Raw genomic sequence first — 72089 nt, 5'->3', positions numbered from 1 at the left:
ATCTGTGGGAGGGTGAAGGAGTTTGCTGTAGTATTAATGGCAACATTATGAGTCTGTACAGTGCTTTAACATTTACACAGTTATCTTATGTCATTTCTCATTTGACTCATATGTAAAAGTTGGGAAGTAGACAATATACTTCCCATCTTGCTAATGAGAGATGCGAAGTTCAGAATGGTTACACAATTTGCACATGCAATGCAATGAGAGTCAAGAAAATCACAATGAGAGTCAAGAAAGAGCTGGAACTTAGATCCTAAGTCAGGAGCGAGAGCACAGGTGTTTAAGTTAACAGATCTACGATGAATCAGCTGGGCCACGTATAGTGCTGTGCTTCTGTATTCTTATTGGTAACATGGGGGATTACATCAGAATCTACTTCCCAAATTTATATCACACTAGTCTGCTGGATCTACTGTAGCCATTACAATGACTGAATTAAGCCACACTCTTTCATTTACCGTAGTTCTGGTGAGTGGGAAACCCAAAATCAAGGTGCAAATTGATTTGGTTTCTGTTAAGGACCCACTTCCTGACATGCAGATAGGGTTACTTTTCAGTTTCCTCATATTGTAGAGGCAACCATTCCCTTCTCCTCTTCCTCCTCCTCCAACTCTTCCTCTTTTTCTTCTTCTCCTTCTTTTCCTCCTCCTCTTTCTTCTTCTTCTTATAATGTAATGTAATCTCCTTAAATTCAAATACCATCTAATTAATTACTTCCTAGTGCTTTATCTCCAAATGTCATCATACTGGGAATTAGGGCTTTATATATGAATTTTAGGGGGACATAATGCATTCCTTAGTGGTTCATCATAAGAATTAATCAAGATCACATGTGTGAAGCTTTTAAAGAAATGATTGGTACTTTATAATCAGACTTGAACACACTGGGTATTATTGTTACTGTTGTCCTTAACATGTTTCCCTTTCCATTATCACAAGCAGCACAAGGTGAGATGAAGTAGAAATGATCTGAAAGTTTTTAATTAACATATGCAACAGGGCCAAGCAATTCTCTGGTAATAGATTGACTATCCCAGGAAACATCAAATTCTGTGGGCTCATTGGAGAGTTAGTACATAAAGGAACAAATTGTGCAGTAGTTGACTCAAGTTAATGTTTCAAGTTCATCACACACTTTCTATGCCGGAAAACAGTTTCCTCTTTGGGTGATTTCTACTAACACCTCTGTAGTTCCAAAAGAAATCTGAAATTTGGCCCTCCTGTCTTCTGTTGTTCTATCAGGTCTGATTGCTCATAAGGATTCTGCACATTCATACAGCTAATTCATGTGAAAGATTTCCTGCCATGCAATATAAATGTTGAAATCAATGTTTCTTACTAAACAAATAGTAAAAACCTATTTGAGTACTTGCTGAGCCAAGGACTGTATTAGGCACTCAACTTATAAAGATGGAATTCTTAAGAGTTTGTGTAGAGTAAATTGAGATGGACACGGAAATAACTAATTTCAATGCAATTTTGTGAATGCTATGATAAAGAGTGTGGACAAATACTATGTTTTATAAATGAAGCGACCAACAGGCTGGTGGAAGTAGAGTAAGGGTTTAGGCTACAGATGTTATAGACAGGCAGCTCCTGTCTGAGTCTAGCCATAGATCACATGAAATTTGAATAATTTACAAGCATAAGCTTTTATTATTCATGATGTGGTATCATTTATCCACTAATGGCAACTTCCCATTAATGTTCTCAAATGCTATTATTGTCCTTTGCTGATGCTGAACACAAATATATGTCATATCTAGAGGGTACAAATGCCTGGGAAAAATAATTCATTTTCTGCTCCTGTAAAATTTGCTGTTTCGAATACTGTGGTATAAATGTGGAACTTTTCGTCTTTCAACAGTGTCTTCATTTGAACTCTTTAGGCCAGGATTACTACATTTCTACAAAGTGACATCATAATGTAGATGACACCACTGCTTTCCACAGTTTGGCAGCAGCAGAAAGCCTAGGACATGTTCCCATAGTTCCAGCAAGAGAAGCAATCCTATTTAAACTAATTCCACTGGGACCTTTTTTTGCCAGGGATTAACACTGACCTGGGAGAGCACAAAATCACCACATGCATCAAACACACACACACACACACACACACACACACACACACAAATATACATAAATTTGAAAATATCCCTGGTGCAAGCAGAAGTCTTGAAGCACCTTAGGACAGGTATGTGTGGCAATCTTACAGTACTCTGTGGCAGTGGAAGCAAAGCCTGTCAAGGTGGTGGATGGACTTCTGTAAGAATGGGGCACAAGACATTTGCCACCACTTACTGTCTTTGGGTACTATAAATTAGAGAAGATCCTGTGTTCAGCATACAAATAAGAAAGAGGTGACACACAGCTCATAGGGTTCTCACCCTAAATCAGCTGTGATCACCATTTGAGAGTCCCATCTTCACTTGATGCCATGAAAGCAGCACAGCACTGGCTCAGTACATCATACTTCTGCAACTTGGTCCATCTACTCAGCACCGGAATAATCTTCCTAGGCACAAATCTAAGAGGTGCTCAGCCCATCCTGTTAATTTACCTAATGTCAGAGGCTGTGATGGCTCAGAGGCCTTGAATGTGAAAAGAAGCAACAGAATGAATGCTGATGCTCACCCCGCACAAACAACAGTGGAAGTGCAAGAGATTTACAAGTTTAAGAGAATAGACAGGACATATAGTTGGAGTGCTGCTTGCCCTGATCTGAAGGTGTTGTTGAGAATTATCATGTCCACAAAGCAGACAGGTGGTGGGGGAGGGGAGTGGGAAGTAAAAAGATTAAGATGACATATATATGTATGTCTTCTGATATGTACATAGACATATAAATATACACAGATATAGAAAGAGACCAATTTCCCAAGATGAATGTAATTATGTTTGCAAAAATATACTAATGAAAAATAAAAGAAAAACATTCACTTTTTCTGTCTCCTATTTTTATATGCTGTTAGTAGGTATTCAAAACTAAATGATACACTTGAAAAATAAATATTGAAAACATTGGCTAAAACAAATTTAACAATGTTTCTTTGAAAGTGGAATTTCCCAAGCGTGCTATATTGAAAAGATTTTGGACTTAATTAAAAGGCAGCTAGAATATCCTCAATAGTTCTGCCACATCACAGATTATTCAATAGTCATGCTGAAATAAATACTGTATTTTATTTTGCTTGTTTGTTTATTTATTTATTTATTTTCTTGTTACCGGGGATCGACCTCGGGTCCTCGCACTTGTGCAGCAGGCAGCAAAACCACTGAGCTAAATCCCCGGCCCTAATACTGCATTTTAAATGAATGATAAAAGGGAATTAAAAGAATTCAGGCTATTGGTGTACTAGATAATGTAAAGCTTGAGCTTGAGAATTATATTATCTAAATACAAGCCTGCTCCCATCTTACTTGATACATGCAGATTAGAAAATTATAGAATTGTCCCAGGCCTCAGTTTCCTCATTTTAAAATGAGAATGATGAGTCAGTTGTCACAAGTGCTATTATAAGAATTCTGTATAATTGATGAAACACTTATTATAAGGCCTGTCTCACAGCAGGCAGTAAATTTCCCTGATTTCACCCTCCCATGAAAAGGCTGTGAAGCCTGCACGAGATCTATAAGGCAAGGTTGGCACAAGCAAAGTGTTAAAAAAAATTCTAGCCGTTCTTGCCACCTCCTCTTCTCTGGCCCCATTCTGAGTTTAAATGACTTTAACAAAGAGTCATACAAGTTCAGTCTGAATAAGTCTATTAATTAGAAATTTCACTCCCGTTATTAATTCTTGTATTAGTTTTTGAAACGTAGTTTTTTCCTTAACTGTTATTGTTTGTAAATACTTTTTTTTTTCCTGGAGTAACAATAGTATGTTGAGAAAGTTGCAGATAGTGATTGACTTTTTTATTGGATTTCAGATGCCCTGCAAGTGCTCCATATGTACACCGGTATATGCACCCTTGGAAGAGGACCAGATAATTAAATCAGTAGACTTACCAAGTGATCTTAGGAACACACCATCTGCCTAGATGGGCTGCAGCATCACACTGGCATATACTTGTCTCTAAACAAATGAAACACTCTCCCATATTTTCCCAATATCTGTGGTGAAGCAAAAGTCCTTATGGAAAATAAGTCAGAAAACTTTTATAGGTTTTCTTTCTTTGTGAGAAGTAAATGTTTTTAAAGAAAATCAACCCAACTTTACTTCCAAAATCCATATATCTGTTTACAATGAACAAATGAATAAATTCATAGAAATCAATGTATTTCAAAGTTTACCCTGTCTCTCAGGCGATTTCTTATCCCATCTTTTATAGCTAAACTTTTTATAGATTTAAAAAATTTTAAAACATTAGTTTTAAATTCAATTGAAAAGTTTTGTACATCTACGTTAACTTATCTATAGTTTTTAATGACAAAGGATTGATGGAAGTTCTCTTTTATGTCCGCTAAGGATTCAAAGCTAAATAATTTTTATGGATTAATAACATGTTTTTGATAAATCCTCATATTGAATTTCAACTCACAGTTTCATCAGACAGCTTCTTTCAATCATCTGTCATTATAAATTCTTCAAATGATTTTCAAGCTATCCTTATTATTTCTTTTTCCAAATAATTTAGACGGTTGAGAGTCATCTTGTGATATTATTCCCACTGATGAACTCTTAATTTTACTAGAAAACATCTAAAGGCAGGACGAATGGAATTACTTATTACATTCTGTAATAAAAACATTTCGTGCATTTTTGCATAATCATTTCCGTCAACCCAAAATAATATATTACATATGAGTAAGTAACAGGTCAAAAACTTTCTATATTCCATATATACACAATATTAAATGAAGGCACAACTATTAGTATAACATGTGTGCTGTAATGTGCTCTTCCCTCTGCATCGTATTTGGGCAAAGATGATCCAAGTTAACTCCATTAGGACCCACACACCTTCCTGGCTCAGCCGCGGCCAGTTTCACTCTGGGCAATGGAAAGTAACCAAGGCAGCCTTAACGCTTCCTCTCTCCCAGATTAACTAAATTTTAGACAAGTCACCTCCTGTGAATAGGTCCCTAAATTCATTTTCTTCCAGTGTTTTCTTTAGCAAACTTGGCAATAGTAAAATCTTTCTCTTCCCCTTGGAGATGAAAATCTTGTTCTAGCTTCTGGCCAGGTTTACATTCCAGAAATGTCTTTCTCAGGATCTTGGGAGACATCCTTTTTGAATGTAATCATGAAGTTGCCTTCCCATCTCCCATTCTCTGTAGGAGTTTAAGAGTCTAACTTCAATAAGAGCCAATTTGAAAGAAAACAAATGGCTAATGATGTTGACCAAGCTTCCTAATAAATACCTTTTCTATTAGTGCACAGCAGAGTTTAAGAACTCTTCTCTTCCGCCTTTTGTTTCAGAGGAATAGAGTTACAGCTTTGGCCTATTGCAATAGTCTTGAAGAAAGGGTTTCAGGCTTATTTTATTCCATATGAAATAATATTTCTTTTACAAAAGCAGTAAGCTCTCATAACTGTTTGATAACGACTATACCTGTGAATACTTTGAGAATAACAGTAGGCCCCTAAAATTTCCCCAGGAATTTTAAGTAATGCAATTTAAAATGAACACAATTTATAGTGGAGTTTTTGGTTTTATAAGTAGCACTAAAATTACGTACAGTCATTAGTGCAATCAAAGTTCCCACTGGTAAATCAAGGTAAATAGGTGAATGATCGTTCTAAGGATTTAATTTTAGGTTTATAGGAATTGGGCCTCTTCAAAGTGCAATTATTTCTGAATTTATTTAGACTACCTCAGCATAAGTTCAGTGACTGAAAACATTAAAGAAAATGTGGGTTAAAGTTGAATAGATTTTACTATTAGAGAATTTAGCAGAACAAGCCTCTGAGTGCTGTGAATCTATGAACTAAACAGTATGAAATATATTAAGAGTGTATTTGTCCTGAGAACCATTTTATCAAGTATTTCTGTGGTACCTACAAAGAAGTTTTAGAACATATTGATTAATGACATTGAACAATGTTGCTCAAGGCAGGCCGCTTATCAGAATAAACTTGCAGCCTTTTTTAGTTTGCTTCTTTTAATAGAATTTCTTTGGAATACAAACATAAGAGAATTTAGGGAAAATAGCTTCTCTTTCTCCTCTAATATATCTTGATGTTATTGCTCAAATCAAATCCTCCATATACCCTCAAAGTTCTTCAAATATGGACACAATATCTCTAAATATCTCCTTTGAAAACTGCCTCACCATTAATACAGCTTTATAATACTTGGATATATTGTTTTATTTCATTGAAGCCAGATTGAATCACATCCAATCACCTTCTAATTTCTGTGGCATCACATAAAGATATGGTACACATTAGTAGTCACTTCTTGCCTAAAAAGGAAGCAGGTAAGCCTGGAAAATAGTAGGAAGTGAGGTTAATTAGAAAATGATCATCATCTCTAGTGCCTCAAAGAAGATATCTATACCTCTATTGCTCTATCACCAATATGTATTTAATCTATATGTAAAAGTCTTTCAGAAGGATCACGCATCCAAATGAAGTGAGGCATTCAAGGCTAGTTCAAAAGCAGCCTATTATGACAAGTTTTCACGTAAGATTGAAAATCTTTCTCATTTAGTTTAGAAATTAAACACACCTAGTGTCTCTTTTTAATACATATCCCTCTCCAGCCAAAACATTTATATGTATCCACCCCTCAAACTAAAAAGTGGTATCTGGATAATGTGCAATGTTAACTTGCAAGTACATTTGTACAGTTTGTATTTGTTTCTTTCATGGAGAATTCTCGTCTTCTTGTTTATCTTTTTATGCCTATTTGTCATTTTCTTACAGAAGATATTAAACCTTGAACCCTGGTGTAATAGAATCTATATAAGGATTAGTAATTGTCATTAATACTATTCTCATTGAGATGGTTTAACATGGTATGTCAATTTGAAAGAGTTAGGAAATAGTATTTGTGGAGCACAGTTCTGGTTGTAGCTGTTGGTGACTGGCATGTAAGCCAGCAAACTAAGGGACAAAAATCCACCCCGGACAAGGTGGGACCGACCCATAGGCTTGTACCTTGTAAGATAAAATGGGAAAAAAAGAAGAGAGTGCTCCCATCTGGAAGGGATCAAGTCTTCCTGACCAGGTTCATCTTTTGTTGCTAACGCCTCTGGACTTCAGACTTCAGTTTCTTCAGCCTTCTAATGCGAACTCACATTGGTGACTCTGTAGTGGACTTCCAGTCCTTCAAACTTGGACTGGTGTTGTGCACTTGATCCATTTTATTCTGTATCCATCTTGATCAATCTTTTATCTTTAGTCTGAGAAGTTTCTAAATCCTCTGCTTTCCAGGGCTCAGAAAGCCAGTGTGGACTCTGCTATTTATAATTCTGTAACCTTATCTAATAAATCCCGCCATAATTATACATATATGTTCTATTAATCTTGTTCCTCTACAAAGACTGGAGAACCCTAATACACTCACTAAGATTATTACATATAAATATGTAATATATTACACATGTATATCTTATGTATATATATATATAATATATACACATATATACATATATCTTACATATATATTACATATATATCTTGGTGTACTATATCAATAGATAAGCTAATAACATAATTATGTAAATCATATAAATGAGGAAAAAATATCTCAAGATTAAAAGAATTATAGTTTATCAGTATATGACCCCATGTATGGGTAAAGAAGTACAAGATATTCAAGAAATTTAAGAACGTCTAATTGAAAATATGGGAAATTAAAACCACATTTGCCATGACAATTTGACTTCACATTACTCAACTGCAAAGTCATTTTAATAACCCCTTGCCTTTCAACTCACTCCAAATTCACTTGAATATTTCTTTCGAATTTCCCTCTATTAAACCCCAGAATGCATTCACTCAGCCACCAATGAAATAGATGACACAGATTCTGGACCTGTTATGTAAATAGCACCCAATACACAGGGAGCTTGGCCAGTAGGAACTTCGGAAAGGGAATCTTTAATTGAAATTCTCTTTCTGCTACATTTGATGAGCACATTAAATATCACATTGCTGCATCATTTCTTCAAAATCTGTAACTTCAAATAAAATTGCACTTAAGAATACCTCTAACCACATTATTCTCTACAATATAACTCACAATTCACTCTACATTGCATTAAATTCCACACTTCTTAACAATGATTTCCTTCTATCTGCCTTTCTAATGGCACCTCACAAACGCTTCCATTGTCATTATGGACCAACTCCCATTGATCTCATCTCTGACAAATATGCAAAGCTCTTTTCTACCTCAGGACTTAGCACCTGTGGAAATCTTAGCCACATAATCTTCCCCTCAGCTCAGGCTTTCCCTATATCCTTTATAAATTCTTCTAAAATTCCTCGGCTCTTATCTTTTAATTTCTTAAATTCTTCTGCCTCATTTGTTATAAGATGGCAGGGATCATCATTATCTTCTTTGGTTTCAGCATAACATTTAAGAGAGGTGATAATTTGGATGTTAAATAAATATTAACACTGAGCTTTGTAGCAAGACAGAGAGTGGATATCATTACAGAGAATGGCCAGTCAACTCTTGGAAAAATAAATGGGCCAGGAGAGAATTCAGAGCACACAGGTATAGTTCTAAAGAGCAGATCTTAAAAATAATTCCAGTTACAGATGACATACAAAATCTTAAGTTAGCATTAGCAGAAAATGCAGGGAAATAATACAAGGAAAGACTGAAAAAACAATTTTCTTATCTTTCTAGAATTGAATAGCAATAAGAAGAATGTCTCTCATTGTGGATATATTCCTTTTCTGCTACATTTTTTATTTTAGCTTAATATGTCATTTTTATTCGGAAATAAATGTATAATAAATATATAATTTCTTAACCAGGATCCTGAAATTATTTGTCCATACTGATATTATGCATTTTTTCTCATATATGATCCATATTTTCATTAAATTTAATAAAGTATTCATTGCTGTAAAGAACCATTGATTTTCTGTGTTTGGTGGAGCACACCAGTGATGTCAGCACTCTTCGAGGCTAGGGCTGGAGAATTCCAAGTTCAAGACCAGCCTAGACAACTTAGCTAGCTCTTGCATCAAAATAAAAAATAAAAGAGGTTGAGGATATCACCTCATGGTAGAGCTTCTCAAGGTTTGACTCTCCAGTACTGCCTAAATAGATAAATTCAAAACAGATGTTTGATGAACTCACATGACTAATAAAGATTTAAAGCATTTTCCTTCACACAGTCATACCTGCAGTTCTGTAAAGCCTATGAAAGAGTGCAGGTGTAGCTAACTATAATTTTCAAGGGGAAAATCTATAAAACAAACTACATTAAAAATGAATTATGAACAGTGACTAGTTTGTGATAAAATTAACCTCATCTTTCTAATCCCAAGTTATTTCCACTAAATTGTACTATTGTTCATTATTATTGGTTTAAATAGGTTCCCAACATACAAAGTGATGAGATTGAACATTTAAACTTTAGTACTAGCAAAATGCAAATCAGATGAAATACTGACTTCAAAGAGATGTGGGCACATGGCAAAGTCTGTCAGTGATTTCAATGGCTGGCAGTTTGAGATGATTCAAATATAAATCATTAACTCGTTTTTCTTAATTTCAAAGTAGATAAGAATGTGTTGTTCAGTTTTAAAAATGAATTTCACATGGAGCAACCAATTTTTGACCAACATTTTGAATACATGAAAGAGTAGGTGAAAGGACCTCTTTTTCCTTTGTTGATCATTTGCACATAGAACATTCTGTAGAACAATGGGAGATGGGCTAGCTCATAACACTAGAATTGATAGCCCAAATCATATTTCTGTTCAATGTTCTCTTAATATTATCTTCCAGTATGCTTATTTTTAGCTTTCTAAACCTCTTTGTAGTGCTGCAGTTTTCTGCAGTATACTAAGAATTTCATGACAATTAATGAAAGGAAGTATGTGGCTCTAGGCTTCACAGCATAGACAGTAAAGACTTTCCTATCTCAGAATCAAAACAGTAGGAACAATTATCTTTTGCAAGATAAGATATCAGCTGAGCCCCTACAAAAATCACTGTGACAAGACCAAGTACTTCAAAACCAACAATATCATTAAAGTTAATAGTACAATATTAGTGAAAAAGTATTTACTGATAGATATATGTGGTAAACACTGTACTAAGTTTAACAGGAATTGGTTCAAGAGGATAAATCAGAACAAGAGGACAATCTGAATTGATTATTTGTGTTAGTCACTCTAGCCAAAGGAGACTTTCACACATGATTAAAGAAAAAGGACAAAAGGTGGAGAGAGAAGTTTAACAGGACACTGGAGAGGGAGCACACGTTTCACAAGACTGAAAGTCAAAGAAAATGAAGTGATCGGTTGAGAAAATAATAAACACAATCAAATGAGACCTGATCCCAACTCTCCTTAGCTCCATCTGCTCACCTCTCAAACTCTTAAATAGGCACACCGTGGTAATAAATGAAATCCAACCATATTTGACAGGGAGAACGCTCAGGTACCAGAAATGTTAATTTCAAACAACAGAATCCAATGTCAGGCTCTCCTGTCTGAGGACAGAAAAAATGACTTTTGGTTTTGAAAATATACCTTCAGAAAAATCTGATAATAATGATTATAATTAACATCAAGGGTTTAATAACAGGAAGGCACTGGACTAACTGAACTATTCTCATTTGATCACTACATATTTACAATTATTCCAGGAGATAGGTACACCCATTGTCCCTTTTCTCTAAAATAAAAGTAGCTCTATTAATAAGGTTTGCTTCATTCATAACTTTTAGTAAGTTGGCATACCAAGAATTCCAAACCAGGCCTTTGTATTTCTTGAATTTGGAATATAAACCCAGTATCACAATAACAAATTTTGAGTATTACTGAAATTTGTGAAAAATATAGTGCTTGGAGAAAAATAATTTAAATGTTGATTACAGTGTTCAGCATTGGGTGTTTTCTTTTTTTTTTTTGGCACCGGGGATCGAACTCAGGTCCTTGCGCTTGCGCAGCAGGAGGCGAAACCACTGAGCTAAATCCCCCGCCCTGAGTGTTTTCTAAAAATGAATAAATGATTAGAAACTCTTGTTCTATTTAATTTTCAAATCTTTATTATTCCTTATCTCCTAACATAAGTAATTTGGGATTATTATAGTATTACAGAAAAATCATCTAATGAAAACAGACAGTTCCAATAATCCTAAATCTTTGAAAATTTTCACTGCAATATTTCTTCAAAATTTTTCTGATCAAATGTATTTCTGGATATGGATTTCAGGTATTTGAAATGTAAGACAGTAAAATATCACACTTGATGAAATACCTATGTGAACTGGGTATCATCCATAATACAATACAGTGATATTTTTTCAGCAACCTCTGTTCATATTTGCAGAGGTTGAAAATAATGACTACAGATCATCTCATGTCAGTTCAAATCAAGACATTCTAATAAAGAAGTTCCAAAAAGGGTTAGTTTTCTTCTCTAAATATAAAATGGGGATCACCTTAGAAAAGAGTTCAGTGGCAGAGGATTTACTTAGCATGGATGAGGTATTGAGTTATTTTCCCACAGCTGAAAAAAACAGTGTTAAAAACATAAAAGAAAAAAAAAGTTCAGAACTCTGTATTTTTTTTCCAAAGAACTTATTTGATTAGATCTTTAGAGAGCTCTAGAAATCCAAATTTTTAATAATTTTTTTAAAGTATGGTTGGAGAAACAATTTTAACCTTTATTGTGTGTCAGATTACATATACAATAAAATTAAATAATAAGTCATATAATTAAATGAAAAAATTCTTTATACAAAGTATATATAGATATCTAAGTACAATCTAGTTTGAAAATGAAGTAAAAATGAAATATGTATATACTTGTATTCTAAGTGTGTTAAATCAAAATCTACACAACAAGAAACATTAAGGGGCAAATCCAAGAACCAAGGAAAACACTTTGAATTCCCATGTTTCATCGAGCTTCAAAAACCACCAATCTTTTAGTTCTTTTTTTGTACATTATTCTGTATCCACATTCTCTACATCTGATTAGATCCCTGGATTTAATTTCATTTTCTGTGTGACATTCTCCACAGATATATATCCTTGGCTGCTGCTTTGGAAGTTGAACGTCCTTCTGAGTGTCCATTGTTAGTCTCCTATCTGGGCAACACTGAGAAACTTCTCACCTGCCTCTTCGAGACAGAAACACACTCATTGTGGTCTCAGGCAACTTCTGTCGCTGAAAAAAAATAGTGTTAAAAACATAATAGAAAAAAAAAGTTCAGAACTCTATGTATTTTTAAATTCAGATTATAAACCTGAACCATATTTTTGTCACTTCGTCATTTTCATTTAATCATCTTTTATTAAGGTTTTTTTTTGCTTAGATGATGTCCACATCACTCATTTTAATAGCTACATATTATTCCACTTTATGGATGTACCATAGTTTATTACTCATGATAAAATTTAATTTTGGCTATATGTGAAACTAATATTGATCTCTTTAATCTTTCTCATGACTTTTATCCACTTACTGTAATCTTCATGGCCAATCATTCATTTTTTTAATTATGACACTTTCTCAGATATCCTTCTTATATAAATCAAAAATTCATATTCATCCTAAAATATGATGCATGATTTTGCATCTTTGTGCTCAGAATATATTCCATTTTCTGAAGGAGAGTCATATATTGTAAGAAACTTGCAGATAGGAGATCTCACTTTATAAGTGAAAAAGTGAGAAGAAGCCTTTAACTTTCCTATAGGCAAATTATAATGAATATACAATTCAGAAGTTTGAAATTTGTTAGGGGCAAAATGCAAAGAACTAATGGCTACAAAAATATTCTCTTAATTTACCTCTTCAGTATGTAAGTTTTTCATCTCAATGTGGGAAAGAGCCCAGACTTAATTTGTTGGTTCAGATAATGAAGCACTCAGACACCAAGAAATCTCAACAAGTCTTTTTACTTTTGCAAAAGGGCACAAGCACACCTCAGCAATGAGGTACCAGGTGTGCCTAGGGCAGGGAAGGGGGATTTTAAAGCCCTAACTTATAGAAAGCAGCTATCCTTTAAATTCACTGCCTGAATTCAAATGCTTACCATCTATTATGGCTAACTGGAGTGGCTGGAGGGTGGGGGTGGTGAGTTGTTGGGTATGTTAGAGACAGGAGACACGTGGTTTGGAATGGAAGGTCCTTGGTTCTTACCTTGGAAACTGGCAGTGTTCTGGGAAACAGTACATAGTCATCACTTCTTGGACCTCAGTATATTAAGGGGCCGGGGGGGGGCGGTAAAATATCATTGTACATGGTATTTTTGTATTGTCGCTAAAATAAAGATAAAGCAAAGAGTTTCACTGGCCATTCAGAGCAGTTACCTTCATATGATAGTTTCTGATTTAGAAATGTTTAAATTTTTGTTTTCAGATTATTTAGGATGTTAATAGAATCTTTGATTCGCAGGCAAATTAATTTTTAGATGAGTATTCATTTCTTCGTCAAACAGGGCATTTTCATGTTTGAGAGTTCAAATATTTATTTTTGACAAATGTAAAAATATAAAGGGATCAAGGGCACTTTTTTAGCTAAAGACTCCCCAACCTCATGTTAGGAGTCAAACAAACAGGTTTCAACCCCAAATACCTATTTCTTTGGCATTTCCAAGCTGCGATGTAAAAGTTACTAGATTTCACATTTCTTTGTTGTTGTTTTGTTCTTTTACTGCTTTAATATTTTAGATTAATTTTGAAGTCATAAATAATAATTCTCTTGCTAAAAGAGAATTATTAATATTTTGTTTTGAATTGTTATATCCGATTTATATAAGTGAGAGGAAGCAGTGAAGAAGTAATTTGTTGTATATCACAGTAAGATTTGGTGCCATAGTTTAAATAAGAATCAGTCTTTTTCTGAAGCCCATATGATTAACCATCACGATACAGTCCCTAGGGTATGACTGTCCATTTATCTGAAAGATCCTCAGGTATATTTCATTAAAGTCTTATAACTTCATAACTATAAATTTCTTGAGTTTATTTCATTTTGGAAACTATTCAGGTTATAAAAACTATATCCATTTAATTGACTGATACTAATTATACATATTTATGAGGTAAGAGTGTGATAATTTGCTACATATAGGGAATGCATACTGATGAAAACAAGGTTATTATTAATTTTGGATTATTTAAACTTGTTTCTTATCAAGCATATCATAAATTGTTTTGACTCATAGTCACTCTATTGTCCTGTAGAGCATTATAATTTATTCTTCTATCTAATTATATTTTGGTACCCACTATTCACCTTCTCTCATCAGCAAACAATAATAATATTCATTGTATCATCTAATTTAAAAATGGGTAAATGACCTGAATAGCTGTTTTTCCAAAGATGATATTCAAGTGACCAAGAAGTATTATGAAGAGAATGTTCAACATTCATAATTGTCAGAAAAAAATGCAATTCAAATCCACAGTGATGAAACATTATCTCATTTTGGTTAAAATGGCTATAGTAAAAAAACCAAAAAATTATAAAACTGGCAAGGCTGAAGAGGAGGAATACTTATACATTGCAGAGGAAAATGTAAATTAACACAATCATTGTAGAAAATTGTGTGGCATTTCCAAAAAAAAACAATAAATAATCTTAAAATAGAACTACTATATGATCCAGTAAGCCCACTGCTGAGCAAACATCCAAAGGAAAGGGAATTAGTATGTCAAAGACACACCTATATGCCCTTGTTTATTAATGCAATACCATTCACAACAGCCAGGATTTTAAATCAACTAAAGGTTTAAAAATAATCTAATTTAATGTATGAAAAACCTTTAGATTTCATACAACAAAGAAAGATTTTTATTACTATTGTTCATTGGTTTTATTGAAATTATTTACATTGAGAGTGGCAAATTAATAACTGTGTCAGTAACTAGCTGGTAATTCTGGCACCTACTTCATAAGATTAAATGAATTAAAATTAATAAACACTTTGTAAAGTGCTTACAAGAGTACCTGTCATTGTGTATGTGCTGCATAAGGGTTTGCAAAACAATAAAATGCATCACTTAATAACAATTAAAACTAAACTTATTCATATACTGATCATATTATCCAAGCATTTCACATCTAATTATTTGTATAAGAAAAATAAATTCATACATTCGTTAAGTATACAAATACTCTCTGCAGCTTGTTTTTGGTAAGAGGCCAAAAAAAACCCCCTCAAATATCTCCCTGCAAGTAAATAGATGAATAAACTCTGGTATACTGAATTCAATGTATTCAATGTAACACTATTCAACACTAAGAAAAATAATGTATACAAAAACATGAATGAATCTTAAAGTAATAAATATACTGACTCAAGAAAGCAAGGTGTGAGTAAGCATGATATGATTGCACTTGTAAAAAGTTCTAAAAAATAGTCTAATAAATTGTGACAGAAAACATTTGCCCTGTACAAGAGGAAAAACAACTGGATAGAGGAAGCTTAATGAGATGGGAAGAAGGGATCATGAAAGGATAGGAAGAAATTTGCAGATATTAGATATGTGTAGTATTGTGGTAATGATCTCAAGGAAATATGCATATAATATACATATATTTAGAAAATGTATGAACTATGTATGTATAAGATATATATGTATCTTAGGAAATTATAAAATTTACATGTATAAATTTTATTATATGTCATTTATTCTTTAACTGAGTTGTTAAAACACATTGAGAATATTCTTTTTTTTTTTTTTTTTTCAGTACTGGGGATCGAACTCGGGTCCTTCTGCTTGTGAGGCAGGCTACAGAACCACTGAGCTAAATCCCCAGCCCGCAAACATTCATTTTTTAAAGAGTTCATTCAGATAAATTTTGTGCACATAAAATTGTGTGAACAGTTTTGTGTTCTATGGTGAGAGGAGAATGAAAATTGTTACTCAGATGAATGAGCCATTAGACTTCAAATGGAATACTTTGTGAGTAAAGAAAGGGTTACAAGTTTACCTCAGTTTTTCCAAGAGCATTTGCAGCTAAGCTTGTAGGTTTAAGTTGTTTTCAAAATTTATGCAATTTAACAAATGGATTGAAACTTTGATGTTTTTATACAAGATGATCCTGAAGAAGAGCATCTGAGTGCAAAAGGTATAGATGTTTTGATTCTCATCAGCCACCAGCTATGCACAGATTAAATTAACATTTTAGAAAGGTATTAAAAGGGTCTGATGAGCATTCAGTATTATTTTGTATTAACAAAGTTCAATTTGCATACTCTTAAGATTTAGAGAAGTGAATTTTGACTGTAACTCACTCTTTCCTAGGCCTTTTAAAAAACTGGCTGTTAACCAAAATCCAAACACCAAGTTACTGGTTTTACAAAGGTACTTTTATGTTCACACAAAATGCAAATAATGACATTAGCTAAATGAATGTATGGGTGTGTATGTGCATTTGCCATATTTTATTTTAACTACTTCCAGAAATTTTTAAGTGAGTTGTATGAAGAAAAAGTCCATAGAACTTGATTTTGAGACATGAATAAGATTATTAAACATTAAATCAGTATTTAAAAGTGCTTAGTAAACTGCCTGGATTATAAAAGAAAATGTGTCTGTTAAATGAAAGAAGTAAATGCTTTTTGGTGTGTAACATATATTGTTCATAAATTTTTGTATAACTTTGATAATTATAATTTTTCATCATCTATATAGCATATATATAATTGGGTTACCAGATTTTAATATCTCTACCAAAGAAATAGAAGAGAAAAATAAAGTACTTTATTCGCCTTACCATAGGTATTTTCACTCTTTTATAAGGTTTATTCTGGACAGAAAAAATAATATTCCCCCTATAACTGCCATCAGTAGACATGTAATTCAGTCTCAAACAGCTCTTCATTTTTAGACTTTTCAAAGTAAAACTCTTCTAATTTTCCTGTAGTTATTTTTCTCTTCCTCATATTCCAGAAAACACTGAGTAGGCTCCTGTCTGCATATGCTGAGCTCTTCCTACTTAGTTTAAAAATGGACAGAATCCTTGGTTCCATTCGGACAGATAAATCACTCTATGCTGACAAACAGAAAGAAACTAAATAGTCATTTGACAACTCTCTCAGTAAACTTTCAACATAGTCCTCCCTCATAGTCTTTCTCCAGCCTCAGTTACCTTTCCTTCATCTCGTACTATCTACTTAACATAGCTGAATTTTTACCCTGCCCTAATCGTGTTTGTTTTCTAAATTTGAATTTATTAGTACATGTGTGCAGTACCCAATGTCTATATTGTTTTGTGTGGAGCTGGCACATATACATGACACAACTTAGTTCCTTTTCTCATCCTTTTTCCTTCCTCTTTCTCCCCTCTACCAATACCTTGATCTTCTTCCGCCTTTTTAAATACAGCATTTACATTTCCTGTGTGGCGTTGGTACATGTACGTAACATATCCTAATTCCTTTTTTTTCATCTTTTATCCTCCCCTCCTTTCCAGTTCCTGCATATTTCAATTCCCTTCCCCTTTCAAAATGATCTGTCTCCCTACTTCCTATTATCTATCTTTTATTTTGCTCTTTATTTTTAGTCTGTATTTACATTCAACTATTTGATCTTTGAGAAGGGGGGCAAAAAACACACACTGGAGGAAAGATAGCCTCTAAATCCATCGGGTTGTGAAAACTGCCTATCCACCTGCAGAACATTGAATCTAGACTCATCTAAAAGGGACCTACTTACATTTATTTTTGAAGACTGTAAGCTTGAAGAGTTCCTCTTCAGGTGAGCTACCTGAAATTGCTTCTGTGATTCCTGCCTAGGTGACACTAAACAACTTCTAACTTTATTAGAATTGCATCTGAATGATGAATGACACAAACTCTGCACCATGAGAATTGACAGTCACCATGGCAATGACTGTTAAAAACCATAAAAGAAGCAGAAAGAGGCGGGATCTGAATTTCAGGAAAAGACATGATTATTTGTCTCCTTTATTAGTCTTCCCCTTATCTACTTGACCTTATATCTATAACCTCCTGAACTCCAAATGGTTGAGAACTTGGCTTGCAAGTTTTCTCTTCTATTTCTCCTATTCATGGTCAAGAAGAAGAGTCTCCTTTGCTGTTCAACTAGTACTCAATCTTGTTATTGGTTCCACAGTAAATGAGTAAAAGACCCAGTCTGGACCAGCACCACAACCATATTCGCCCTAAGTCTAGGTACTGGCTGAGAAGTCCAGAAGGCTAAAGGCTATGCTCATGGCAGGTTCTGCATACACAGCCAAACATTTCTACTTTAAAGTGAAGGATGATGACTTTTAACTGCGTTCAATTTGGGGATTTCAATCCAAGTTAAGATGCCAACGCAGTCCCCTGTTAACACTGAATTAAATGTGTAAATAGTAAAATGTTACTACCAAAGATGCTTCTCACAACTGTACCAGAAAACCAGCTCAATGAATTCTTGTAAATGATTTTGAAATAGAAGTCACTGATAAAAACTGCTCATCAAAGAAAAACAAAACCTTACCATTCATTTATCATCAAAAGAGAAAAATAATGGAAACTTGTTACTTACAAATTGCATATTAAAATGAAAACATTTTTATGGAAAGATTAATGTTTGGGCCAGATTTTATAAATAAGATTCTTAAAGACAAATATTTAAAACTGGAGATTCATTCATTTTATGTCTTAATATACTGAAAATTATTGAATCTATACTGAATTATCATTAGCTTGTTATATCAAAACATTTTTCAGCACTAGTCTTGAAACATTTCTATGGGAAATAACTTATAAATAAAGAAAAAAACACGTTTGATTTTTGAGAGTTCTATTGTTACCCCAATAAACTACTCCAAGGTGTCCTGGAAATAAAAATGGTTTTACATTCAAATTATATTTCTTACTTGATTCTTTAACTAAAATCCCTCATCAAGTCACTTCTATTTATTCATTTGTAATACATACTCCCTGCATTTGTAACCCACATTTATGTTGCGTGCTACCTGCACTGTGTCTTAGAAATAAGCATAATTATTAAGTATGCATAAATTACCTATATAATTTCCAAAATAATTTATTTTATTCACTTTAAGAGTTCACAGTGTTTCAGATCTGAAGATGTAGTAGCAGGGTACTAGTTTGGAAACATCTGTAAAATCTTTACACTGAAATGAGGAGATGCTGTTTTTCAACATTAATCTTTTCATATATTTTCCTGTGATACTATTTAATTGGGCTATTAAAATCCTTATTTATTGTACTTTAAATCTTACCATGATAGATTAGGGAAAAAAGAACTAGTTTTCTTTCGTTAGTACTTCCTTGAATAGCAAACAAATGAAAACTTGAAATCATATTTAAACACAGATTTATAAGACATTCATATTCTAAATTCTGTAAAAGAAAATGTTAGCTCTGGTGTGTCTCCTCTAGCACCAAAATTTTAGTCATCAAGGAAGTTCTTTTCAGATGTGTTATACAGATGCTAGATTAATATTTGGAAGAAAACCAAAAATGCTTACAGAACTTCTATCAGATTTAACAGAGATTATTATATTTTAAAAAATAAGTAGCAAGTATTTGTGTAGGCTTTGGAATTAGGCAGTGTTTCAAATATGTCTATCAAATTCATTTCCACAAATTCATCATCATTTGTTTCCCGTATAATTGTTAGAAAGTACCTAAAATTTCTGAAAGCCAGATTTCTTATCCTTATAATGGGATTACTACTTACTGATATTGACATTTTGTCTTGAGGATTATGTTAAAACAAAATAATTAAAATCTAATGTGATGTCTGGAACAGTATTTCTTGCATTTTCATATGCATTCAAATGACATGGGAATGTTGATAAAATGTAGATTTTTACTCAATGCATACAAAGTGAAACACAAGACCATGCATTGTTAAGAAGCTCTTAGTGGTCCTCAGATTGCCCCTTGAGTTACAAGATCCTAGAAGGTCTCCGGTAAGTAGTTTTCATTCTGCCTTTATATCAGCTGCTCTCATGATGGGTCAATATGTTTTCATTTCATTCAGGAAATAGCACGCTGATATATGCCACTTCGGTTTGCAGTTTGCTTCAAACTGACAGCACCAAGGAAATGGCAAGTGCAAGGAAAGCCTTCCTTTACCTGCCTAAGGGCAGCTCCTCCAGAAGGAACTCAACAGTCATGAATCCTTTCCTCCAGAATCTCATCAACTGGGAATAATTAAGTCAGGCTACAAGAGGGAAGGAGGCTGAGTTTGACTCATGATCAGACCTGCATTTTCACAGGCTGCCAGCTGTTGGGATAGTCCAGTCATCTTTCCCAAAAAATCACTTCCTCTCCCCTGTCAAACAGTTTCCTCTGCTTCTCAATCCAAAGACTATGGAAGCTTCTGTTTTTCATGTAGTCTCAGGGTATTCACTGTTCTTGCTCAGATGTTCCTGTGCAAATTATAAATTTGCTTCCATTCCTCCTATTAATCTGGTTTGGTTTGGGTTTTTTTGGTACTGGGGATTGAACTTGGGACCTTGCATTTGGGAGACTGGTGCCAGAACCACTGAGCTAAACCCCCAGCCCATCCTGCTATAAGTCTGGCTGCCATTAAAGCATTTCATAGACTCAGTTACTAAACTATCAGAAAATAGAGAAGAATGTTCTTTATGTTATTGCATTATGTTTTTATGAAATAGTACTTACATGATGTGCACAGCATGATTTGATGGACCTATACATAGCAAAATGACTACTACAGTACACAAATCAATATAACTTTGTCTTCATATAGTTAGTTATCTTTGTATGATGAAAATACCTGTAATCTACTCTGATCAGAATTCCAGTGTTGCATACAGTATTATTAACTTAGTTATCACAGTACAAAATAGATCTTTAGACTTACTCATTCTACATGACTATGACTCGCACCCTCTCATCAACATCTTGTCAACCCATCACCCATTATCCTCATCCATGCTAATGACCATTCTACTACCTGCATCCATTTATAGTAAGCCTTTTATATCTGTAGGTTCTACATTTTGAATTATCAACCACGGACCCAAAAATATTGGCAAGAAAAAAACAAATCTGTGCTAAACTTGTTGCAGACATTTGAATTAAAAAAATTATTCCCTAAAATAACAGCTTTTGCATAGCATTTGCATTGTATTAGTTATTATAAGTATTCTAAAGATGATTCAAATATACAGGAGGATATGCAAATAGTGTATCATTTTATATGAGAGACTTGAGCATCCATAGATTCAAGTATCTACAGGGTCTTGAAGCCAGTAACTCTTGCATGCTGAGAAAAGATTCCACCTACGGATGATATTATGGAGCATTTGACTTTCAATATCTGACTCATTTCACCTAATAAATGTCCTCAAGGTTAATTTGTGTAGTTGAAAATAACAGAGTTCTTTTCTTTTTTAAAGACCGAATAGTATTCCACTGTGAATGTTAGCCATACTTTATCTATTCATCCATTAATCGACACTAAGGTTGAATCTGTACCTTAGCCATTGTGAATAATGCTCAAATGAGCATAGAAAGGTGACTCTCTTTTGAACTACTGATTTCATTTCCCTTGGATTATATATATATATATATAAAAAGATGAGTGTTAGTTTTATTTATTTATTTTTTTTTTTTTTTTCTTTTCTGGTACCGGGGATTGAACTCAGGTCCTTGTGCTTGCATAGCAGGCAGCAAGACCACTGAGCTAAAACCCCGGCCTGTTAGTTTTATTTTTAATGTTTTAGAGAAGCTGCATATTATTTTCCACAAGGGTGATCCTATTTAAGTTCCCAAAAGTGTACAAAAACTCCCTTTTCTAGACAGGTGCTAGTGAAGCTTAATTGTCAACTTAATTGGCTTGAGTGCCACCAAGGGAATTAGTAAAGCGCACTACTAGATGTGTCTGGGTGGATCATGGAGGTGAGACTCTGGGGTCCATATCTAGTCCCTTGTTCCCTTTTCTTTGGCTCTGCCCCCCTGCTGTGCTTCTGGCTGCCATGAATTAAGCACCTTTGCTTCCACCATGATTTTCTTCGTTTGAGCCAGCCAACCATGGAATGACTTTTCTGAAACTGTGTGCTAAATAACCCTCTCCTCACTTAAATTGCAGGCATTAGGTATTTTTTCCAGCCACAGGACTAATATATCACTCTCTCCACCATACACTACTGTTTGTCCTGTTAATGACAATCATTATAATAGGTGTGAGGTGGCATTTCACTGTGGTTTTGACTTGCATTTCTATGATTGCTAGTGATGTTGAGCACCTATTTATAGACCTGGTGGCCATTTTTTAAATATCTTTTTTGAACAAACATCTATTCAGAACATTTTATTATTTTTTATCTCTCCATCTTCTGATTGAGTTCCTTAAATATTTGAATATTGGCTCTTCATAAATATCAGGACTGCTTATATTACTCCCATCTGAAGATTTTCTCATTGTATTGCTTGTTTTATTATGTTGATGGTTTAATAGTCTGACATAGTCTCACTTGTTGGTTTTTGCTTCAGTCATCTGAGGTTTTGATGTGATGCTCAAAATGTCATTGCCAAGGCCAAAGTTAAGCAGCTTTCCCTGTGTATTTTCTTCAATGAGTTTCCTGGTTTTGAGTTTTATCCATAAAGTTTTAATCCATTTTGAGCTGATTTGGTGTATTTTAAATCTCACAAAGGAATTGATATTTGTCAAGAATCAAACATTGGGCAGAAATATGAATGTCAGGAAGAATTTTTGCTATCTGTGACTTAAGTTCTAAGCAAGAGAAGCTATTTTTTAAAAGAGCTTAAATAAGATTTTGAAATGTATTAGACAGAAAAACAATGACATGAATCAGCTGTAATGTCATCAATCACTGGAAAAGTTTATAGACTTTAAGAAATTTGGCCAAGAAAAGACCAGTTAGCATTGCTTTTGTTGTTCAAATAGTTTGTTTACTCTAAGAGGCTGGCTGCACAAGACAGTGCCAAACACAATAGGAAAGTTGACAGAACATCAAATCCCCTTTGGAGGAAAAGCAGTAAGCTAGAGGCAGGGGAATGCTGAGAGAGAGATGAAGTGACTTTAGGTAATCAGAGTAAAGATTGTTGCCTGATGGAATCCAAGCAGCAAGAACCTCATTTTGTAAAATACTTGATGACTTTTTATAGCATTACACCATTCGGGCTTTATGTTGCATGATATTCACTCAGTGACAAGCTGACCCTCTTCTCCCCCAAGAAGCTATCAGTCCTCTGTAGGAAAGTAATTCTGTAGCTGTCTTGCCAAAGATGAACTCATGAATCAGTGATGTGGGTAGAAGTGGCATCCCAGATAGCATTCTGAAAAATCCATAAATTCTTTAAGATCGACTGTTTCTCTGCCGCTGTCAGATGCCATTATGCCTAAATCATACAATTCTATTTGGAAACTTAAGGTAGTCTGGAACAGTGTCCTAAGGAGCTCAAAAAGGAGAAAACTTTGAAAACAAAAGTCCCAGGGAAACAGGATATTTTATTATCGTACAAAGGTCAAAGAAGAAAAAGATGTAGAGCATGCCACTTTCAGTAACAATTTAAAATATTATAATTTAATTTATGCCTGAGTTGTATGACACTGTCAACTAGACATGAACATTTGGGACCAACGAGCATTATGTTTGAAGATAATTTTGAATTTGACTAAACACAAGACCTCTTAGTAGAAAAATGAAGAAAAAGAAAGAAAGAAAGAAAGAAAGAAAGAAAGAAAGAAAGACAAAATATATAGATTCCAAGAGTTTCAATATTTTTAACCCAGAAGAGCCTGAATATACAAGTAATATCTTAATGAAAAGTGTCCTGTAATACTTAATGATTCCTCTCATCAGTCAAATAGATGTTACATATACTATTATCAAATTCTGGCAAAAATGCACTCACATACAACTTTGTACACTTGGATCTAAGTCACACATACTTGGTCAACAGAATTCAGTAAGAAAGAATTGATGATTTTAAATAGGGAGTGAGGTTGGTCATACTAATTGGGCTTTGGTAAAATGTATCATTAGAATTTTTAAAAATACTATTTGAGGTTTTTGTTTTCTCTCATGTTTCTCTTCCCTATGAAGAGTAGCTTTCTTCGTGATGCTAGCTGTCCTCTCTGAAATTCCACTTAGAAAAAATTTTTAAACACACACTTGTAAACACTGAGAACACTGATAAAAACGTTTCAAACCTCAATTGTTTTACCATAATCAATGCACATCAGCTTTCAACTCAGTGAAGACCATTTCTTTTCAAGAGCAACTCAAGTTAATTAATTAGAATTCATTTGTCCTATTTCTTTTTCTTAATTTCATCAGTCAACAAATGTAACAGTATGATAAGTTGGTTACAAAATTATATAGAATGATGAGAATGATGGCAAAAATAAGGCATTGAGGGTATTGAAAGGGATACTTGGAGTTTTAGCGGTATTATATCTGATAATGAAATCTACTGGAGACATTTGGATTATGGGAGAAAAATGAATAGATTCACAGAATAATTACTATTCAATAAATGAGGGAATAATTCTGGAATATTTCATAACATGAGAAAAATATTTAAAGTTTTGAATATTAAAAAGTTACATTATTTATAGAATATGTGTCAAAACTGTAAATCTGAAGAAAATGGGTTGAAAGCCACTAGCTCTATTAAGATTATGCAGCAATATTAGTGACAAAATTATGAAAAAATGAAGTTTTTATATGTCATGAAATATAAAAGACACCAAATAAAAATTAGATGTAACAACAAACAAGTAATAAATTCTGAGGTGAAATAACACACACACACACACACACACATACATTAATTGTATGAAGAAAGTGTACTACTTCTTTATTAAGCAACACATCTTGGTGGACAGATATAGTGAATCATTACCTCAGAAAGAGAGAGAGAGACAAGTGAGTTAGAGAAAAGAAATCAGAACTTTTTTGATAGTTGTTCTAAGGATATACCAATCAATGGGAGAATATCTTCAAAATTTCCCAAATTTTTATCTCCTTCCAAAAAAATATGTTTTTTAGGAATTTCTTAATGGTGAAGATATCTTTCCATTTTTCTATATAGCCACAGTATCTAGGAATATTTTTCCAATTAAATGTATTAAAAATATTTATAATTTTTAGAAAATGACAGAATTAGAAATATTTGTGGTGGCTTCCTTTGAGTTCCAAAGATATCTGTCTGAATTTTAATAGTATGCTAAGAACTACCAACTCTTGAATTGACTTTTCTCTCTTCTTCCCTTACCCCTCATCCAAGATTTTTATGTAGAGAAAATAAAAGTTTGTCTGGGACTCAATGATTCCTTTCTAAATATCTGAGAATACCAAGAAACCAGTGGGCTGATTTGCATTCAAAATTTGAAATAAAGTGAAAAAGTTAGAATAAATGTTGAAAATGGAAACAGGAATGATTTATTAACTAAGAGTTGGTGTGGCCAGTTTGGTCACTTTCTTAGACCATATCAGACATGAGAAATTATCTCTTTTTATCTTACCATAAGAAGAAGGGAATGCCAGCAGTACCTCCTGCCATATATCAGAGTCCAAGAAGTAGATGATTTCGTGCTCATGCTAACAGTAAAGAGATAACAAAAATTTTGCTTAGGATTAATCCAAGCATAAGAAGAATCAGAGTTGAGGTCCACACACAAAAAAAACAAAAAAACAACAAAAAAAAAAACCTACTGTCTTCAAATATTTGTGGAGATAATTTACAATAATTTCATTTTATTCAAGAGAATCCTAGAGCCTAAATGTATTCTATTGTTCCATTTCATAATATAAACACCATATTTTCTGATAATTCAGTACAAGCTCCCCGACTAATGAATTGCATTCTAAGTAATAGAACCCAACTGTTTCAAAAGCCTTGAGAATATTCAATCTGATTTGGGAATAACAGAGAGTAAGACAATGGAAGTACCTCAACATAGGTACTGAAATGCACCATTTCTGAATCACTTTGAGAGGACATGCTGGCCTGTGGTATCCATATGCAATAAATGAGGTACAGCTGGCATCCTTGTTGACAGTAGTTGGTTCTAACATAAATCTGATTATAATTCATATCTTTCCATTAAATCTATTAGCTCATCAATGTATTCCAGATGCATCATTTTCATGTTTAATTTATCTAGAGTTGGTATCTATTACTGGTAGATAAGGATCTAAATTGGCATATAATATAGTGCATTTATGTTAAGTCATATGTTCGTTCTAGTTAAGATCACAAATAAAGCAAACATATAAGTGTCAACATTATTATTTATTATTCTGGAATATTAAAAAGACTTTATATAAAAAAGACATATTTTCAAGATAAAAGCATACTATTGCTATTTTCAAATGGTATTATTATAAAATTAGAAAAATTAAGAGAATCAGTTCAAAATTGTTGCAGTAAATATTATATATGATGAGATCTATAAATGAAATATATAAAAAGGGATAATCAAATACACACAATCAGAAGACAAAATAAAAATAAAAATCTCATATAGAATAGAAACAAAGATTCTAATGAATAACAAAATACAGAAGAATTTTGATATTAAGAGACATGGAAGCCTAGGCTGGGTAGGCTCAGTACTCTAAGAGGCTGAGACAGGAGGGTCTCCTGTTCACGCTTAGCCTTGGCAATTGAGCAACTCAGTGATGCACTGTCTGAAAATTTAAAAAGAAAAAGAAAAGAAAAATAAATGTCTGTGGATGTACCTCAGCGCAAATATCCTGGGTTGTAGCCCCAGTATCACAAAGAGAGAGGCAGAGAGAGAGAGAGAGAGACAGACAGACAGACAGAGACTGATTCTAGGTCCTGATGAAGCTGTGTTATGCAGCCCATCTTTACTCCACCATCTGCCAGTGCCAGCCACGAGTTGAATCAATGGTAATTTTCATCAGATTTTAAACTTTTATAGAAATACATTTTTTTTGCATGTCGAACTCAACCAAGTCTTTCACTTAGATTTTTAAGTATATAAGGTCCTAATATTAAAATGAAATATTTATTACTGGAGTTTTTACTTTTCAAATTTATTCTAGACTATGTAATTATTTAAAAATGATTCTTTTACAAATTTAGATGCACTTTTTCAAGACCGGATGCCATATGACAGATTTTAAATTAACTCTTTGTCATAGCCTGAAGTAACTGAGTTAAAAATAGCTAATGATGGAGCTAAAAATGATGATGGAATTCCAATATTTCCATTTTAATTAGACTTTAACGTAGTCATTCCTTGCCTTCCTTGTCTGGAATATTAGAAATTTCAAGGGCAGTCTCTGTTAAATAAGTAAAGAGTAAAATCAAATGAGGAATCCAAAACTTCATGTTGCCCTCTCTGACTGTGACATGTCATCATGCATTACAGCCATAATTTATGAGTAAATATTAAATTAAATGCTACAGAATGAAACCATGGTAGCTTATTAATGATTTAAAATATTTGTCTGAGAAACCCAAAAATTTCTAAGATAATCTTTTATTTTAAGTATTTTTTCTGTTGTTGCCAATGAAAAGGGCAAATCAGAATTTCCTGTAGAAGAAAAATACTAATAATTGCAAAGAGTTTCATTTATGATATAATCAATTCTTCAGACAAACTTGCAGAGATTAAAAAATGATAGATAACTGAAAATAATTAATTTTCCCTTGAAGAGAGAAGTTTGAATGTGAATTGAAATAATCTCATGAAAACTAAAATGGAACATTTAGAGCTGAATTTGTGAAAAACAATTATTTTGAATATTTTTTAAAATGTTACTTTAATGGACTTTTTACAATTACTTTTGTGCTTTTATTTCTTTTAGTCTTTCCCTAATAGTCTTTCCCTAAACTTTTCATTTGTTCTTCTATCTCTCAATATCATACATTTGGCCACCTAAAAATGTAACTAGAATGGATGCAAAGAGTAGGTAAGCTTTATGAATTCATTAAAATATTATTGTTGTTATTGATAAAAATTCTTGTCTTTTGTGCCAAAGTATAACAACATTAGTGAGGCAGGAGTTAGAATTCTATTAGGCAGTAAGGACAGTGATTCCCAAAATAGAGTCACAAACCTCAAAATGGTGTCTGCTGAAACAGAACTCTCCAGGGATCTTACAGAAACATCTCCCAGGAGTTCTTTGCCTGTCTACGACCTCCTCAGAGCATGATCAGGCAGGCCACTGGCTCAAGGGCACATGGACCTTGTATGGACATTACATGAATACTGCATAGACTGGACCCAAAAACTATGTAGTTTCTAACATGGTAGAGATTACATTGCTTACACAATGGCCAGAGATCCCGGCAAAATCCCTTAAGAAACTCTAGACAAATTGCCCGGGTGGTTAGCCTGCTAAGAACTGGCTTCCAGCCAGGGGATCTCCTCTCCTTTGTCTTTATATTTGTTACTTTCTTGCCTTTGTGTCTTTTAAAGAAATTTATTTGCAATCTGCCTCCTCTGTCCTGGGTTTCATTCTTTGTCTCCTTGGGACCTGGTCCTGCTTTTCAGTAACAATGGTAGACTAGTTTTGCTATGCCTTTGTTCTTCTCTTGGTGCCTATGCTTCTGCATTATGTTCTATGGAATTCTCAATAGAACACAGAACTAAAATCCTGAGCTTTAGCCCCCTGCGGTACCCTGTGCCATTGTGAAACAACATCATTTATCCTTGTGTTTAAAAATTTCTTATTAAAGGAAATTATTTAAATTTCTGATTCTATCCATGTAATATCACATATGATATTAGCATATGGAAGAGCAGGCGAGTTATTTTACCCCTTGAGAGAAAATGTATATTTCAAAAACTTAGAAAAGTTGTGGAAATTGTATAATGCCTTACATGAGCATTACTTACTGAATTTCACTTACAGAATAAAAGTAACAAAGTTGAGGCTTAGGCATACAAATATTCAAGTTTTCTTAAATTCTTCATTCTACAGCTCTATTTGTACATTTTAACTCATTCTATAAAATCAGAAGTTGGTCATAATGTATTACTGTAGATTTATCAGGTGAAATATTAAAAATACTCAATTTTCTCATTAAAATACTGAATACTCCATCTGAGTATTTTTTAAACTAATTTATATACTAAAAAAATAAAACCAAATGGTTTTCTCTAACTATACTCTTTCACCCAATACTTCTGTGTTAGTTACCTTTCTCTCATTGCTGAGACAAATACCTGACACCCAAAGTTAGAAGGGAAAGGCTTTATTTGGCTTACAGTTCGTAGAGGTTTCAGTCCACAGTCAGCTGGCTCCAACACAAGGATGGCAAACAGGTGTCACAGGAGAAACAACATGGTGTGCACAAGATAGCAAAGGTAAGGAGGGACCTTTACTGGGTCTTTCTACCTCTTTTATATGGCATCCAGACTCCCGTAATTAGGGGAGTGCTAAACCACTCACTCACATGTTGTGGTTTCATAGTCACAGGCCCTTAATCCCAGTATCACACATTCCAGATTCAGCCACCTCTGACCAAATGAGGCTTTGAGGGCACATTCAGACACAAACCATAACAACTTCCAAGTAATCAAAATACATGTGGTTTTTTTCCCAGTAAGCAATTCTTCCACACCAGCTAGATGTCCCCTGATGCAATTTAATTCTATCACAAAAGTAAGTTAGTGTAGACCTCCTAAGTTACGTGCTCAGTCACACACACGTCTACCTACTTCAGGTGCCAATTGTGAGGAGTAGTAACCCAGGTTATCCATAGCTTCTCTCTGATTGGCTATCAATTGGGAGTTCTTACGATCCTCTTCTTAGGTTTCACTTACTAGAGCTCCTCAAAGAATCCAGGAAAGAGTATATTCACTATTGCCAATTTATGACATTTTAAAATGTTAAAAAGAACAGATAGGTGAAGAGAAACAAGTTTTGGAAGTGCTCCAACACTGTGGATATGGAATCTGTCACCTCTTAAACGTGTTCACCAAAGTGAATATTCTCTGAATGCAAACCCCAGAATTCAGGAATTTTTATGAAGGTTTCAACACATAGGCTGGGCTGATTGTTGAGTCAATTGCTACCATTTCTCCCCTTCCTAGGGAAGGCTTTTAATCATGGTTCAGACTTCTAACCATGGGTTGATCTTTCTGGTAACTACGTCCCCCGTGTAGGAGCATAACAGAAGTCACCACATCAGACAAAAAATACTTCTATCACCCAGGATATTCCAAAATAAAAATGGTAATGGTGTGTGAAGACCCAGGGGCAAATCAAATACTAGAGCAAAAGTTCTTCCTTGCACCCCTATTATTTAGGAAATTACAAAGGATTTTAAGAACTCTGTGCCAGGAAAGAAAGACAAAGACCAAAATACGTATTTATTTTCTATAAATACTGTATAATTGAGTGTCACATGGTTTCCAAATAGAAGCTATCAATTTTGCCATAAATCTTAAGGGACTATTAGATAAGCCTTTCAGTATTTTAATTATATATTGTCTATTTTTCAAAGCAGAATATTATATAATTCATAGAATAGTAGCTCCCTAAGGAGGATTTTGTAAATCCCTAATTTTTCAACTACCACACGGGTTGTTCTTCCCAGTTCACTGCATGTGCACCAGTATCCCAGTGACAGAGTCATAAACATGAATGCTCTGAGAGGCCTCATGTGCAGCCTCTCATTTAACTTTTAAAGAATAATTGCAAGTACTTTCTACAATTACTTGCACAACATTACTGACTTTAGGAAGAAAATGAGGCTAGGGATAATTCAGTCAAAATAAAATAGAATGAAATAGATTAATTTAAAATATTGATCCAAATAGTGGGAGCCAGAAACTGAGAGTTATGTTTATTTAGGCATTACCAGGATCGCTATGGAGATGCCACACACCATAAAACAATTTACTAATGTGTACAAATTACATTCTGAGATACATTTGTCTGCTGTATCCCGCTTTGTTTACAAATTTCTAGGGAACTTGTTTAGCCACTGCATTTTTCTTGTTTTTTATTTGTTTGGAGTTTTTGCTTTATTTTGGATTTTTTTTGTTTTTGTTTTTCTTTTTAGATTATGTTGGTTTCCTGTTTTCAAAGTGATTTTTGTTCCATATTGCCAACAGGAAAGCTACACACAGATGTCTTCAAACAGACCTAAGGGACTTTTAAAAACTCTTTCTTTTTGACAAAAAATGTCATTAAAATGAAATGAATATATATAGAACTTTAGCATGCAGCTGATGAAGGCAAGACAGAGTGAAGAATCCCTGCCACGCTCAGGGAAGAGAACAGCCACCCCTGAGACAGACTTAGAAGCCACAGCAGATGGCTCTGTTAAGCCAGAAGCAGCCAATTAAGGTTGCATTTGGAGCACTCCCTTACCCCTGGAGGATGGAGAGAAGAAAGAAAGTAGGAGGCCTCCTGCCTTCAGTGACTGTTCACATTGCTGAGCTATGCGCAGTATATCCCTGAAAATGAGATACTTTCCACTTGGCCTGTGCCTTTTATTTTATGCATTGTGATCAGCATTCAGAGAATCTCAACTACTCTCAGTGTTATTTTTACGTTTCAAAGGAGCGCAAATGAAGCCTGGTTCCCCATTGCTGTGTTTTTATTTGGTTCACATTTACTCTCCAGGACACTTGTCTTTTTAGCAGCCCTGATGCCAGGGACTTCTCTAAAGCAGCCCTGCAGGAAGAGGACAGAGCAAGCCACCAAAGAGTTTTAAGCTTCCTCTTAGAGTTGAGTTATATTGATCTCAGGGAAAAACACTGCTACTAAAGATCAATAGCACTTCTAAGCTAACTAGAGGGCTTCACCTGCTCTTAAAATTGGCTGTATTTAAGGAAAGGAAAAGAATACAACAAAATACTTGAAAATTGCTTTCCATATATCTTATATAGGATTACAGACAAATAAAAAGTATTATTATTATTATTATTATTATTATTATTATTACAGGAGAAGTACTCTTTTCTAGATATTGCTAAATACCTGGCGTTAAAGCCCTGCTTGGTTACAAGTTTTGGAGAAAACAAATTGCTTTATTAATCCCCAAAATATTTACCACATCTAATTTTTTTGAGATGAGGTCTTGCTTTATAGCCCAGATTATAATCCTTTGACAATGACTAAAATTCTTATATGTTTATTCCTGTGATTAAGACACTAACCAGCGCTTTAAGTTCTCCCATAAATACTAAGGTTTCTATAGGCCACATATAACAAGACACTGAATCTTTGCTACCAATTTTGGGTTCAGAAAATGTACCTACCAGCTACAGAATTTCTTACTGGTATAGAAACTACTGAGTATTGTCCAAAACAGAACTGAACTCTACCCTGACATGTTCTTTTGTCATTTAATTGATCCCATGTTCTCTGATTTAACTTTAAAATTTTGTCTAGGCACATGAGTAGAAGAGGTAATTGAGACAGGCTGATACATGTTTGTTCCATTCCTTCAGTTTAAATTTTGTGATTCTTCAACAGAGTTTTCTATTAATTCTCCGACTTTTCTATAACAGCAACTGTATTTTTCAAATTCCACCTGTAGCAAACAACATATGTTGAATTCAGATATAATCCTAGCATTTCCAGTTTGTGATTATTTTCTCTTTCAAACCTCGTGGATATGATACAAAGTAGGAGAGAGTATTTTCACCCCCGTCAGTTGTATTATTTGATTCCCACTTCAGCACAGGCATAACAGGGCTTCATTTCATTGCCGGTTTTTTCTGAACATCACACAATTTTCAGATGTGAATTCGAAGGAGTGCTTTCTTTTGCAATTGTTAATGGAGCCTCTAGAGACCTCCACTTCTTTCAACTGGGCATAGATCCTCCATGCCAAGTCAACTGCACTCCAGAGCAGCTGTTGCTGAAAAAAAATCGTGAAAAAGCATTTTTGTCTAAAACTCTGCTGCCTTCCTTCCTTTTGCTAATTCTACAAATCCACTCTGCATTGTGCCAAGAAATTGCCATCTGCCTTCTATACAAAAGGCAACCATTTCCAACATAAATAAGCAGTTTTACAACTCTGGGGTAGAAACTTGTGGAAGTAAAACTGCAGTTAGGAAGAGAGGATCCAAAGCTTATATCTTGACGTTCACTTTAGGCTGATGCTTTTGTGTATTGCTTCATTCTTAAAACTGTTTCTTAGTAAGCAGATGAGAACTTTAGGATGATCATCGCTTTACAAGAGTGAAATTAAGGTCTTATGGTTAAACTGCTCTCCAGCATTGGTATTGACTCTAATCACCATGTGGGTAACTCGAGCAAAACACCAAGGATACACATAAAACCACAAACTTCTTCAAATTTTAAGTTCTTAATTATTTTCCTAGATGTCCAAATAGAAGATATTTGTAACAAGAATTAATTTCTTATGGGAATGTGCAAGGACTAATTACAGTCTCCCTCAAATAATTCAGAGTAGGTCTAAAGCTTATACAGAGTTTGAAAAGCAGATAATGACAGATAAGAAAGGTAGATTCAGCAGTGAAGTACAAAATGATTTAAATGTAAGTTACATAATCACACCATCATGGATCTATATCATCTGTAAAATTTTGCAAAGTAGATGATAAAACATAATAGAGTGGATTCTTCCTTGGGTGGTTTATATATTATGCTATAATGTAAATAACGTAAGCAATAAATTTTATGTAAATGATTTATCTGTAAAATAGTTTTGATAATATATTTGCTTTCTTTTATAATGAAGTTCTCAACCAGACTACAGATATTAACCCATCATGAAATTTTACAAAAAGCAATGTACTACTATAGAACAGTGCTCGTGACCCTTTTAGAGTTTCAATGGTACAAACAGCCCACTGCGGCTGTTTGTTATAACAAATTATTATTGGTTATTATGAAATAAATGTTTCAGAATCAGCTTAGCAGAAGATAATGCTGGAGTTATTAAGCAGAGGTCACATATGAACATGATAAAGAAATGATGAGGATAATAAGTGACATCAATATCTATTCCCCAGCTATGATGTGTTATAGACATGGTATTTCCACTGATGGAATCTGGGTAAATTTGCACAAGATCGCTACAGTATTTTTTACAACTGTAGGTGAAATTATAATCATCTGAAGTTCAAAAAAATGATATAAACAAATTGTTCCTTATCTTCAAGTAATGAATATTCCTTGATGGATTTTATGACTATGACTGAAAGATTAGGTTGTTACATTAGAAAGGCTATTTATTAGAGTTGAGTAAAGGAGGAGGGAAGGGTGATGGGGAAAATTTATAAAGGAAACTGAAATTTTCAAAGAAGGTTTTCAAATGTTTTGAGTATGACACTTACCTGAAAAGAAAAATGATAATTAGGATGGAGAAAAAAGTCTTGTTTTAGGAACAAATATTGTGAAAAATGGTTTCTTACTTGAATGGTTAGATAATACTGACACTTTTCTTAACCAGGTTATAATGAAGGACAGCAGGTAATGGAGAATGTAAAGAGTTCTAGATTAGAAACTGCTGAGTAAAATGGTTCAGGAGAAAAATAGAGAAGTCCAGTAAGCAAATAGCTATGATCATGAATCATATTCTCCTTTATTTGAACCAAGTAATGAAGAAACTTTTCCTAAAAGAGACCTACTATATCTTGACTGTAGCATAACCGTAATGATTTCAAAGAGTCCATAAGTAAACAAATGGGTGTATTATTTTAATACTGAATCTCTACCTAAAAATAGTTACAATTTATTGTTAATTGTTACAACTAAATTTTCTGTTAGTTGTTACAGGAATTGAATGTGGTCTTCTTAATGTAAAACTAGAATTGAGAATTGTTTATGCTAGTATTATCTCTTACTAAATGTTGTTTTCCTTCATACCTCTTTTTTTAAAATTCTTGCGTCTTTCCCTCACTTCAAAAAAATGTAAGTTGGCACAGAAAACAATTGAATCAAGTGGAATTTTGAAGGATTGAATTCATAATGTCCTACAGTTCCTAAAATGTCATTAGTTTTTCCTTTCCATCTAACTGATATTTTTCTTTTTCATGACCTTGAAGCTCAAAAACTGCTTGTCTCTTGAAAACATCTTCGGTATTATTTTTTCTTTCTAGCTCTGCTTCATGTACATAATTTCATGGTTAGTCGTCAAATGCATTTAAAAAAACAAAACTGCTCCTTATTATGTCCAAAGCATAGTTCTTTACCAATTTAATGCCAAATAATAAAAATCCCTCTCTTAAAATTTGTTCTTACAAATGTTCCAGATACAAAGACTAGATATGAATGTAGGAGCAATTTTCTCAAAGATTCACAAGTTCTTTCAGCCTTCAGAGTTCCACCTCTGCTACATTTCCCCCACCCACATACATAGTTGACCAACTAAGCAGCCCATTAGTTCTGCCATTTACACCATGAAACTGATAAAGGTACCATTATACATTTAAATTGTCCCCAAAGAATGCTCTCAAGCTATTGTTGTAACTGCATTGTTGTAACTGCATTCTAAACTGTAAAGACACCTATCCTACAGTTTCACTTAGTCAGTCAAGAAATGTGTTGAACAGGCTAGGCACAGCTACACAGACAATGAAAGTTCAAGTTTCTTGTCTACTGAGAAGGATACACCTCCCATACTCTGTAACAATACAGCATCAGACTAGAGGATAAAGATGAGGGGAAACTTTAGTCAAACAGGCAGCTAATCAGATATTCCCAAGAAGACCCTTTAAAATATTTCAGCCCATTGCAGATCACTCCTAATTAATGATAAGTGGTTTTATGATTTTTTTCCATCATCACGTAGTACAGAACTTCTTAATATACATCTTTGTGTAGCTGCCATAAGAAGTTTGATAGGAATAGTAATGGGGTCAAATTTATGATTTGCCTTCCTGATTACTAAGACAATATTTCTAAGACAAAGGAAGATGGATGGTATAAAGTACTTTTTAAAAAATCAAAGTAGCACTGATATGTTCTATAAAAGGTGTGGTGACACAGGCCTGTAATCTCAGCACTCAGGAGGCTAAGGCAGGAGTATCACCACAAGTGCAAGGTCAGCCTGGGCTACACAGTGAGTTGAAGGCCTCCCTGGACTATGTAGCAAGACTTTGTCCAATCAGAGTTTACTTGGTATGAATGTACTCCTGTGAAGTTTAGCCCTGTGGGACAGACACTGGTGTTAGTTGGGTCCCAAGAGACTGGCTAATGTTAGAAGAGAGTTGTTCTGGTGAGGCAAAAGCAAATACCCATGAAGAAGTTACAGAGGCAATGAGCTAAAAGGTAAGCACACCACCAAAGGAAAAAAAAAAAAAATTGGTAGTCAGGCAGAAAAATCAACTCGGAATAAAACTGGAATGAAGATTGCCATGTTTTCAGAGCAGTTGTTATTTCTTCTTCAAGAGAAGTTGCCTGATCAGTGAGGAAGGAATGTGGTCTAAACACATGCATCACAGAGGGAAGGACCAAAGGGTTCAGATTCAATCCAAATATCTCTTCCAATTCAGGAAGAGCTAAGTCTCATCTCCTGAACAAGAGGGTTGTTGAGACAAAAGGCAGTGATAGCTTTAGAAGTGTAGCCTGAGCTAGGTTAGAAGCTGTAGTGAAGTACAAAAAATACTGTACCAACCATTGCTACCTTCATTAGATCAGTAAGGAGCTATGTGATGTGGTAGCAACAGTAGAGTGTGGTAGCAGCTACTTCATATCTAATGGAACACCTCACATTTTGACAAAGACCTTGGCTCTATGGGGTCGGCCCTCAATTAGGAAGGGATAATAAAATAAGTATAGAAAATTTAATTGATGATAAAGAGAAAAATATGAGACTGAGAAAAGTTTCCAGGAGAAAAGTTTCCAGGAAGTGCTACTTTATACCACTCACCAGAAAAATCATTCTAATGAGGTGACTCTTAAGCATAGTGACAAAGTGGACACAAGACAAGTAGGAGATATTATCAGTTGTATAAACCCATAAGAATGGACAAGATGAAAAAGTATCTTAGGAGAGAATCTGTAAGATAAAAAATGTAACCTGTTTTTGGGGCAAAGCTTTTACTTACACTGATGAAAAAAAATTCTCCCTTTGGTTCTTATAAATAGGACACTGATGGCACTGCAGGGAATACATTTCTACAGTCTCATTTCAATACAAATTTTTCTTGAAATACACTTCCTAATAAGACAATGACATATGTATTGGCTTAATAGAAATAGCCCTAAACAATGTGGTTCAAATACATGGTGTTTTAAAATGCAAATTTGATACCTGTTGAATTTTGAGAATGAGAAAAAATTTATGGAGAATGATCACTTGCCATGATTATGACTATGGCCATACTTCTGAAATATTATCCTACTAGGAGGCAGAGGAAACCTGTGACTATTTTCTCAGCCTGGACAACATCCTTGGCCCATAGAAGATTCTGCAGAGCATATAATATGAAATAACAGTGCGTGAATGGATGGGATTATTTAAGAAATTAAAAACAAGAAAAGGGGGAAAATGTTAGCTTTTACATTTACAATAGAAAGAAGTAAATTATAAATCTACTCCAGCTAAAAAACATATTTTTTTCCTTTGATGTAGTGCTATAGTGTACTTTTTATTTATTTCTTATGGAAGCCTGAATTCCCATTAGTGAGCAGAAAATATTGTAGCTGACACTAGACAAATGTCTGAAATGGATTTCCACTGATGTGACTAAATTAATCTCTCAGCATAATTATCTTTTGACCTACAGATACTGTCAGTTTTTAACATTTTCACCCCAGAACTTTTGTCAAATAAATTGGCTTGAGTAAGAATTAAATATTGTTATTCTTACATTTCTGACTGAACATATGAATGTACACACATAGTCCCTAAGAGGTAGGACATTGGTGTATGCATACTACTTTTTATTTTTAAAAAAGCACTTTCATACTATTTCTTGCAAATTGGCCATATTTTATCTGGTTAAAAGAAAGAGTATAGAAGAGTTTACAGAGTAAAATTGAACTAGTTTAAATTCCATCTCTGCCACATACAAGTTATGTCAAATTAAAAGATGATTCATTCTCTCTGAAACTATTTGTTCATCTGCTAAATGAGACTATGATTTACACTTTTCACTTAATAAAGTTTGAAGAGTCAAACTGATGTAAATCTCCTAGCCTATTTAGATAACATGTTTGCTGTCTTTCTACTATCTAATTTGCTGTCTTTCTACTATCTAATTTGCTTAGTCGTATGAACTTTGAACATTAGTCCAAAGGGCACAAAAATTATAATACAACTAAAAAATATTTTATCTAAGAAACTAAAATACAGATGACTATGGTTTCTATATTCTAGAACTTACATTATGTCTGCATTTGGAATTTTCTGAAATCAAAATGCTTTTCATAAACACCATTAATGTGAAGTGTTTCTTGTTATAAACAATTGCTAAATATGTGAATTGCCAAATAATGACATCTTAGAATTAAGCAAATGCTATGTTTAAAATGTATAAGTTCCAAAATAGTAGTCTAATTATATGAAAATTACATATATATAATATGTATATATAAAATATGTATATATAAAATATATATACTCTACCCTAAGTGTGTTATAACACAATAGCAATTTTACATCAGAGTCGTGTGAGAGAGATCCCAATATCCCTATTCCTTTATCTTATTTTCTTAGGATTTCCATGGCTGACTATCTGCAGAAATTTTCTGTATTAAACTTTTTATTCTTGACTGACAGACATTACTGGCCAATCAAAAATCTACTATATTGGTGGATGAAATCATACAGCAGAGGACTGACTTATCCTAGCTGTATAACATACGTCTTGGTACAAGTTAAAAATTCAGATGCTTGTGTGATAAACAGAGCCAGATGAAAAATAAAGATTAACAGCTATATCAAGTATGTCCTAAGATATGAATGGAAAATAAGATTTATTAAAATGTAAGACAACGTCATTTGCAAGACATCAAAAATGTCAAATTATTAAATTTGAATCTTGCCTTAGTCCTCTGAACTTTTTGGCTTGAGAGACACTGTTATCACTGTTCATTAAAATACCCCATATGCTACAACTAGTATCAGTTTTTCTCTACTTCCTGGGTATTTAGTATCAGTTTTTCTCTACTTCTTGGGTATGAGGAAGAATACACTTCCTACATCCATTGAAGTAGGAAAAATTTTGTAATTTGTTCCACCAAATGGCTGAGTAAAGAGACATGTGCCACTTTTAGGCCAAACCATTTTTTTGCGGGGGGGGGTGCTTATTGGTAGATGTTTGAAGTACATGCAGTTTGCAATCATTTTAGAGAATGGATACATGTACATAATACAGCTCATTTCTTTTTAAAATTTCTTTCCATTTCTCTCACTCCTCCCTCCCTCCTCCTCCCAAATTCCCCTTTCCCCGTTTTCCTTCTTGTTGATATTATTAATTTTAGGTCGTGTTTGTGGAGTATAATGTTATTAGGTTTGTGTACATGGCATATCTTTATTCTACTTATTTCCCCTTCTACTCCCTCTCACCCCTCACCCTTGGTCTCTTGAACACCTCCTCATTCACAAGAGGTCCACCCTCTTCTATGCATCCTTTATTATTCTCTTTGTACCTTGCGCAACTCAAATGAGAGATACCATAAGCTACTCTGTCCTCTCTTTTCTCTTTTTTTCTTTAAGCATAATTATGAAATTCCTCATGTTGGCATGCCAAAACCTGAATTACTGAGCCACTCCACAGTGGACAGCTATCTCAGAGCGTGGTGCAGATTCTAATTAGATTTTTTATAATGGAAACACAGAAATGCTTCGGCTTGTTACCATGACCTAACTGAGCCTATCCAGATTAACAAGCCAGATGATAAGCAGATGCAAAGCATTACTGATGATAACATGAAGTTTGCATCAGCAATATTCCCATAAATGTTATCATAAAAATAGTTCTCAAACTGTATTTCTTTCACCAATAATACGTAGATTAGCATGCAATCAGATTTTTTTTCTGACCAAAGAGCATGAGAAGCAATGCAGCTATAGCACCCTGTTAGAAATTCACAGCATAAATGAGCATATTAGAATTTCTGAGATTTCTGCTGAAAGGTTTCACCTACTGGACAATTGAGGAAAGCTCCCTTGATGAAGTGATGCAAAACTGAGCTCTGAAAGATAAATAAGGTAGAAGCAACACACATTTAACACATGCTTTTCAGTCTCTACACAGTTCCTCACATAATCCTCACAATGGGGGAAATTTATTTAACCTATATTGCCACTTTCTATGTATTAATACTTTTTACCCTGTCTCCCATCCACTTTTAGGGGAATTTTTCCTCCTGGCAGAAAGCATAAATTTTCTGCTTTAGCAGATCATGATTTCCAAAGTGTTATGTCCTCCCGGGTGGCACTGGAGAGACGAGAGGTGACCATTCTATGGGGGCCTGTGTATTTGATGTTGTCTACTGCTGATGAATGAGAATGAGGCCCATTTGGTCTGAAGTCTTCTTCACATATCATCTGTCTTCAACACTTTCCTGGCCCGTGAGACACAATACTTCACGCCAGACACCCACAACTTAAAGGAGGAGAGGTTTATTTTGGCTCATAGATTTTAGAGGTTTTAGTCCATACATGCCTGGCTCCAAAGCAAGAAGTTACAATGGAAAGGTCTAGGTGGAGGAGAGCTTGCTTATGTCATGGCAGTCAGGAAATAAACGGTGAAGGTGGGAACCAGGAAGGGAGATAGACTCTGTCAGCCCACACCCTCAGTGACTACCCCTTCCAAACACACCCGACCTCCTAAAAGCAAGCAGCTATCATTCCCCTATAATCCAGTCACCTTCCAACCGCAAGTGGCGTTGGGAGCTATTTTAGATCTCAACCATAACATCATCTTCCTCTCTGAAACAGAAGGTTTGGTTCATTTTTTAATTTTATTTCTTCCTGCTTCTTTTTCCCATGTGACTTGATTTCAAATACAGATGCGGAAACAGCAAACAACATGATTGTATGTCAGAAAGAAGAAATCCTATAAGAAAAGAACATAAGCTCCAAAAATGCATGCTATATTTCAACAGATCACTGTGGCTAGAGAAGAAATGAAGAGATACAATTACATTATCACCAAATGAGGACAGTAAAATAGAAGGGGGTACATTAGGGGGACATTTGTATGACAGGATGCATTTTATAATTTAATTACATGAAAAACTATGGAAGTATTTAAGCAAAGGTGTGATATATTTTAGTTAATAACAAAATATCAATAGATTAGATGATAAAAGAATAGATGTTTAGGAAAACTGTTTAAAGATCCCATTATGCTTTTCTCAGGGAATAAAAATAAAACAAATATACATAATAATGTACATGGTGAAAGCAGAGTTCTGAGATCTTTGGATAGGGAAAAGATACTTGAAGGATTCTGTCTTTAACAGCTAAGTTGAAGATGGTGCATCCATTAAGATATATTTTATGTATTTCCATTAAATTAGCCAGTAGCCAATTAACTTGCTTTCTGATGTATACTGGTATCCTTAATTGAAGAAGACTATGGTCTCATCCAACTTTACAAAGCTCTTCTCTGAAGTAAAAGGCATTATACTATATTAAATATATATCACTGACATGAATATATTCACTGACATGAAACGTTACCAATTTGGAGTAAGGTATTCTCTGCGACTTAGAATTCTTTAGGTGTCTGTGTTATCCCCGTTGTAGCATGCCCACTACATTAAATACATCTTTGATAGTATCTATATTTCTCTTTAAAAAAACTTTTAAAACTTGACATTTTTGTAATCATTTATATTAAAAATTATGTATGGAGGAAATTTAAGCTCTACTTGATTTCTTTCCATTCTTTCTTTTCAATTTAGTGGTTATGGGTTTATTATATTTTAATATTTAAAATTATTTGAGCTTCTCTATACTCTTATAAGAATCCTTCACTTATATTATTCATCTTAAAATGCTTTATGGTTATATATCTTTCCTTGTAAAACAATCCATTAATGATTATTCCTCTCCATGGAACTTTGTGGAACTACCCAAAAGGATGAAAACTGTTTCTAAGTTCAAAAGAATTTTTTGTGCTCATTCCAACCGTTTCTTCAAATAGAACTTATTCTTGTATTGATGGCCTTTAAAGGGTATGTCTTACCTCTAATGGTATCCTGGAAACACATGAAGGCACAAAAACTGGGTCATCATTAACCTAGCCTACACCTACCGTATTTCTTAGAAGGCACATAAATATGATTTATTAAGTATAAATATGAATGGGTCCTTGAAAGCAAGTTTCTGAATCATGTTAGTGAAAAATTATTAGGAAGTTTAAAAAAGAATGAGGAGACAGGAGTTGTCTCAAGATTTTAGTGAAAAATATTATTATTATTCAGGCAATTCATTTGTATATGTATAACAGATTTTTGCCCTAACAAAAATGTTTTGCCCATTTTCTAGATATTCAATTACTTTCAGACACAATCTCATGGTAAGGAGACACAAAGTCTGTGACTCACTTGAGTTCAAGAGAGGGGAAACCCCAGTGTTTTTATTGAGATCTGAAGGGATCTCCAAAGGCCTTTGTGGGCAGAGGTGAGGCTCCTGATGGTGACTGGATCATGTGGGCATTATAGTTGATTGCCTACTAAGAGATGGGACCTGGTGGGAGGCGGGTCACTGGGCGCATGATGTTGAAGGCTGTAACTCCCCCTTGGCCCCACCCTTCTCTCTCTACTTTTTGGCTACCATGATTTGAACAGCTTTCCTCTATCCAACCCCTTTGATCATGTAGATGCTCATGAGTAGAAGGGTTGGGAAACGAGACAGTGTGTCCCTGAGAGGGCTGGGGGGGAAGCTGTGTGAGTGAAGCTAAATGGGCAGTGGTGACGCCAGGAAGTTGGTGACACCAAGAACATGGAGTTTCCTGCTAAGGAAAGCCACATCCAGTGGAAAAAGCTGCCCAAGACAGAGGACATGAGTGCTGTAAGGGGGTGAGGCCTGAGCCCTCTGAGGCACACATCTCACCACAAATTGCCCTGTGAGCTGCACATGGAGCTACTGGACTTAATGTTTGCCCTTAATGAGTTTCAGTCTTGCTTTGGTCCCCTTCCTATCTATCACTCTAGTTCTCCCTTTTGTAAAGAGAATATTTATTTTGTGCCATTTTAGGTGGACAGTAATTAAATTTCTTTTTGATTTCTACAAGAGCTCACAGCTAAATACTTCCTTTGAATCTTAGAGGGGACCTTGAACATTTAATCATTACTGAAACTATTAAGTCTTTGGCAACTGTTAGAGATGAACTCAATGTATTTTATACAAAGTGATCCACAATCTTATGGACTGCAATGAAATGGCAGGATTTCGATCTGGAATGTTCTCCAAAGGCTGATGTGTTCACAGACAGGACCTTTGGAGTGTGATTAGATATGAGGACACTATAGCTGACTTGCTGTTGGGTAGTAGTCCTCGGATAGAGGCTTGTCACAGAAGAGTATGGTTTCTACCCTGGCTACTACCTTCTCTCTCTTTCTTGGCCAACATGATTTGAGTATCTTCCTTCTGCCCAGGCCCTTCCATCATGCCATTTGTGCCTTGGATCCAGTTGACTATGGACTGAAATTTATGAAATGATAAGCCCAAAACAGTTACACAGTTGCCTTTAAATTTCCCAGTCAATTCTGAACACCAATGCAATGGTTCAAAGATTGGAAAATTCTACCTCAATCATCAAAGTTATGAGTTCTGCTTTATATAAGTAATAAATTAATTCTGTATTAATTCTGTATATAAGCAATAAATTAAGAGTGCTGAGAGGTACTCACTGAACTAGCTGATAATGCATGTTGAGTATAATTCTAGCACAATATTTGCTGAGTATGACTTCATGGTGAAAGTAATATTATACTTTCTAGCCTAAAGACAAACCTATAGTTAATGGTTCCAGATGTTGATATAGAGAAGTATAACCCCTGTTATAGTTTGTGTCTAGATGCCGTCCCACCAACTTCATGAAGACCTAAGTGGAACTTTTCAGAGGTGGCTGGATCTTATATGTGTGATGCTGGGATTAAGGGTATAAACATGGGATTATGGATGAATGATTACTAAATTAGTCCACTGATTGATTTAGCATAGTTCTGGCTGTGGATAAGGAGAAAGCCCGTCCGGATTTGGGGGACTCCACCAAAAGTTGCTTAGCTGGAAGGGATAAAAGGAGAGCCAGACTTATTGCTTGCTGTTTCCTGCCATGCCCTGCCATGCCATGGACTGTTTCTCCTCTGTGATGCCCTTCTGATGTGCCACCCAGCCTGGGAGCCAAGTGACTATTGACTGAAACCTCTACAAACTGTGAGCTGAAATAAACCTTTTCTCCTTTAACTTATAATGTTAAGTATTTTGTCTCAGCAACAAGAAAAATAACTATGACAACCTTTAGCTTCAAAATTAAATATACCTGAAATTTGGTTAACAAAACTATTGTAATTAACACATTACTCATCTTCTACCAAAAATGTACATCTGGATATGTTTAACAAATATCAATTAGAGGAACAGCCTGGGAGGTAAAAAAATTATTATTTGTGATAAACATCAGTTTTACACAGTAATGAACACAAAGGAGGGTTCTCTGATTCTCCTATGGCAGAATTTTGACTGAAAATATGGTTAGTAAAGGGGATAACTGGAGGAGGTGAAATGACAATTAATTGAAGAAAAAAACCAATGTAGCAAAATAAACTAATATCTTAAAAATCTGAACAATAAAAAAAATTTGCAGATAGAAAAATATTCTATTCTAATAATATTCTATTCTCATAATACTTATTCTAATTTATAAGTACAAACAAAGCAATTAACATAAAAATGTCAGAAGCATTTTTCATGAAGAACTGCAAATCATTTTATTGAAGTATAATACATTCTTTTCACTGTTAGAAACATAAAAATAATAGCATGGTTTTGGGTTTTTTGTTGGTTTTGTTTTTAACTCTCAAATTGTCCAATTTGCCTTCTTGATGGCATATGGTCAATATGACAATATTTGTCTACGTCTTGCTGATATGAAATAGTTGACTAGTGTAGAAAAAAGCTAGAGTTAGAACTGAAACACTGACTATTTTCTGAATTTTTTTTAGGAAGTCAAGGCATGAGAAAGAGCAGAATTACTTGATCTCTCAAAGTTTGACTTCCAAAGGATTATAAAACACAATGTTAAAAATTTAATGTCCATTCATATCTCTAATAGCAAAACTCATGAAACAATGATAAAATACATATCTAAGCACCCAGTCTTTAAGCATATATTTACAGTTTATTCTTATATGTTTTACAAAATTAAAATTATATATATATATTGTATCCATTTATTATTTGTGAAACAATAAGGCAATGTTATGATTGAATATAAACTATTGACAATCTGATCAAACAACAACAAAGAAGGCATCTTGAAGAATGCAATTTGTAAAATAAGATCAGCAAAAACAAGTAGAAAATTATCGAAAGACAAGAATACAGCACTTCACTCAAAGAAATAGCATATATGGAGACACATACATGAAGTTCCAATTCAGAACTGGAATCACTGGATTGGATATCATCTTGGATCTGTTGAGTGGGTGGTATTATCAGGTGATTTGAATAGTCACAAGTGATGAATAGGCATGAGCTATTAAGGCAAGGAGTTCTTGGAAAGAGATATGAGTAAATATCTTAGTGAGTTTTGTCATTACTGAGACTTAATACTTGATATCCAGAGAAGATGAGGTCTCAAACATAGCTCCAAACTTTTAAAAGGAAACTTCTAAATAAAGGAAATGTAATGATGAGGAAGAAAGTACATCTCTGATTCAAAGGCCACTTTTGTAAAGTGTGCAAAAAAAATCAAGAAGAAACTTTCTGATGCAGACAAGAAGTTGGCAAGCAGGAAAAGTGCTTTAGCAAGTGCTGATTTAGAAGAAGAAATTCTCCAAAAACAAGGGCAGAAAGGGAAAAAGTCTCACTCTAGTGTTAAAGTAGCATATAGAAAAGTACATGATGATATAGATCACAACTTTGATGCATGTCAAAGAAAGAAAATCCCAGTCAACCAAGAAGAAGAAAGATTAAAAAATGAGAGGACTGTGTTGGGAATTTGCCTATCACATGTAATAAGAAGAAGCTGAAGTCATTTTTTAAAAAGTATGGACAAATAGAATCTGTATGATTTCATTCTCTGATTCCAGCAGAGGGAACTGTATCCAAAAAGTTGGCAGCAATCAAATGTAAAATTCATCCTGATCAGAAAAACATAAATGCTTATGTTGTGTTTAAGGAAGAGAGTGCTGCTACAAAAGCATTGAAAAGAAATGGGGCCCAGATTGCAGATGGATTTCGTATTTGGGTTGATCTTGCATCTGAGACCTCATCTAGAGACAAGAGATCAGTGTTTGTTGGGAATCTCCCTTACAAAGTTGAAGAAACTGCTGTGGAAGAACACTTTCTGGACTGTGGCAGTATTGTGTCAGTGAGGATTGTGAGAGACCCAGTTACAGGAGTTGGCAAAGGGTCTGGCTATGTGCTCTTTGAGAACACAGATGCTGTTCATCTTGCTCTGAAATTAAACAATTCTGAGCGAATGGGAAGAAAACTCAGAGTCATGCACTCTATTAATAAAGAAAAATTAAAACAACAAAGTTCAAATCCAGGTTTAAAGAATGTCAGTAAATCTAAGCAGAGATTTAATTTTGCTTCCAAATATGTAGGGCAATCTAAAGTGTATTTATTGGAGAAAAAGCTGTTCTGAAGAAGAAGAAAGGAGGAGGAGGAGGAGGAGGAGGAGGAGGAGGAGGAGGAGGAGGAGGAGGAGGAGAAGGAGAAGGAGAAGGAGAGGAAGGAGAAGGAGAGACAGAAAAGTGGGCAAACTAAGAATGTGACAAAACAGAAGTAACCATCAGAAGCTGCTTGCTTTTTTTCCCCATGAGGTCTGGAAATTTAAGTGTGGTGAACTCATAGACTGAGCATCACAATCTTGTATGGATTGTGTATGTGAAATGTGGACTTGCACAACCTTATTCACACTGTAATCCCATCACAGCATTTGTTTTTTAATGTAGGCAGATTAGTTACTATGGATTATGTGTTACAACTGATGGTATAGAGATTATTTTACTAGGCCTGGTCAACATTTAGAATTTTAATGATTATTTAACTCTGTGTTAAAAGATAATTAACACTTCAGAGAGTTATTTCAAGAATTTTTTTTGCTAGAGATGAGACATAATTTAAATAAAAACAAACAATAAATCTTAAAAAAAAATACTTGACACCTGCAACTCATAGAGGAGAGATTTATTTTGACTCATGGTTGTAATACATCATAGGCCAGCCCCAGTGCAGAATGGCATTGTACAAGGCTATTGTAGAGGAAAAGCTGTTCACTTCATGGCATCCAGGAAGAAAACAGGATCAAGGTAGGAGCTGGGCAGGAAGGTATAAACTTCTAGGTCACCTCCATAGTGACCCATCTCGTCTGTCTAGATTTCACCTCCTAAAAGCAAGTCAGCTTTAATGCACCTATATAATCCATTCAAAAGTCCCACCTATGATTATATGATTATACAAGGCTTTACAAGGAAAGTAGATATTAAACTATAACAACAAACTTCATATTTATAGATGGAATAGTTGTAATTAATATTGAAGAATGTGAAAATGTAAATGAGGATTAATCATAGACCTTGCATTTAAAAAAGATACAAAGGAAAATGTCTACAAATTAAGAAAAAGTCAAAGGCATAATAGAAAGAGCACTGTAAAGTGCTGAAGAATCAAATGGATAGGAATGTTTTCTAGAACTGCTATTTTCTGATCACCTATTTTGCTACCTCTGCAGGAGAAAGGGATGACCTGTTGGAGAAAGGTACTCATGACTTAAGTTTAGTATAAAATTCAATGTGGATTATAACATATTCCAAGAATGAATTTGGATAGAAAGAACTCACAGGATGAAGTAGAATGCTGAAAGTTTAAGTCTGGAGGTTGGAGAATGGTGCTGTAATGGTTAAGATGGACTGTCAACTTCATTGGCTCAGGAGCCACCCAGGAGATTAATAAAGGACACTTTTGGACATCTGGGTGAATAATGGAGGATTCTATATCTGATCCGTACCCCTTCCTCTCTGGCATTGCCCCTCTACTCAGTTTCCTGGCTGTGAAGAACTAAGCAGTTTTGTTTCTGTCACGATGCTTCTACCTTGAAATCAGTTGACGATGGACTGAATCTTCTGAAATCATCAGTCAAACTAAACCTTCCTTTCTTAAATGAAGCTATCAAATATTTTTTTGAACAACAGAAAATCTGACTAATACAGCTACAAATAGGAAAATAAAACCCAGGATAACAATTTTTACTGAGCTTGCAGTTTTAGCAACATTCCTTGGCTCTAAAAATAAGTACAAGAAAAAAAAAAGTAACTATATAAAATTAAGTCAATAAACTATGAAATATATAATAAAGTTGTGATAATTTCTGACTTTAAAATCTATAATTTTTGATGGCATGGATCTTGGCTGAGCCAGACGATAGGTAGTATGATTGAAAAATACAGTACATTATTAAATTAAGACCCAGTGAATAAGGTGGATGAGAACACACCATAGCACTATTACAAGGCTATCCTTCTGTCTGATGGCTCTTGGTAGCAGCATTCACTACATTTTTATCACATCTTTTAGAAATACTCATGAAAGAAGACTCTTGGGACTACTTCAGAAAGTGGCAAGAATGATGAATAAGTGTGTTAAAAGTGAGGAAAAGGATTTTGAAGGATATTAATGGCAATGTATTTTTCATTTTAATGACTTTTAAAAATTAAAAAATTCCCTATATATTTGATCACATTGCATATATATTTATCCATTTTTCATGTTAGTACCAAAAAGAAATTATCTAATTATATTCTGGCATTGGAGTTTCTATGAATCACCCAAAATATCTGCTGCTTTACTACAAAAGACTGAAAATTTCATGGAGTGGCATGAGGTTCCTAAGAAATTATTTACTCATAGGAGAGAAATACGACATGGCCTGGAGTCAGTCAGCAATGCAGACTGAGGACTGCAGGTCCTGAAGGTTTTTGGGGAGGACACAGAGTTAGAAGTTCCTCAGAGAGTGTTAGGAGTCTGTTATGATGACTCAAACATGACTTATACTGAAGTGGTTCTCAAACTTTTTGGTCTTAGGACTCCTTTATATTCTTAAAAATTATAGATCGTGAAGATTCTCTTACAGTAATATGCTGTAGCTGTGCTTACTGAACAAAAAGAGCAGTTCACTGTATGTTTTTCCTTTAAAAATTAGCATGCAGTTATGATAATAGATATGTTGAAATCAGACAGGGTGGGACTATTCACTAGAGAATTTGAAATGAAAATATTAAAAATTAAAATGTTTTAAAGATCAATTACCAATCTACAGCTTGTTATGGTTCTCTGCATTTAATATATTAGACATTAAACAGAAGAATATTTAAAATAAAAGGACACAAGTACCTATGTGACATCAAGAAAACTTCTGTGAATTTATTTGAGAGAAGAAAGAAGGTAAATAAGGCCATATCATTATTATGAAAATAGTTTTGATATGTGGACCACTTGCAGACTTTTGGGGACCCTCTGTTGTCCTACATGTTTGAAACTACTGTTTAACATTGCAATAGTTAGAATGTTATTTTACTCTGACCATTCTACTCATGCCAGGTACAAACAGGACAAAACATATGTAAACATAAGCTAAAATAATTAGAAACGGACTTACATTGTGAGATTTCCTTATCTGTATATAACAACACAGTCATCCTCCTTCATACTTAAGAATAAGAGATTTCTTGTCTATTATACTCTAAGTTACAAAAAACACATCAGAAACTTGTCTTCTTAAATGTGGAGAAAGAAACATGATTAGAGTACTGAATTACTCAGATCCATAAAAGTAAGCTAGGATGACACATAAATGTTTGGACAGTAGTATGCCTGAGTGGTAGAAAGAGTGATAGATCTCTGGGTGATAGAGAGTAGTGAGAAAGCATAATCAGGATTGATTTACAGGCTAATGAAATACAATCCTAAGAGAGGCCAACAAATATAGAAATGTACACTGTTTTGTAAACTGCTCATGTTTTTATATAATTAGTAGATGAAAGCTGAACACTAGTGAAATTAACTTTACTCAATAGAATACTTTACTGCTATTGCTGAATAGAGTATGCCTATAGGCAATTAAGATTTATTTAGTGCCACTGTTTCTAACCATAATCTCTGCATAACTGTGTGAGTTCTCTTTTGCCATATAATATGATACTACAAGCTCAGCATCTAAAAACAACACACATCTATAATCTCACACTTAACCCAAGCTGTGTTCTCTACTCATATTCTCATAATACTGTATTCTCATCCAAAGGTTCATTTGAGGAAAAATATGCTACCATATTATTAGGAGAGTTTATTTTCTTGCACTCATAGGACTAAAGGTCTGGCTTCTTGCTGGCTGTCAGATGGAAGCCATCTTCAGCTCCTAGACGTTTTCAGAAAGACACTCACATATCTCATAAATACTTTTTGCAGTTCCAAGAGGCTGTCTCCAACATGGCTGTGTCTCACTTTTCTCATCACTGTAACACAGTACCTGACACCCAAAACTTAAAGGAGGAAAGGTTTATTTCGACTCACAGTGTGCAGAGGTTTCAGTCCATAGTCAGATGACTTCAAGACAGGGTGGCATGGCAGAGGGGCATCACAGAGCAGAAAACGTCCATGGTGTGGCAGAGCAGGAAGCAGCAAGCAACAGCAGCAGCAGCAAGCCTGCCTTTTTTCTCTCCCTTTATATTCCATCCAGGCTATAAGCCTATTGATTGTTGCCACCGACACCCAGGGTGGGCCTTCTCTTCTATACACCCAGAACTATGTTAAACCAATTTGGTTATCACATACCCTTAATCCCAACATCACACACCCATGATCCAGCCATTTTCCAAATCCCTACCTATGAGGACAGGAGGCTTTTGGGGGAACACTAGGTACAAGCAATAACAGACTGCTTGCTTAAAATCACTGATTATTTCATCAAAACAAGAATGAGAATCTCTACAAAAGTCTGCTGGGGAGACAGTTACAAATAACATAAAATAATGGAAATGGTATCTCTTCACTTTTGCCATTTAAATAACATGACTACTAAGGCAACATGTTTTGCTATATTATAATGGACAGAAGCAAATTGCAGGTCCAACACACATTCAAAGAGAAGCTATTACAGTTTGGATCTTAAATATCTTCCAAGGGCCCATATAGTAACAGACACTTGTTGCCAGCCTGCAGTGCTATTGCAAAATGGTAAAACACTCAACAGGGCCTAGTGGAAGGAAGTCAGGCCATTGAGGGTGTGCCTTTAGAGGGTCAATTGAGACGCTGGTCCTCCTTTCTCTCTGTGCATTGAAGCCACCACGATTTGTTCAACTTTGCTCCCCTACATGCACCCTGCCATGATATTCTGTCCTGAGAAAGGACCAAAACCATGGAGCCAAATTACCATGGACTCACACCTCTAATAGCCAAAGGAAAGCTTTCCTTCTTATAAGTTAATTATCTCAGGTATTTTCCACAGCAATGGAAAGCTGAGTAACAGAAAGGATTTCAAAAGAATATGAATAGCAGAAGTAGATATCATTGTGCCTTACCTCACAGTCTACCTTAACATCTACCAAAATTATTGTGAAAGAAATAGCTAATATTGTAAAGATACTAAGGAAATCATAGACAGTATAGTGCTTTCATCATGGAGCTTTCCAAAAATGTTACAGACATCAATTATTTCTCAGAAGATGATCATGAAGTATTAGGGAAATATTAAAATATATTTTATAAAACTTATAAATAAAATATTTAAGAAATCAGGGTGTGTTTCTATTCCCGTAAAATTTTTACATGGGGTTTTATATTTAAATAGTTCACAAGACATTCCTCATCAGGATTTTTAATGACGATCTCCTCCAATTCTTGAAAGTTGCTATCAAGGAAAAACTTTGCTCAAACAGAAAGGTGATAAAATATTGAACATTCATTTCATAACCACTGAAAAATTTAGATCATTAAAAATTATTTTTAAATAACCTAACAGCTTTGGCTTTTCTTTCATGACACATAAAATGTGAAATATTCTTGTAATAATGCAAATTGATTTCATTCCATGGAAATTTTTACATCAAGTATATCATAGAATGTAATGAAGTTCCAATTTGTAGAACATGGGTATATTATTAGAAAGCTTTGTTGAAGGAGTTACTTGCCATTAGGAGGCCACATCAAATGCACAATGAATAGATGTATCTGATGTGGGAAAAGAGAGTCCTTTGGAGAAAATTCTGAGCTTTGCTCAACAAGAGTCCCACTCCATGTTACCTTGAGCTGAATGCCTACACACTGAATACCTGGGATGAGACTCTTCCAATATCTCCTTAAGCAACCTTTCTCCTAAAGCATGTTGTGCAATTCAATGCTAAAAAAACCTACTCCTTGGCTATATTCAGCATGTGATGTTTAAGCAGCATGTATTGATTTTTCCTTCATGGATGAATTCCTTAGAGAAGGACATTAGACTCTATACTGTTTAGTCTGTATCTTGAAGGATTATGGGAAAGAAAATTAGTCTAAGATGATCAGTTAGTGACTATAGGCAATCTCTACCAAGCCAAGCCTCTCCCAGTTACCCCAATGTCTAAGACAATCCTTTTATTTATGGTTAACTCACATTTGTGGTCTGTCAGTGGTTACTGAATTCAGAAGTAGTTAAAATATTATTTAAATAAGCACACCTGCACACTAGATCAATGAACAAAGGATGCCTACCTTGGTAAAATATTCACCAACATGAAAGTGTAATTCAAAAGAAACTCATTGATGAGAACTATCCCAACTTGGAAACACCTTACATATTTTAGTGAAGCTGTTTGTATGTACTGTATTGTGCTCAATACACTTTAACAGGTATTTAGATAAATAAATATAAAGAAAGTAATTATTTACATGGGTAGGGTCAAGAAAAAGGTGCTTTTTCTTCTCACACACCAATATGGTATAACAGGTTTTTTTTTCTATTTGTACCAATTTTATCATCACAACTATAACATTAGAGAATTAGGCAGAGGAAGTGATCCAGTCCCAGCGCCCAGGAGGAGGCTTCCAGGTTGCCATTTCACCACTCCCAAGGCAGAGTAGGTGAGCCAGAGTGCCAGCAGCATTCCCCCAACCCGGATATGAGAAGACAAGTAAGCAATCCACAAAAACAGACTTCCAGATCACCTACAGCAACCCCAAAGAGAAAAGAGATGGAACAGTCTGATACTCAACCACCTGGACTCCCTGAACTGGCAAGAAAAGAGAATCTGGAAAAAATAAAATCAGAAATAATTTCTCACAAAACAGCAGACATTGTGCCCATAGTGCAAGACAAGATTAATAAATGTAGAGAAGACACAGATAAAAAAACAGAGCTGAGGAACATGATGGAATCCCAACATAGGAAACAAATGGAACCCATAAAACAGATACAAACCATTTTCAAGGAGATTAAAAACTCCATTGAAAGTCTACGCAGCAGAATGAACCAATGTGAGGACAGAATTTCAGATATAGAAGATAAGATTGCAGTTAGTGACCAGGAAAAGAAAAATTGCTTTAATATTGTAAGGGACCATGAGAAAGGAACCCAGCAGCTGCTAGATGATGCAAAGAAGAATAATGTAAGACTGATTGGAGTCAGTGAAGAATCAGGAGAGAGTGTAGATGACATAAAAAAAAAAAAACAAACTGTTCACAGAAGTGATGGCAGAAAGCTTCCCAAGCGGGGGAAGAGAACTTGACATACAGATAAGTAAGGCATATAGGACTCCAATTAGACTTGATAAAAAAATAAATCTACACATAGGCATATAATAGGATTGCAGAAATCGAACAGAAGAACAAAATTCTACAAGCAGTGAGAGAAAAGAAACAAATCACACACAAAGAAAAGCCCATCAGAATCACAGCAGATTTATCAACACAAACCCTCAAATCAAGGAGAGCCTGGAGTGAAGTATTTCAAGCCCTAAAAGAAAATAACTTCCAACCTGGACTACTGTATCCGGCAAAATTATCTTTCAAAATTGATGGGGAAATTAGATACTTCCATGACAAAGAATACCTGAGAAATTTTGTGAACACCAAACCAGCACTCCAAACAATTTTAAGCAATATCCTAGAAAACTATCAATGTTAATTGCCTCAATTCACCAATCAAAAGAAATAGACTGGCAGAATGGATTAAGAAGCAAAACCCAGAAATATGCTATATACAAGAAACACACCTAACTCAAAAGGAAATCCATAACCTGAAAGTAAAAGGATGGAAAACAGTTCTCCACCCAACAGGAACCCAGAAAAAAGCAGGCATAACAATCTTATTTGCAGACAAAGTAGATTTCAAACCAAAACTAATTAAGAGAGACAAAGATGGTCAGTACATCCTTGGGAAAGGAACAATCCAAGAGGAAGAGATGAAAATCCTAAATATATATGCACCAAATACAAATGCCCTCAACTATACAAAACAAATATTAATGGACATGAAAAACCAAACAAGCACTAATAAAATTGTAGTGGGGGACCTCAACACCTCTCTATCACAAACAGATCAACTAGAAAAAATACTAACAATGAAATTCTAGAACTGAACAAAGCTATTGAACAAATGGACTTAATACATGTTTACAGAGTGTTCCACCCCACAAAATAAGAATACACATTCTTTTCAGCTGCACAAAGGTCATTCTCCAAAATAGATCACATGCTAGCTCATAGGACATATTTAAGTAAATGTAAAAGAATTGAACTTATCCCCTGTATATTATCAGACTATAGTGCAATACAATTGGAGATCAATAACATAAGAAACTGCAAAACACCCACAAACACATGGAAATTGAACAACACCCTCCTGAACAACCAATCGGTCACAGAGGAAATTAAAGAAGAAATTAGGCAGTTTCTACAAGTAAATGAAAATGCCAGTACAACATACAGGAATCTGTGGGACACAATGAAAACAGTTCTATGCGGGAAATTCATAGCAGTGAATGCCCATATTAGGACAACAGAGAGAACTCAGTTTAATAACTTAATGCAGAACCTCAAGCTTCCAGAAAAAGAAGAGCATAACAAACCCAAAGCTCGTACAAGAAAGGAAATTATAAAGGTCCAAGCAGAAATCAATGCAATGGAGACTAAGAGAATGATACAAAAAAAATCAATGAATCAAAGAGTTGGTTTTTTGAAAGAATAAATAAAATCGATAAACCTTTAGCCAACCTTATCAAAAAAAGGAAAGAAAAGGCTCAAATACATGCAATTAAGAATGAAAAAGGTGAAGCCACAACAAACCCAGCAGAAATCCAGAGAATCATCAATACCACTTTGAGAACCTGTACTCTAATAAAATGGAAAACAGAGAAGAAATGGACAGATTCATAGATACATATGAATTGCCAAAATTAAATGAAGAAGATATAGAAATTCTAAACACCCCAATTACAATGAGTGAAATTGAAAATGTAATAAAAACTTACCAACAAAGAAAAGCCCAGGTCCTGATGGCTTTACTGCTGAATTCTACAAGACGTTTAAAGAAGAAGTATTACCATTATTCTTTAAACTCATCAAGGAAATTGAAAGGGAACCAAAGCTTCCAAATTCATTCCTGGAAGCAAGTGTTACTTTGATTCCAAAACCAGGGAAAGACCCAACCAGAAAGAGAACTACAGACCAATCTCCCTAATGAACATAGATGCAAAAATCCTCAACAAGATACTGGCAAACGGAATACAGAGGGTCATCAAGAAGATCATACACCCTGACCAAGTTGAATTTATCCCAGGGATACAAGGATGGTTCAACATCCATAAATCAATAAATGTAATACGCTCTATTAACAGAGTCAAGGACAAAAACCACATGATCATCTCAATAGATGCAGAAAAAGCATTTGACAAAATCCAACACCCATTCATGATAAAAATGCTACAGAAAATTGGAATAGGAGGTCTTTATCTCAACCTGATTAAGGCTATCTATGAAAAACCAACAGCCAGCAACTTACTAAATGGTCACAAACTGAAAACTTTCACGCTAAAATCAGGAACAAGACAAGGATGCCCCCTATCACCACTCCTGTTCAATATTGTTCTGGAAACATTAGCCACAGCAGTTAGAAAAGAGAAAGAAAAAAAAAGAATAAAGATAGGAAAGGAATAAGTTAAACTGTCATTATTTGCTGATAATATGATACTTTACATAGAAGACCCAAAAAACTCAGTCAAAAGTCTTCTAGACCTAATTGACAGATTCAGTAGAGTAGCTGGATACAAGATTAGCAATCAAAAACCAATATCTTTTTATATGCAAATAGCAGACCCATTGAGGGAGAAATTCGGGAAATAATTCCTTTTACAATAGCATCAAAAAAATGAAATATCTAGGAATCAACATAACAAAGGAAGCAAAAAACCTCGACATAGAAAACTAGAGCACTCTGAAGAAGGAGATGCAAGAGGATATAAGAAAATGGAAAGATATCCCTTGTTCCTGGGTAGGAAGAACCAATATAGTGAAAATGGCCATACTTCCAAAACTACTATATAGATTCAGTGCAATGCCAATTGAAATTCCAACAATATATTTCACAGAACAAGAGAAAACAATCCAAAAATTCATTTGGAAGCAGAAGAAACCTAGAATAGCAAAAGAAATTCTGGGCAACAGAGACATGGCAGGGGGCATCACAATCCCCAACTTGAAACTATACTACAAAGCTACTGTGATAAAAACAGCATGGTACTGGCAAAGGAACAGACCTGAGGATCAGTGGAATAGATTAGAAGATGCAGAAACAACTCCAGACATACTCAGTCATCTCATCTTTGACAAAGGAGTCAACCTCCCTCATTGGAGGAAAGATAGCCTATTTAATAAATGGTGTTGGAAAAACTGGATTTCAACCTGTCAGAGATTAAAACTAGACCCATACCTATCACCGCACACTAAACTAAGATAGAAGTGGATTAAAGATCTAAATATTAAGTCAGAAACACTAAACTTGCGGGAAGATAAGTTAGGTAGAACTCTTGATGACATTGGCATAGGAAAAGACTTTATGAACAAATCTTCAGTAGCACAGGAGCTAGCACAAAGAATCAACAACTGGGATCTCATCGTATTAAAAAGCTTCTGCACTGCAAGAGAAACTACCAAAAGAGCTAAGAGACAACCTACAATGTGGGAAGAAATATTTAGCAGCTGTAGCTCAGACAAAGGTCTCCTATCAAGAATATATAAAGAACTTAAAAAAAATCAGACCTCCCAAATTCAAAGACCCAATTCAAAAACGGGCATCTGAAATGAACAGACATTTCTCAGACAAAGAAGTAAAAGCAGCAAATAAATATATGAAAAAATGTTCAACATCACTGGTCATTCAAGAGATGCAGATGAAAACAACACTGAGATTCCACCTCACTCCACAAAGAATGGCTGCTATCAAGAAATCAACCAATAACAAATGCTGGTGGGGGTGTGGAGAGAAAGGAACCCTTCTCCATTGTTGGTGGGAATGTAGATTGGTGCAACCACTGCAGAAATCAGTATGGAGATACCTCAAAGAACTAGAACTATAGGTCCCATTTGACCCAGCTATTCCCCTACTGGGAATCTTCCCCAAAGAATTAAAAGAATCATACCACAGTGATATATGTGCACCTATGTTTATAGTGGCACTGTTTGTAATAGCTAAAGCTTGGAAACAGCCTAAGTGCCCATTGACTGGAAACTGGATAAAGAAGATGTGGGGTTTTTTTATAAAATGGAGTACTACTCCGCCATAAAGAATGAGAAACTAGAGACATTTATAGCTAAATGGATGCATATTGAGGCCATACTCTTAAGTGAAATAAATAGGACACACTTGTTAATACTGAATAGTTTCTCTAGTGTAAGAAATTGAAAGTATAAATAAAGATGAAAATGATTAAAATGAATAACTGATAATTTGAAATAAGAAGAGGTCCAAGGGTTTGGGGATGGTGGAAGGGAATGGGGAAAGGGAAGAAGGGAAAGGAAAAATTATGAGAAAAAAAAATGGAATAAAACTCTGTATAAATCGGGAAGGTTGGAGGGGGTGAAAGGTGCACAGGTAATGGGAGAAAAAATAGAAACTAAGATGCATCATGTTCTGGTACAAACACCCAGTGATAAATGTAAATGTATTTTATACCTAAAATGTACCAATAAATATATATATATATATTAAAAAAATTCTATAATTTTAGTCTTTCATGTTTAGGTTCATAGATCCTTTCAAGTTCTTTCTGTGTATGGAAATAAAGGGTTGAGGTTAATTTTTTATATACAGATACCAGGTGTTCCAGTGCCATTTGCTGAAAACAGTATCTTTCCTCTGCTCTTGAATTGAGTTTATATTCTATAAAATGTTAATGTTAATCTTTCAAAACTTAGTGGACTATATATGTGTGATTCTATTTCTAGATTCTCTGTTTTATTCCAATGATCTGTGTGTCTTTCCTTATGCCAGCATTGCCTTGATTACTGTAGCTTTAAAGGAAGTCTTAAAATTAGGTACTAAATGTCTTCCAACACTGTTTTTTTTTCCTTTTCCTTTTCACTTTTCTGCATCCTTTGTACTCCTAAATAAATTTTAAATTTCAATATCCAATTCTTCATTTATAGCAAGTATACATAGACCTGAATTTTTATATATACCTTGTGTTTTCTAATCCTGCTAAATTCAAGTACAAGTTCTAGGGGTTCCTAGAGATTTCTTAGTATTTTCTCTGTAGATGATTATTTCATCTCCATATAAAGATTTTACTTCTACCTTGACAATCCTATCCTAATTGTGTCATTTTATTGCCAGACTATTTTGGTTTAGGCCTATGTTTCAAAGTTTAATGGACAGATGAAGAGTAGGCATATCTGCCCTTCTTCCCCACCTTAGGGAGAAAGCATTGTATCTTCTACATTCACATAAGGCCTTTTTCCTGGAACTATGGAGTACATGTCTTTGATCTGTTGAGAAGGTTCTGTTCTAGTTCTAGTCTCCTGATAGCTTTTTCCATGAACAGCTGCAGAATTTAGTCCAGTACTTTTTCTCCAACTAGTGAAAGTATCATATGGCTTTTTCTTTTCCTCTGTTAAAATGATGACTTTTGGGGGTGGATCTTTCAATGCTGAACCAACACTGCCATCCCTATAATAAAACCACTTTCTACATACTGCCAGATCTGACTTCTAACAGTTTGTTTTGTTAAACAAATTTCTATGTTCATACTTTTTTCTTCTATTATCTTTATCCAGTTTTAGGATTAGTACAATGTTAAGTAACTAAAATGAGAGGAGAAGTTTTCCTTTCTTTTTTCTGCTTTAAATGTTTGATATAATATATCTGTTAAAATGTATATGAGCCTGTTGTTGTCATATAGGTAGGTTTTCAAGCTAAGAATATACTTTCTTTAATAGGTGGTATTCAAATTTTATATTTCCTCCAGAGTTAGTTTCATTAATTTGTCTTCCAAGGTACTTCTTAGAAGTTGTCAAATTTATTTCAAAAAAGATTTTTTATAATATGCTCTCTATATCCTTTTAAATTCTGTAAAATCTGTGGTAATGTCTCCTAGATCTTGATACTCTAATTTTAAAAATATATAATTGATGCTATGTAATAGGAAGAAAGGGTCTAAAGGAGTATGGGAAGTGGGAGGGGTAGGGGAAAGGATAGAAGTGAAAAGAAAAAATATGAGAAAAGGAAAAAGATGGAAACAAAGTCTTTGCAAATAGGGAAAGGTGGAGGGGTGAAGGGAGGGCAGGAGAAGGGGAAAAAAAATAAGAACCAAGGTACTCATGCAATGGTGCAAGATCCCAATGATGAATTAACTGTTTTTTATACCTAAAATGTACCAATAAATTTAATGGGGAAAAACCAAAAAGAAAAACATTTGAGAATTAAACTTATACATGTATTATAATTTGATTGATTTGCTCCAAATTGACGTACATGTTTACATTTTATCTTCTTGGGACAACGACTCTCTGAGATTGCTCATAACATGAATATGTTGTTTTTCACTTTAATATATATCGCCAGACTATTTACTAGAAAGGCTGTATTTACACTTCTATCAAGAGAGTATTAAACTGTTTTACCTACCTCTCATGAATATCATGCCTCCTCAATCTTTTTAATCTTCACTATCAGGTCTCTGGTATTCTAAAGCTCTACTGAATTGCTAGCTATTATTATGATGTTTACTATAAATAGCCGGTCAATTCTTGAACACTATTTATTGAATCACCTAATTGCCCAGTAGCTAAAAATACTGTGGCAGAGACTGGCAAATATCTTCTGACAAACATGTTCATGTGTTCATGTTTGGGCACACACATTATATTTCTCATTTCCCTTTGAAGTTAGGTAAAATCATAAGACTGAGTTCTAGCGAGAGCCTATAAGCTAAACTAATCTATGTCATTTCTAGACCAAACTTTAGAATCACTATATTTGTTTACCAAGGCTGCAGGGGCAATTTACCACATACTTGGTGGCTTAATATGACAAATTTATTTCTCATATCTGGAGGCTGGGTTCCCAGCAATTTTTGGAGTTCCTTGGCTTGTAGCTGCATCACTCAAATCTCTGCCTCTCTCTTCATGTGTGTTTCTCCCATTCGTCTCTTTTGTCCTCTCCTTTTCTTCTACGGATATGAGTCATCAGATTTAGGGCTCATACTAAGACTTGGATATTTTATTTAATGATCCTTAGTTAACTGTATCTGCAAAGAACTTTCTAAAAAAGGCATGTAGTGAGTTTATTATAGCTGGTGAATTATGAGACGTCATATTGAAGTCACTACAATAGTCATCTCTCCCATGTATTATCTTTTCCTGTTCACAGACAAATGAAGGTGATAATCATTAAACATTAGATGTCAAATATTACCATGCATCAGAATCATCTGGAAAGCCTGTTAAAACATACAGAAGGTTGTTCTCTACCACCAAAATTTCTGATGTAACAAGTCAGAGATGGAATCCAAAATTGCATTTTGAAGGAGTCTATTTGTTGTGCTGATGTTACTGGCTGGGGAACCACAGTGTGAACACTAGTGATCAAAATTAAAATATCAAAATGATATTCTGACATCAAAATATGGAAGAATACTGAAAAAATCCCTTTATTCATATGAAAATCCTTAGTTTACACTAAGAGAAATCGATATCAACGATCATATATTATTCCAATCAAAATAAATCACTTGTTTTTATATAGTACTCATTTTCCATGGTGAATATATTTCTGAACTATCTGCTCTACTTCATTAAACTGTCTCATCATGCCTAATGGCAACATTGTTGAAATTGATGCAGTTTCATAAAATATTTTATTTCTAGTAGAAGGAATAATATCACATTATTTTTGTTTTTGTAAAATTTCTTATCTTTTTATACTTACACATAAAGATAACATTGCTATATTTTTGTCAAGTTCAAAATGTTTAAACTGGCCATTGGGTATTAGGTTCACAATACAATTAAACAGCAGTTTGGAAATATTGTTATTCTTACAGTACTTGAGTGTTTTAAGAAAAAGCATATATCTACATTGATTTCATATTCTCCTACCTCTTTCAGTAGAAGTTTAATATATTCTCTCCATGTAGGTTTGTGAATTTCTTAAGAGTCTCCCTAGTGATTTTAAGTTTATTTGCTACTTTCACAATTGGAGCTTTCCGGTGAAATTCTAGTTTCTAATTAATTATTGTTCTTATGGAGTCAAAGTACTGATATTTGTATTGTATCATATTTTTTTCTTACTAGCACTTTCAGAAGCATTTTGATTTTTCTTTCAGTTGATTCTGACATCCAAACATTTGAACACACCACCAGTAAATAATGATAATTCTGTTTCATTTTTGTCAATAATTCTTCCATCCCTTCTGGTCCATTTGCTTCCAGGCTGATGTCAAATGATTGTAGCGATTATTGATTAAACTCCATATCCTCAGCAAAGACAAGATGACTTAGTAAAGCATGAATTTTCCTTCCAGCCAGGTGGCTGAACATGAAGTTTAGAATGAGTTCTTATCCATGTATACTCAAATGTTCTTAGTATTTCCCATAGGAGTATAGCTTTTAAACAGAGGTACATATATTTAAGGAGCTCTAAAAACAACATACAGCCTTATAGGAAGAAAAGGCATAAAAGAATTTTGGTGTACATATTGTATGTTACCTTTTCAACTTTAATTTGTATGCTTTATATCAGCGTTAATTACAATAGCAGTAATAGCTAGCTCTTGTTGAATGTTCACTATGAAACATATATTACTCCAGGTGCTCTATGTACATGGCTAGTTTAGTCCTCATATCCAGTTTTCAATTGAGACAAACTTTTATTTCCATTTCAAAAGTAAGGAAATGAAGTTAACAAGGTTTAACTTTTCCAAGGTTATAATAAAGGAAGTTTTCAAGCCTTTACGTAGTAGACCCAGTGACCCTACTCTGAATTCCTGCAATATTTTGAAACAACATTCTCTCTTGAATACTGATTATAGGAAAAAACTTAAGAATAAGCTTCAAAAAAATAGATGCATACATACTTGGTGCATAATCAAAAGTTTCTTCACTTACTTGACATCTTCCAGGTCTGTGGTCCCATGGGCTTTGACTGACTATCATGCAAATTTTAGCACAGGGGCTCCATTTCAGTTTCCAAGATATTAAGCACATCATCTCCAAGGTAATGCAATATTGAGTATGGGTTGCACAGTGCTTAAGTCTTTTACCTACTTATCTATCTGTTATGTGTGCATTGTCCATGTTTTCTTCTACAAAAGTTTGAATAATGAATAAGCACATAAAAATAAACACATAAATAAATGAACAAGACCACCAATAATTTTCCATCTATGACACAGACACTTTTAACATGTCACATTTAAACTTCCTCTTTTCTATTGTGTCATTATCACTATTAACTTGCCAAATTTATAATAATCCCATCTTCTTTCCACTATATCTGAATTTCAGTATGTCATAGCGGGGCCCCCAAAATTGTTAGACATTTTGCCTTTTTTTTTCAATTTTTTTTCACTCAATGGTAAGCCTCTCAATCACAATTTTTAAATAAAACTTGAAGCTCCCTTTGTGTGCATATGTGAAATATTTTTATGTACACACATGCTACAGTTGTCCATCAGTATCAATAGATAATGGCTCCATGGCTTATGAGTGTATAAAACTTTTTGGATCCTCAGTTACCTTATATGTAATCTTCCCATAAGTTTTAAATAATCACTAGGTTACTTACACAAAATACAATGTAAATGCTATGTAAATAGTTGTATTCTTTAGTTATACTGACAGAAAAAATGACTCTGTAGATTTTCAGTTCATATATGATATTTTGTATATTTTCAATCTGTGGTTATGTGTATCCAAAAATGTGTAACTCATGAGTATATGTGGTCAATTGAATATATTCCCACAGAACACTACTAGCTACCTATCAAAATAATTTCCAGAATTAAACATGAAAAAATATTTTAAAACACATTCAATAAATATTTATACTTCTTAGATTAATGCAGATGCTTTTTGTTAATATTTCTGTTTTGGAGTAAAGTTCATGCATAGTGACTAGCACAGTATCTGATATATATAAAAACACCATAAATAGTAATTTACATTATTTTTATTATCAGCAGCAGTCCAAGCCATCATCATCATCAGTACTTAGATCCAGTAGGGGACAGAGAAGAAAGTATTTGAACAATTGTTTCTTTCTAGTTCTTGTTTCCCCCCCTCTTAAATTAGAAATCCACTCACATCAAATACATAACTCTTTAACTAATTTCAGATAATTTTCAAGTATAGCAGCAAGATGTGAAGCAATTCCCAAAGAATGCATTAGAGAATATTTTAGTGATTGGAAGCCAGGCATTTTGGCACATGCCATTAATCTCAGCCTGTTGGGAGGCTGAGACAGGAGGATGACAAGTATGAGTGCAGCCTGGGCAATTTAATGCAACTCTATCTCAAAATTGAAAATAAAAAATGGTGGAGATGTGGGATATAGCTCACTAAGAAGTCTCTGAGTTCAATCTTCAGTATTATAAAAAATAAATAAAATAACAAAAGAAGAAAGGATAAAAAATTACACAATAATGCTGTAGCTAAGTGCTAATATTTCTTATTTTCCCTTTGAGCTAATTTAGATCAACTGCAATTTTGTTAGATCATTAAACATCTAGTGAAGGCCTTCTAGATCGCTTTTTGTATCAACGTAACATAAAAAACACTTTTCATGGGATATATGGAAATATTTTTCTTGAAATATAAACATATATTTACAGTGTAGAATAATGTTTTGATATATATATACACTGTGGAGTGGGAAAAATCAAGCTAATTAACACTGCCATGAACTTGTGTTTAGAATTCAGACCTCTAGAACTGTATAATAAATTTGTGTACTTTTATGCTAAATATTGTGTGGTAATTGATTATAATTGTAATAAGACACTAATACAAATTTGATTATAGCAGAGATTTTGATTATTCTAGTCACAATTGTGTCAGGATTGATTATAATCAACCTAAGCAAAATCCTTCCAAATCTATATTCGATCAATAAATAAATGAGCGAAAGATTGGTCATGACTTAGGAAAGAAAAATCTGAGATTATCAGGAAAGAAACAAAGTACTCACAATAAGAACTTAGTGTATGTCAATTTTTTGAGAGAAAGTTTCTTCATGTTACAAATTGCTAAAATTCCTTAGAAATGTTACATTTTATAATTTCATGGTAAAGCTCAATCATTAACTCAAAACTATATATGAAAAGTGAAATAAAAGATACACAACAGAAAGTGGGGAAATAGATCTTTCTCAAATACAAAGGGTATTAAGAGATTGAAGGGGAAGGAAGAGGTGGGAAATAGGATGGAAAAAGCAATCAAGGTGTGTCACATGCATGTATTAACTCCACATAGGGACTGTAAGCATTATGTAATGCAAACATTCACTAATAAAATTTTTTTTAATCAAGAGGAAAAATATATCCTCACTTTTTTCAGAGCTTTGTAATAGATTTCCAATAAGGGGGTTGTTTTAAGTTTTGGGACACTATTTATTATTCTAATATTTACATGGCTGTAGTAGAGATTGCAGGAGGAAACACCAATTTGTAGAAAAAAAGAAATCAGCATGCTATGTTGAAGAGTGCTGGACAAGTAAACTGACACACAGATTGCATAAAGAAACACAAGGTTCAGAGGAAGAAAATATGACCTGTGTCCTTAAGAGATTTTAGAACCCTTTCAGATTCTCAGTTTAATCTGCAAAGATTAACATTGACAACGTACAACAAAAAGTTTATACCACTGTGCCAGCCATATCAGTAACTGTAAATATTTTAATCATGGAAATTGAACAAATATTCACTCTGAATATTATTATTTAGGTTAAAAATCAAAATGTGAGTTCTCAATCTACTTCAAAAGTTTTGCCTCCTTTATGGAGAAAGAACACTTATGTAGTGATATGTAAAACTGGGGGCATATATATTGCACCAAATCCTGGACACTCTGTGAATAATCTGATTCAATCTCTGTCTGTCTCTCTGTCACTTTGTCATTCTTTGTGTCGTTTTCTCTCTCTCTTTCTCTGCCTGTCTATCTCTCCGAAAGTGTCTCTCACACACATGTACCAAAATAGAAGACAGGATATTTATATAACATGCTCAAAGATGTTCTCTACTAAGTGGCACAAATATCTGTGTATTTGGACTATGCTACTTTCTTAAAGAACAAAGGAATTGAATTAGCAATATTTCTTCCACTATTTTGTATTTAGTGAGACAGAATTAAAATTTAAATGTGTAAGTAAAATTCATAACTTTAACACTCAAATTTGCATGAAATAATTTTTAAACGATAATCATTTAATCTCTAAAGTTCATGTCTAGAGAATTCAGTGCAGATTATATCATAATGTTAATGCAAAAATTCTGTTTTCTTATCTGAAAAATACGAAAGCAAAATGGAATAACATTGAAGTTTTTGAAACTTCTGTGTTTTATTTGCTTTCAGTTAAATTTTTTTTTCATTAAGTTTATTGGTACATTTTAGGTATACAATATGATGACATTCATCACTGGAAATTTGTACTTTACATGGTACATCTTGGTTCTTATTTTTTCCCCATTCCCCGGCCCTCCCTTGAACCCCTCGACTCCTCTCTATTTACAAAGACTTTGTTTCCATTTTTTCCTTTTCTCATATTTCTTCTTTTCCCTTCTTTCCTTTCCCCTGCCCTTCCCACTTCCTCTTGCCCTTCAGACCTTTTCTTCCTCTTGCACGTTATCTATTACACATTTTGAAAAAACTAGGATTAGAAGTCTCATTGAAACAGCTATTCCCCTGCTGGGTATCTTCCCAAAAGAATTAAAAGAATAATACCTCAGCGATATATGCGCACCCATGTTTATAGCGGCACAGTTCATAATAGCTAAAACTTGGAAACAGCCCAAGTGCCCATCAACTGGAAACCGGATACAGAAGATGTGGTTTTTCTATAAAATGGAGTACTCAGCCATAAAGAATGAGAAACTAGAGACATTTATACTTAAATGGATGAGCATTGAGGCCATACTCTTAAGTGAAATACATAGGACATACACGTGTAAATACCAAGTAGTTTCTCTGGTGTGAGAATCTGAAAGTGTAAATAAGAATCAAAATGTATAACAGATAATGTGCTTTCAGTCAAATTTGATTTGAACCCCTTCAACTTAAGGATTGTGTCTAATTTGTTTGTATCCCTCTCACACATGCACACACTAACAAGTATATAACTTCAAAAGCTTATTATCCTTTTTGCACTTAATATATTACAAGCTTTAAAAACAATAAATGTCTTCTTTACACATTTTAATGATCATGCAATCCATTGCATAGGTGTTCTTTATTCATGCTTCTCTTATTATAAGAACATGAAATATTTACCAATTCATTATATGCAATAAATATTCCATGTCTTCCCATTATTTTTTATTCCTGTTGATTTATTTAGTTTATATTATTTTCAGGTGAAGGGCTGTCTAAAATTGTTACTCAGGGCCAAATGATATGAACTTTTTATGGGTTTTTGCTAGTTTGCGAAGTTGCTTTCTCTTTTAATTTGGCCAATTGATGCAGCCATTAGCAATAAATGAATATTGAATTTCTCAGCACCTTTTATAGTGGGAAACATTAACTTTTGGTAATTTGATAGAGAGAAAGAGTGCTTCCTACTTTATTTGATTGCTTAAGTAATTAAAGTTTTCTGAAATATTAGACATTTTATTATAAAAACAGTACAGTGATATAATATTTGAAGTTGCAGAACACTATAGAAATAATTACATGTTTATAATGCTTCTATTCAGAAGTTATTGCTATTAATATTTTAGAATGTATTCTGCCATACAGTTCTAAAATTCTTATGCATATGTATCAAAAGCTCTATCAATATTTTTAATTACATGAGGTATGATAAAAATGTGAATGTTTAAATTTTTAAAACATTAGTTCAGTAAGAGACATATTGCCATTAATCTCCCTCAAAATACTCCTCACTTGGAACATGGTGATCCATCCCATTGTTCCTGCCACTTTCTGGAGCAGTTCTGGAAGTCCTCTTTCATGAGTGTCTTTAGTTGCATTGTTCTGGCTGCCTTGATGATCTGAGTTATTCCAAGACATTTACCTTTCTTGGTCTTTCTGACATTAGAGAAGAGCTAGAAATCTCAGGTGCCAGATCCAGTGAATAAAGTGGATGAAGACCCTAAAGGAAATGTTTTTATAAGCTTGCCTTTCTGATGGCATTCCGAATGGCTTATGGCACTGGCATTCAACATATTTTTGGTCACATCTCAGAAAGAAGCAAATTAAGAATGACTCCCAGAACTGCTTCAGAAAGTGGCAAGAATGATGGGATGTGTGCCATGAAAATTATACTCTGAGGGGGATTAATGGCAATGTGACTTTAATTTATTGTATATATTTCTAAATGCAAGCATTCACTGCACATTTTGATCATTATATTGCACACAGTCCTGACATACAGTAAAGAAATATTTTATCTGAGCATTACATCTGCTTACGTGGTCCTCTAAATTATTACCCCATATCTAGTGTCAATAAAGTAGTTTTAAACCTCAATTATTTGAACTTTACATTACCTATCCCATTTTTTGTAATAATGTGATTTTTATCATATACACAGCTTTTATTTTCATTTGATTTTGCATTTTGAGTTGATACAAGTGTATCATACTATAAGTAGTTTCCTGAATTTTTTTAAATAAATCATGTGCTATTTTACATAAAATCTGACCACATTATTACCTGTTCTAATATCAGCATTATTATTTGGTAGTCTAAATTTCCATGTTTGATCATCTTTCTAAGAATGCACATTAGGGTTTTCATTTGTATTATTGAAAACATTGCTGCTATTGACCGTCCTATGTATATATCATCTGAGAAACATGTCAAGAGCTTTTCCCTCGGTGCATTATGGGATGGTACCATCTACTTTTAAAAGTAAATGAATGGTTACCTTTAAAAGCTAATGTAAAAATATTTTTCAAAGCATTTGTTCAAATTGACAAGTTGTTTTAGTTTCTTTTCTCATTGGTAAAACAAAAGATCTAAATACAAAGTTAAAGGAGAGTTTTATTTGGCTCACACTTTGTGTCACTTTTTCCAAGCAGAGTGGCAATGGCAGAGGGGTATCACAGGGTACACAGGTGCAGTAGCAGACACGCTACAAGCAGCAAGCTACAAGTGACAAGCAACAACTCTCTTTTTTTCCTTTATATCTTATCCAGGGTACCTACCTTTGGGGCAGGTAGCACTCACACCCAGGGTGGGGAAGCCTTAATCCTATCCATGAATCAATCTCAGCATCACATCCTTGATCCTAGAATCACATCCTAGAGCCAACCACCTCCAAAAAGGCTCAACTAAGACCACATGAGGCTTTGGGGGGACATTAGGATACAAGCCATAACAAATGTCCAGCATCAATATGTAAGTAGCATTAATCTCTATCTGACACTTAATATTTTAAAAATTCTTAATTTGCCCCAAATGAAATCAATGACAAATAGCAACTTTTCATAATATTTTGACTAGCTCTCACTTTTACTAAGGATAAATAAACATGGAAGTAGATAAATATTTAAGAACAACAAAAACAAAACCCAGAAAGCCATTAAACATAAGATTTTAAAAAAACAATAAAATTCAACTACAAAAAACTAAAAGTTTAGAACAGAGAAAAAGGTGTTCCTTTAAAAAAATGGAAACACTAGCTATCAAGAGTAGTAATATCTACAAAAAGCAAACTCAAAGACAAATCAATATTAATGATGTCTTATGAGTCACTAAGAAAAAACTCAAAAACCTAGTGGAAAACCTGGGCAAAATGCATTTGCAAATATTTCATACATGAAACAAAAATGCTCTATAAACTGTGAAGATGAAAATGATCAAAATTATGAACATCAATTATCTTACAAAAAAAGACAATAATATAAACAAAACATCCGGAAGAAAAATGGCCTCAACAAGAATGGCTTCTACTTTTCTGTTAGTGATCTAAAAAGATGATTGCCTTGTAAAGTATCCAGGCACTGAGAAAGGAAGAAGATGTTATTCCTAATTCTTACATTTCCCACAGCTTAACTGTGTTTCACCCTCATAATTCTTAGCCTCTTTCACTTGAATTTTTAAAATATGCAGGTCAGTCCTAACAACTAAGGGCCTATTCATTGAAATAAACCTGTTTAACTGGGTTGTTTTCAAGAAGCAAAGCTTTCTAAGCTTTGAATCAAAGACCCTCAGCTTTTGGCCCTGGAAAAAGGAGTTGAACATTTGCATTACCATTTTTCATAAGCCAGATGAATGAGCAGCCCAGCCCTTTGAATAAGCAAGAGCTTGAGATCATGTATTCTGACGCAGATAAAGAGGGCAGAATCGGGAGAAAAATCAAAGGACAAAGAAAGTATTGGATACCAAGCTTGCTTTGATCCTGCATATTACTGGCTTTTTTCTTTTAAATAATGATTTTCTAAGAAGCCTTTGATGGTACCCCATATTCTTGCAGACCATATTTATATCATTTTGTCATTGATATTTTCTAGTCTGCTTTAAAAATGTAAATGTTACCCGGGGAGAATTCTTTTAAATTGAAGTTTTTCTATTTAAGGAAGAAACCCATTACGAAAATTCTAAAAGCCATAAAGATAGCATTTAACCGGTTTCTTTTTTGCAATCAAGTATCCCATTTTATGATTAACATCAAGTGAGATTGTCTCACTAAAAGAGATATTTGTTTTAAATATTTTGGAGTAGTTGCTATTCATTAATCATGATAAAAACAGATAACATTTGTTAAACAAATATTTACTTACAATAATGAAATATATATGTTCTGTAGTTATATGTACATATTATTCATTTATGTATATATGTGCAGAATTTATATGTGCATATATATGTATATATGTATATGTGTGTATATCGCTCTATAAATGAACTCACAGACATTACACAACTAGAAATGCTCTTTGCAAGAGCAGGATTCTCCCTCTTGTCCCTCTATTTTCTGTGAATATTTTTTCATAATTATAAAAGAGTGCATCACTCTGATATACTATCCCACAAAACATTTCCTTATGTGATGTAGCTTTTTCCTCAGGCTTTGTGAAGGATAGTTTACCACAAGTATTATAAGTAGGCCTAGGCTGGCTCAGTCAAAATGTATTAAGTAAAACGTATATATGTATCTATTAATAATATATTAATAACATACCTTTACTACTTAATATAGATATTATATAACATATATGAAAAATAGTAAGTAACAAGAATATTTATGTAATTTTCTATGTTCTTTCTTAAAGGGATGTGTTATGGAAGATCCTTGGCCTTGAACCCTTCTTGGGATTGCTCCCTAAATAATTTCTTTACCAACTTGACAGTTCAGGTCACACTTATACCTTGGAAAATCTTTGCTGATAATTTTTGGCTGGGAATTTTAAGCAATCTAAAATTTAGTAGAAATATCTTTCATCAATTCTGGAAAATTCTGAGCCAATTGCAATATATAATCTGATTCACTCATGTTTCCTAAATTTCAATTAAATAAACTATATGTATATGATATATATCATCTATAAATATTTGTATATATATATAGATATATCACAGTTCCACATTGGCGACATTTGGTGCTCCATTCTACCTATTAGATCACTTTAAGATTCAGAGATTTGCATCATATTAGCATTTTCTTTATGCTTATATATCTAGTTGTGATGAGAACTGCTACAATTTTATTCTAGGCTATTACTCTGGTGGTACATTTTTAGTGTCACACTGACTAATTTTTTAAATTTAAATGATGTACAGACTTTAATTTGTTTTTATGCAACATTAGTACTTGCTCATGTCTTCTAAATTCTGTATAAAATAAGGTTAATTCAGTCTGAATTTTTCTAATGTTACCTTTCTTCACTTGCTTTCTCTTTTGTTTCTCCAAGTTTTTGGTACTGGTAGACATATGAGAGAAATATAATATTTTGCATATCTTTAAAAATAAAAGGTTAGCACCTTGCTCTCCAAATATTTATTTTACTTTTACATTAGCACATGACTAAAGTACATAATGAATACATTCATTGTGGGTAGTGAGTACATGTTTCTGATACATCTTAATTTTTCTGCGTACTCTCACCCGCTCCTTGTCCCCTTCCCAAATTCTCTTGTTCCTCTCACATTGGCTAAGATCTATCTCCCTATTTCCCATTGTCTCTCTTTTATTTTCTTCTTTGATTTGATTACAATTTGAGTGT

The 72089-nt window shown here is 34.1% G+C and overlaps 2 pseudogenes; one reads left to right on the top strand and one right to left on the bottom strand.

Annotated features, from left to right (window-relative positions):
• Window positions 1-12044: 12044 nt before the first annotated feature.
• Window positions 12045-12280, bottom strand: LOC106009971 (DNA-directed RNA polymerases I, II, and III subunit RPABC4 pseudogene; annotated as a pseudogene).
• A 30674-nt stretch (window positions 12281-42954) lies between these two features.
• On the top strand, window positions 42955-46881 carry LOC101700789 (RNA-binding protein 34-like; annotated as a pseudogene).
• The last annotated feature ends 25208 nt before the right edge of the window (window positions 46882-72089 follow it).

This window comes from Heterocephalus glaber, unplaced genomic scaffold (assembly GCF_053883595.1).
Source record: "Heterocephalus glaber isolate CG9 unplaced genomic scaffold, H.glaber_assembly_v1.0 deba00000594, whole genome shotgun sequence".
NCBI lineage: Eukaryota > Metazoa > Chordata > Mammalia > Rodentia > Bathyergidae > Heterocephalus > Heterocephalus glaber.
This window is presented reverse-complemented; position numbering and strand designations above follow the sequence as displayed.